Source organism: Adiantum capillus-veneris, chromosome 20 (genome assembly GCF_014529385.1).
Source record: "Adiantum capillus-veneris isolate H3 chromosome 20, ASM1452938v2, whole genome shotgun sequence".
Lineage (NCBI taxonomy): Eukaryota > Viridiplantae > Streptophyta > Polypodiopsida > Polypodiales > Pteridaceae > Adiantum > Adiantum capillus-veneris.
In genome coordinates, this window is record NC_140950.1 from 83,976,619 (window position 1) to 84,048,707 (window position 72,089).

The 72,089-nt window shown below is 43.1% G+C and overlaps 2 protein-coding genes and 1 pseudogene across 2 annotated transcripts; 1 reads left to right on the top strand and 2 right to left on the bottom strand.

Annotated features, from left to right (window-relative positions):
• Positions 1 to 31,239: 31,239 nt before the first annotated feature.
• Positions 31,240 to 36,994, bottom strand: LOC147432839 (uncharacterized). The gene is made up of 5 exons (XM_086491995.1): positions 36,460 to 36,994; positions 36,243 to 36,352; positions 35,352 to 36,188; positions 34,972 to 35,253; positions 31,240 to 32,142 (listed from the first exon to the last, which is right to left on the bottom strand). Exons 1-5 carry the CDS (start codon positions 36,992 to 36,994, stop codon positions 31,240 to 31,242), a joined length of 2,667 nt encoding a protein of 888 aa, XP_086348121.1.
• A 2,780-nt stretch (positions 36,995 to 39,774) lies between these two features.
• Positions 39,775 to 54,434, bottom strand: LOC147432840 (uncharacterized). Its single transcript, XM_086491658.1, has 5 exons — positions 54,204 to 54,434; positions 50,028 to 50,069; positions 46,277 to 47,001; positions 45,129 to 45,388; positions 39,775 to 40,584 (listed from the first exon to the last, which is right to left on the bottom strand). The coding sequence occupies exons 1-5, from the start codon at positions 54,432 to 54,434 to the stop codon at positions 39,959 to 39,961; spliced, it is 1,884 nt and encodes a 627-aa protein (XP_086347784.1). The 3' UTR covers positions 39,775 to 39,958.
• On the top strand, positions 53,210 to 54,030 carry LOC147432841 (BTB/POZ domain-containing protein At1g30440-like; annotated as a pseudogene).
• Positions 54,435 to 72,089: the final 17,655 nt, after the last annotated feature.

The following is a 72,089-nucleotide window of genomic DNA, read 5'->3' on the forward strand; positions in this document are numbered from 1 at the left end:
GTGCATTGGGCTCTCATGGTGGTGGCGAGGGTTCGAGTCTCCATGTCTGCCATGGGTGCCCATTTTTTTCCACCCTCAATCCCCCTCGAGATTCCCTCTTTTGACCCGCGCTGCCGATCCCATCTCTTTCTACCCGTGCCCTTTAGTGCCGTGGGTAGCTCATCTACAACTTTAAGCAGAAACAAGGTGAGTATGTTAGGGATTGTGCAACTCGAATGAAACAATACATTGCTAGATGCCCAGAGCTAGAGATACCTGTAGAAGAACAACCAATATCATTGTTTCTAGAGCGACTGCTAAACAAAGGACTTTATGCTATACTGTATAGTAAGAAGCATACAACCCTAGAGGAGTGTGCATTAGATGCTATTGACTTAGAAGACAACTGTGATATTTTCAACGAAGAAGATGTCCCTAAGGATACCCAAAGTGAGAAAACAACATCCACTAAACTAGCACAAGGGGGAATGGTTGCTATAGTACCACTTTAGCCATAAAAGACATGCTCAAAAAAGATGAATGACATGATCAATAACATGCAAAAAGAACCTATGAGGGGACCAGCAGGGCAAGGGATGCCTCAACATGGACAACCACATAGACCGCAGAAATGGTGTGCAATCGAGGGAAAATGGACCAACCATGAGACCAATGACTGCTACTACTGTTGGTGCAGCCAAAGTTGGTCCGAGCTAGGAGATGGTCTATGCCGGGCAAAGGAAGCAGAAGGCTAGGGTAGGTACCAAGGCCCTAGGCAGCCCAAGGATAGCGGAGGTTTATGCTCGCAGTGGTTTTTTAGGCCAACGGTATGCTGCAAAGAGCCAAGCAGGTTGGTGGACTTCTATGCCCAAGATGTGGGTTTTACGTTCTAGAATGTGGTGTTCAATGTGCTTTCCAAGCCAGTCCAGAAGGCTCATCAAACGGAGCCCCGGTGTGCAAGATACTGAAGTTTGAAGTTAGAGTGTGTAGCAGATCCCCGACGGACAGGGAAGCTGGGGACAGGTGGCCCAGGCAAGTGTGAGCGGATATGTGTGTAGTGCTCGAGTTGAGGAGCATGCCTGTCTTCTCGAATTGCGTATCGGACCGTTAGAAGATTTTTTGGGGGTTGGGTCTGAGTCCACTTGGCTGCAATGGAGGGTGTGCCATCTCGCATCTTTTGGGTCTTGCCAAGGTTCTCGGTGGAAGTGTGCGTTATGTGGAGTAAGCACGAATCGACTGCACATCAATCGGATGCTTGGTCGACCAGATACGAGGAGATGAAGTTGGGAGACGTGGGCAGTAAAAGGTGTGCAGATGATTTTCCAAGTTTTTGGTCGCCTTGGATAGCGAACTCCGGGGAGTCAGGGTTTAGTGAGGTTTGCATGGCTAGGGACCGGTAAAGTGGGGACTCAACACTGCTTTGCGACCCGGTAATTGGATCCCCGGGTCCCAGTTGGCAGACAAGAGAAAGGAGGGGCGAAGTTGGTTTTCCATGGAGGTTTTTTTAAAAATTTTGCAAGGCCTTGGAGGCCATTCAAAGTGGGACCGCCCCACATGTGCACTGCCACGTGGTGCTCACAAAGCCCCACATGCGCACTGCGGGGGTCCGGTGACGAGGTATATGGGCCTGAGTATGGATGGGAGCCCCTTTGGAGCTCCGTGAGCTCTTGGCCATGGCGCTTACAGGCAGGCACTACGTGTGGCGTTCGGCAGCCCAGTGGGGTGCATCATAGCGGGTTTTGGAGGCGAAGCGGGGCGGTGCAGTGGCGCACCCGCACGTGAGAGTGTTTGGTGGCATCGGTGGGCACTCACAGCAGATGACGTGGCAGTATCCAAATGAGGGCGCGTGCCCGCGGCGCTCCGGACCCATGTTTTTAGAGGAGAGGTCACGCCCCCCCCAATAGCGACATCGCTATTGCTAGCCAAGGGGAGGGGTCCCGCGGATATCAAGCATAGAGAGAGAGAAAGGGAGAGTCCGAGGACCTCCATGTGGACATTGCAAAGGGCGTCCGGGCCAAACAAGGAGCAAAGGGGAGTAGAAGGACAAACCAAAGCAAGGGCAAGGCCAAGAAAGGGTAGTGCAAGGTTGAGTTCCAAAGGGGTAAAAATGGAAATGAAAAAAATAAGGAAAAAATCAAAAGGCTAGGGGGCAATAGCGATATCACTAATGCCCCCCCCCCCCGCCAAGTGCAAAAAATAAAAGAAGAGAGCAGATGGAGTAAGGTGGTGTCCCCCTTCCCAAAAAATACCAAAAATGGGTGCCATATGGGCCAATTAAAGTGCAATTTCCCAAATTGAACCCCCCACCCTATAAAAGTCAAAATTAATCAAATTAGGGGCTTTTTTCTTGGCTTTTGGGCTATTTTGAAGCCTGCAAAGTGGAGCTTTTGGACAGAGGATTGTGCTTGTCAAACGCCTTTGTATTTTCTTGTGAAAATGGCCATGGTGATGGCAGTGTAAGCACGTGTGCGTGTTTTGCGAAGTGCAATCTAGCTATTGTTTCCCCTTCTCGCTGCTTTTTCCCCTTCTCCCCTTCTCTTTCTCCTGCTCTGGTGTTTTTCCTCGGTGCCAGCCGTGTGGAAGTGTGTGCCCCCCCGGACCGACGGTGTTTTGAGTGAGAGAGTGAGATTGAGTTGTTGTGAGTGTGTGTAAGGGTGGAGACCGTGGCAGCAGATGTGCGTCGTGTGGTGCATTTGTGAAGTGTGTGAGTAGTGGTAATCGAGCAAACGGTGGTCTGCTAGTGTGAGTTGTGTGTTCGAAGGTTTTTTTCGAGAGGATAGGGGTGCTGTGGATACCCTTAGCTATAGAAAGGCCCTTTTGTTTGTGCTGGGCATGTTTCCCCATTCCCCCTCTCCATGTTCTGGTGACCCCATTGAGAAGTATGCTGATGCTCCTAGTTGAAGTCGAAGCAATGATTTTTGTGATACCAAAGGTGCGGCCTTTGAAGAGCAGGTGCTGCTAGTGATGGCTTGGGCAAGATTTCCCATTTTTACTGGGGTTGAAGATGCAGAACTTGGCTCCAAGACTACGGATTGTTCGTGTTGGAAAGCGGTTTATCGAGAGAAGATGGTTTGATAGCCTTGGGGAAGAAGAAAACGCAGATTGCGAGGCGCTAGAGACGGCTTTTCAGAGAGATTTGTTGTGGATGCGCAACTGGATGAAGTAAAGCGGAAGCTGGACGGTTTGAAGCAAATCTTGGAGGGAGATTTTCAACCGTTCGAGTGGGAGTTCGAAGCCCTATGGGGGAAATTAATCAAGGTAACTCCTGCAGAAAATGCCAGTTTTTTGAAATTGTGTAAATTCATGGATTGCCTGCATGAGGAGGTGCAAGATAAAGTGGAAATAGATGGTCCAATGTCGTATGAAGAGGCGGTAGCTCTAGCGAGAGGGCGGACCAAGAAGATTTTGAAGAAGCACGAGGCTAGGCGGCATTTGCAAAGTGCTATGATGCCAAAGCAATGTCATGCGGTGGTAACCGAGCCACAGGTGGTGCAAAGAGAAGTGCAAGTACAAGAAGAACCAAGGGTTCTTTGGCTACAAAGAGACAAGATGGTTCCTATGCCAAAGATGCTGGCTAAAGCAATTCCAATTGTGGAGGAAGTGCAGGTGGTTCCAGAGTGGACAAAGGAAGTGCTGCCAAGTTCGAGTGAAGCTGTTGAAGCTCCATTGAAGTGCGGTAAAGAGCAAGGAGTGCGGTTTCTAGACGAGGTTGAAGCGGTGAAACTAGAGGAGATTCTTGAGCTTGAAACCAAAGAGGAGATTGGGTCGAGTGACAGTAGCTCTATGGACGCAGATACGAGTTGGGAGACCGAGTCATCCCAATCCAGGTATGATGAGTTCAACCTCTTACATGTGAATGGAGAGGTGGTGAATATGTGCGAGGAGCAGCATGACATGCAAGAGGAGGTGCATAATGAAAACCAAATGGAGCAGTCTAGGTCTACAGGTGGTGAGGAGCAGGTAAAGCTGGTGTGCAGTGCCATCCTAATGGCCATGTTGATGAAGATAGCAGTAGAGTATGCCATAGTGGTGCAGCAGGTGCAAAATTTTGCCAAAAGGGTTAGAGCAGTTGTACCTATGGGAGAGGACGAGGATAGTGTGATAGAGAACGAGATTCTCTCTTCCTTGGCAGAGATTGATAATGCAGCAGTAGAAGAGAAAGTGGTTGAAGTCGACAGGCAGGTGGTGCTTATTGACCTTGAAGGGCCAGTAGACGAGGGGGAGCTCGACGATGCTGGAGTTGAGTTCATGATGGGTGAGAAGGGCAATGCGGAGTCAAAGTTAGAGGTGATTCCTATGCAGTTGGTGCTCTCTATGACATATGATGTGGATTCCAAGGCGGTATCCAAGCTTTGTAAGAAGGTTTGTGAGTGGTGGTTAAAGGGAATGGTGATAAAGGTAGCTGTGCAGCGTGCCGTTGAGCAGGTACAGGATTTGTTAGACGAGGATCTAGCTTTACATGGATGGGAGGGCGGGTCAGGTAGTTCGCGAGTGTTGATTGAGCAGGATGGTGAGCACGAAGGTGCTCTATTTGGTGTTCTTGGAGAAGCTTTGTTGCGAGTGGGCAGTTTGCCAAGGGGTGATTGGAGTGGTAGAAGCATGTCGATGGCAGTTTGGTTATGTAGTTGGGTATGTGCCTTGGTGTGGCACTATGCAAGCTTGTTGCAGGCGGATAGAAGGGACCAATCCAAGGTGTTTGACCCAGGAGGGTGATTACAGGTAAAGCAGGGGGTTGGGCAACCCACATGAGAAAAGAAAGCGGGTGGCAGGTGCCAGTTGTGTACATATGCTAGGTGGTTTTGCAGTGTACAGTGAGTCTGTTTGTGGGGTGCAGTTTTTTAGTGCAATAAGGCCATGTGTGGTTGAACATAAATGTTCAACGAGGGGGTGGGCAATGATGGTGTAGACAAATTTTGTCCGAGCTAGGGGATGGTCTATGCCGGGCAAAGGCAGCAGCCGAGTGTAGTGCAGAAGGCTAGGGCAGGTACCAAGGCCCTAGGCAGCCCAAGGATAGCGGAGGTGTATGCTCAAAGCGGTTTTTTAGGCCAAAGGTGTGCTGCAAAGAGCCAAGCAGGTTGGTGGCCTTCTGTGCCCGAGATGTGGGTTTTACATGCTAGAATGTGGTGTTCACTGTGCTTTCCAAGCCGGTCCAGACGGCTCGTCAAACGGAGCCCCGATGTGCAAGATACTAAAGTTTGAAGTTAGAGTGTGTAGCAGATCCCCGACGGACAGGGCAGCTAGGGACAGGTGGCCCAGGCAAGTGTGAGCTGATATGTATATAATGCTTGAGTTGAGGAGCATGCATGTCTTCTCGAATTGCATATCAGAGCTCTGGATGGCAAGTTATGGCCATTAGAAGATTTTCCGGGGGCCGGGTCTGAGTCCACTTGGCTGCAATGGAGGGTGTGCCATATGGCATCTTTTGGGTCTCGCCAAGGTTCTCGATGGAAGTGTGCGTTATGTGGAGTCAGCAAATCGACTGCACGTCAATCGGATGCTTGCTCGACCAGATACGGGGAGATGAAGTTGGAAGCCGTGGGCAGTAAAAGGTGTGCATATGATTTTCCATGTTTTTGGTCGCCTTGGAAAGCGAACTCCGGGGAGTCGGGGTGTAGTGAGGTTTGCACGGCTAGGGACCAGTAAAGTGGGGACTCGACACCGCTTTGCGACCCGATAATTGGATCCCCGGGTGCCAGTTGGCGGGTGCCAGTTGGCAGACAAGAGAAAGGAGGGGAGAAGTTGGTTTTCCATAGAGGTTTTTTTTAAAATTTTGCAAGGCCTTGGAGGCCATTCAAAGTGGGACTTCCCCAGGCACTGCCACGTGGCATTTACAACGCCCCACATGCGCACTGAGGGGGTCCGATGACGAGGTATATGGGCCTGGGCATTCTCCCTTTAGAGAATATGGATGCGAGCCCCTTTGGAGCTCCGTGATCTCTTGGCCATGGCGCTGACAGGCGGGCACTGCGTGTGGCTTTTGGCGGCCCAATGGGGCGCATCACAGCGGGTTTTGGAGGCGAAGTGGGGCGGCGCAGTGGCACGCCCGCGCGTGAGAGTGTTCAGTGGCGCCGGTTGGCGCTCACAGTAGATGACATGGCAGTATCCAAATAAGGGCGCGTGCCCGCGGCGCTCCGGACCCATGTTTTTAGAGGAGAGGTCACGCCCCCCCCCCCCCCCCCCCCCCCCCCCCCCCCCCCCCCCCCCCAAATAGCGACATCGGTATTGCTAGCCAAGGGGAGGGGTTCCGCGGGTATCAAGCATAGAGAGAGAGAAAGGGAGAGTCCGAGGACCTCCATGTGGACATTGCAAAGGGCGTCCGGGCCAAACAAGGAGCAAAGGGGAGTAGAGGACAAACCAAAGCAAGGGCAAGGCCAAGAAAGGGCAGTGCAAGGCTGAGTTCAAAAGGGGTAAAAATGGAAATGAAAAAAATAATAAAAAAATGAAAAGGCTAGGGGGCAATAGCGATATCACTAATGCCCCCCCCCCCCCCCAAGTGCAAAAAAGAAAAGAAGAGAGCAGATGGAGTAAGGGGGTGCCCCCCTTCCCAAAAAATACCAAAAATGGGTGCCATATGGGCCAATTAAAGTGCAATTTCCCAAATTGAACCCGGCACCCTATAAAAGTCTAAAATTAATCAAATTAGGGGCTTTTTTCTTGGCTTTTGGGCCATTTTGAAGCTTGCAAAGTGGATCTTTTGGACAGAGGAGTGTGCCTGTCAAACCCCTTTGTATTTTCTTGTGAAAATGGCCATGGTGATGGCAGTGTAAGCACGTGTGCGTGTTTGCGAACTGCAATCTAGCTATTGTTGCCCCTTCTCGTTGTTGTTTCCCCTTCCCCCCTTCTCTTTCTCCTGCTCTAGTGTTTTCCCTCGATGCCGGCTGTGTGGAAGTGTGTGCTCCCCAAGACCGATGGTGTTTTGAGTAAGAGAGTGAGATTGCGTTGTTGTGAGTGTGTGTAAGGGTGGAGACCGTGGCAGTAGGTGTGCGTCGTGTGGTGCATTTGTGAAGTGTGTGAGTAGTGGTAATCGAGCAGACGGTGGTCTGCTAGTGTGAGTTGTGTGTTTGAAGGTGTTTTCCGAGAGGATAGGGGTGTTGTGGATACCTTGAGCTATAGAGAGACCCTTTTGTTTGTGCTGGGCGTGTTCCCCCATTCCCCCTCTCCACCGTTCAAAGTATGATGGGAATGTTCAGTGCGTGCCTATGAGGACACAAGGACAACCCATGTACATATACTAGCCTAACATGGCACCAGCTCAAAGACCGCCTATGGGTATGGAAAGACCTCAACCCATGTTGGGTCAACAACCTCCATATCCAGGACATAATGTAGTGCCTGTAAAGTACATGCATTGAGAAGGAGTCATAGATGAACAAGCATTAGTGCCTGTTACACCCTATGCTGAGCTTAGTCCATCTACAGTAATGGTAGAAGGAGATTGGTATTATTCACATCCACCACCAATGGAAGAAACCATGACTTATGCTCCACCAGAGCTAGCCAATGTATTATGTGGCTAATCAAGGTGTTAGACCTCCTATGGTACGACCCATGATTAAGCCAAGAATGAGAAACTGCCATAACTGTGGTGCAGATGATCATTGGAAAAATGAATGCCCAAAGCCTGACAAGAACCTCAAGCCGGTTGAAGCTTATTGCATACAATGTTGAAAAAAGGGAGGACACTTCTTATAAGATTGTTTCAAAAATCCTTTAAACAAGGGTAAAACAGTAGTAAACGTAGTCCAAGTGATAGCTAGTAGCTCATCTGAGAGTGAACCGATTGTTCCAATCAAGGTAATCACTAGAGCCCAGGCTAAGAAAAAGAAACATAACTCCTCTGATGATTCGGAGAATACCAAAATTGCCTCTCACAAGACCAAAATAAGTAGAAGCAAAAGGTATGAGATGAGAAAACAGAAACAAGCTAACATCGAGGAGAAAGCAAAACAACTATTCCAGGAAAAGGTGAAAGAAATTGGAAGTGAAGTAAAAAAAACAACCGTGAAATCTGGAGGATCAATTTTGGTCGATAAAATTTTTGAGCCTATTAATGCAGCCTTGGAAGCCTACCAAGCAGGACTTAAAGAAAGCCAAAACATGGAAAACAAATGGAAAAATTATCCTTCTCCAGACATGGAAGCAGCTCAGCTTGAAGCTTATTGTGATTTGGTAAGAATCACGCAAGAAATGCTAGAAAAATAAAAACCCAAGCTTGAAAGTATGGTAAAACCTGAGGAGCTTATGGTAAGAGACAATCAAGAAAAATCTGAAGTGGTGGTAGAACCCCACACGGAACCAAAAGAGCAAGAACTTATAGTGCCAGATAGCGAAGATGCCTTAGATGGAATTCCATTCGTAGAGGAGGATTGGCCAGGACACTTATGGAAAAAAGTTAGAGAGATCAATGCTGAAAGCGTAACTCTAAAGTCAGCTCCTATAAAGGAAGTTTGGTTAGATAACCTACCTCCTGATATAGACATTCCTGAAGCTTCAGATCCACAATCCTTGTATGGGGATTGCGGATCTGAAGCTTCAGGAATGTCTAAACCATTGACCTTGAAAACATTACCCTCTTACTTGGGAGATAATGAAGATAATCCATAGTGTGTAAGACCACTCAGGTAAAAAGAGTGAAACAGACCCTAGAAGTAGACAACATTCATTCAATCATGTCTACACCCATCCGTTAAAAATCAGACCATATTTATGGAATGATCTACAAAAAACAGGCTAGAGAAGGTGGTGATAACGGGCTCATCACAAAAAATTTGGGAAGATTGAAACACAAAATGGATAACAAAGAGATTCGATCTGTTCCAATGAACAAAGTCAAAGAATATTACAAAGGGGAAGAAGGAAACACCACCCTTCTAGTGAAATATAATGACATTGAAACCATGGCAATACTAGATAGTGGGGTAGGCATAGCCATAGCCACGAAGCAGTATGGGAATCTTAGGGAAAACTAGCCATAAAACAAACTTGAATGAAATTTCAATTGGATGATGGACACATTGAAAGACCCTTAAGACTGTTGAAAAGTAAAAGTTAATTCCTGTGGGATTGAATATCAACACACTTTTGCCATAGTAGACTTTGGGAAGAACTCAATTACAAAATCATATGGGGAAGACCTTTCATACGATAGGTATAGCTCATCCAAGATTGGGGAAACAATTATCTGTACTTGAAGCAAGTGGGATCTATAACAAGGGTTAATCTAAAAGAGCACACTTATAGAGATATCATGAAAACGCCCATACAAGAGTTCGATTCAGTCTCTTCGGCTGAAACTAAGCTTCCATCTTGGTTGAACAAAGACACTCCTATTTCCTTGTGCGGAGCTTCTAAAGATGTGAGCTTAAAACGAGAAGAATGTATCTTAGAAAAGGATTGCACAGACGAAGCCTATGTACCTGTACCCTTTCCAGAACATTTGTTTGAGCCATTTGAGTGGACTCAAACTTTAGCGACAATGGATGTATGTGTGAATACGTCTATGCCTACTCAATTTTGCAACGATGATGGCTACGACATAATTCCCATCAAAATGATTTCAACCCTCCACATTGAAGATGAAAATGAGGAACCCAAAGACTTGATAAAAGCTCTACAAGTCTTTTCAGACCTCTACTACGATGCAACAGATGAGTTAGAAGAATACTCAGCTACCTCAGAAGATTCAGGGTCAGAAAAAGAACATGTGAGAGCTAAGCTACTCATGAAAGGAGGGAAGGAAGAGTTTTCTGACTTTCCAAACCAGAAATTGAGAAGACAGAAATGGTATAGACGAAAAAGAGACATAAGAAACATGAAAGCTAGACATATGCCATCAGTCTCCAGCAGAACACAGTTCTTGATGCAGATAGATGCACATGATTGTGTCAAGGACAAAATCACTGGCAGATATCCTTCAAACAAAAACCAGAAATGTAAAAAACATTGAGAAAAACAAGGAAGGATACTCAAGCAAAGCCAAAGAAACAGGACAAGGAGCCAGCCATGACACGAATTGAGTGAAAAAAGAAGTATCAAGAGTTGAAAAAAGCTCTAAAGGAGATATATATACAACCAAAATGGAAACCACAGAAGAGGATGGTAGAGATGTAATGAGTGTTCCATCCCATTACAAGAAATATACTCTCCAAGATCGAAAAATCATAATCGAACAACCTGTTAGAGAACTAAGAAAACAGGGTGAATCCTATGAAGGACCTAAAAACACAAAAAAGGTAGATTTGGCTAAACCAGGAGAAGAGCGTAGGCCAGCCTACATTGCAAGTGACCTAACAGAAGAAGAAGAAGAGCTTTTACTAAGCCTACTAAAAGAATACCGAGATATCTTTGCTTGGTCTTACAAGGATCTCAAGGGTGTTGATCTAGAAATCTGTCAACATACCATAGCATGAGAGAGGATGCAAAACCAAGTAGACAAAGGCCATACACATACAATGAAACATTTTCCAGAAAGATCAAAGAAGAGATTGAAAAACTAAAGGAAGCCGAATTCATAAAATTGAATACACGGATTGGGTGTCTCCAATTGTTGTAGTACCCAAGAAGAATGAAAAAGTACGAGTGTGTGTCAACCTCAAGAAAGTGCATGCAGCTACCATTAGAGACAACTTTCCTCTTCCAATCACTGAGCATGTTTTAGAATGACTTGCAGGTAAAGAAGCTTACAGCTTCTTAGATGGCTTTTCGGAATACAATCAACTTTTGATTGACCCAAAAGATCAGCCTAAAACTGCTTTTGCAACGGAATGGGGTATTTTTGCCTATCGGGTTATGCCTTTTTGGTTAACTAATGCTCCTGCCACCTTTCAAAGATTGATGAGTCATGCTTTTAAATAATATCTTAGGAAATTCTTGGAAGTATATATGGATGATCTATGCGTACATTCATCAATCTGGGCTGATCATTTTGAACATCTCAAAAAGGTATTCGAAAAATGAAGACTTTATAGGATTTGATTAAATCCTAAAAAGTGCACATTCATGGGTAGACAAGAAAACATTCTTGGACATATAGTGTCTAAAAATGGCATAGCTACTGATATGGATAAAATTCATGTTAGTACTGATTTGCCTAGACCAACAATAGTCAAGAGGTTTAAGCCTTCATGGGACATTGTGGATATTACAGACGATTCATTTACGTGTAGCTATAATTGTAAAACCTGTGTATAGCTTGATTATGCACTTTGAATAAACTGATGAGTGTGAAGAATCCTTCATGAAGCTTAAGCAAGCTCTCACTTCAGCTCCAATATTGAAAGCACCATATTGGAATAAGATATTCCACATACATGAGATGCTTCCAATTTTGCCATTGGGTGTATACTATCTCAACCAGGAGACGGGAAAATCAATTTTCCTAGTGCTTATGCTAGCCGACAGTTGAATATGGCGGAAAATAATTATACCACCACGGCCGCGGACTGAAGGTGTGGACATGGGATCCATTTAGGGCAAAGGGCCATGGACCCTCTTATAAAACGTTGGCTGGGAGGAGGATCCGACATTCAGTCTCCCTATGGTCTTTCACTAGTATCAGAGCCAAGGGAGGGGGAGTTATGGAGGAGGGAGGAAAGCTTTGCATGAGATGCAAAGCTTTGTATGGGATGCAGGGCGTTTCATGTGCTCTCTCTCTCACTCACTCTCTCTCTCTCTCTCTCTCTCTCTCTCTCAGACTTCCATGGGGATGGGTGGGCAAGATCCCTTGAAGGGAGGAGCAGCCAAGGAGGACCTTTGGGGGCCGTGGGCAGGCTCCCTAAGCAAGGGGATCACGGAGTCGAAGGCCGTGTGCAGGCAAGCTTGCCAAGGAGTCGGCACCGTGGGCAGCAACCCTTGTCGATGGGGAGGGTCAAGAGCTGACCATAAAGAAATCACTTTCAGATTCTATTTACAAGGTCGCAGAGACCATGGGAGAAAAATTTGTCACGTAGCCAAAGCTCGGGAGGCAACATGAAATACGCTATGTGTCCATCTCTCATCGGCCCTACAGACAGAGCCCACCATCACTGCTTTCTTATTTTTAATTTTATTTCGTTTTCCATTTGGTGTCTGCCCATAGTCAAAAGGGTGGCAAAGGGGTTAAAGGGGCCTATCCCACAACAGTAGCAGTCGAACATGGGAATCGTGCAAAGTGCCGGCATGGAGCGCATGTAGAGTGCGTGGTGTCGACGACCATTCGAACTTGCATCCAAAAATTTTACAGTAGCATGCAGACTTTCTTCAAGGCTTCATGCAAGGGCTTCTTGAGCTCTCAAGGAGGGCAGAATTTGCAGTAGAGGAAAGCAGTAGTGATGTACTCAACATTGAGTTCAAGGGAAGTAGCTATGTACAACAAATAATTTGAACTCTTACCATCTCTCAAGGCAGGACACAACCGTCAGGCACTCATCGTAAGGCATGAGACGTGCCGGGGCAAAGACAGGTTTTGCCATAGACACATAAGGCAGGCAATCGACAAGATATATCCACATTCCAAGCACGACAAGCAAAGGTTGCTTCTGTCCAGCAAGGTTTTGGTGGATTGGGAACCTTGACAGTTCATCTTCTTGGGACTTTTTCCCCCACCATTGGGAAATTTGAGGTATACTTTACCATTTCAATTATAATAATTAATTGCATATGCTTTTTATGCTTTCGCTTAGGCAAGTAATTGTTGATCATTGAGCCAATCAAGCATGCATGACATGTCTTGGAAGTTTAGCATGCATGGCATGTGATACCTCAGGTAGCTTTGAGTGGAGTAGTTGGGCCGGATGTTTTTGGTCATTAAGGATTTGCAATAGATATTCTATGCATTTCTAAAAAAATTCAAGTTTGATATGTTTTTCTAATTTATTTCAAGCATGGCTTGAGTACACACGATCACAATTAGGAGCATGGCTTCTAGTGAGTATCTTGATAGAGCATGCACATCAGAGGTTAAACTATACTGCTGCAAAAAGGACAAACCACACTTCTTTTCACTCTCATGGAGATTGACACTGCTGCTTGTTAGCATTGCTGCAGGAGACATAGGTGTTCGGCATGGCCGCCTTTTGTTCCAAAGCTACAAAGCACTATTGGGCACGCATATGCATTACAGGAGCAAGGCTCCATGTAAAGTGTGAGCTTTGTCCTAAGGTGTGAGTCAAGGAGAGGAGAGTGGATTTATCCCACATACTATTGAGCAAGGCTGTAGAGCTACTTAAAGCTCATTTCTTGAATCAATAAACACAACTCATTTTGCACTACATGCTTGTCTATGGTGAGCTTGTGCTAAGCTAAGTCAATACTCAAGATTGTGTTTATGAGTCCAAGCTAATTCTATCTTGGAACCTAATTCACTTGAGTGATAACCTTGCTTACACACACGCTCACACATTGAAGCTATGTTTCTCTTTCATCCACCATAGCTAGCACGATCCAATTCCTAACATTTGTTATCAGAGCTATGGTGTGCTAGCTAAGATTGTTGTTATGCATTTGTGTGTTAGTACAATTAGCATTACTCTATCATCATTAGATAAATCCATTTGATTTGCTCTTTTATTGCATAATGCATACCTAATTAGTATTCCATTGGCTAGCATGAGCATGTTCTTGAGCTAAACACTCTTGAGCCATTACTCATTGGCTAATTGGAAGCCTAATTAGCATTAGATTGCATTCAATTTCCATCAAGAACTTGCATTTTGCATTCAACGCTACTCTTTATTTTAGCATAATTCGCATTTTCAATTGGTGTGTGCGCGTACCTGCCTCGAGAGATTTCAATCAAGCCCAACCACAAAAAATTTGAGCTAGATTTTGTCAATTAACACGTTGAACAAAGATTCGAACTTACAAAGCTTCATTCTCTGTTTTCTATGATAGCTAATCCTTTGTGTGTGTGTTTTGACTCCTTTAATGCTCATCAACATTTTTCACACCTACTTTGTGAGCCCACGTGGTGGGAACACTCTTTTTTAGGGGCCTTTGACCATCTTTTAAGGGCAGCCACACCCCAAATAAAGCGCCCACTGGGCGGACTCCAAACAGCCTAAATTGCATTGGATGTGCAGGTGGGTCTGCCGACCGGCTGCCGCCCTTTTGTGCTCGCCCGTCCGGCTGTAATTAATTTCCTAGCGAACGACTGCAAACGGTGGCCTTTGACTGACTGACTGCGCGCTCCGACCGGTCGGCGGAACTCAATCCCGTGCGCTCAACCAATTTTAACAAATCTTTCGGGTCCGCCCCTGTGGGGCCCCCCTTCCCACAGTGCTGCATAGCAAGCCGACCCTATAAGCTTGCCTTCACGCGCTGCCCTAAGAGCATCAAAGGCCTTCAACTTTATAAGCTTACCCCCTTCACAGGGGCGCATTCCCACAGGCCAGAAAATACCTTGGCGGCCAGTCACAAGCACACCAAAGCCTCAAGCCTCCGAACACCTTGAAGAAGTCCAAAGCCTCCAAGATCAAGGTCTTGCTCCCTACAAGTTGTAGCAAAGACCCTGCCAAGCTTCAAGAGCTTTTCCAAAGCAGATAAACCCTAAAGCTTTCAAAGCCTCAAAGGCATCAAAGAACCCCGACCAAAGGTGGCTTTTGTGAACAGGGGCTTCATCGACGTGACGGTGAAGAGGAGCTTCACAAAAAAGGGGGGATCTCTTTCTCTGTCTATCTCTCTCTCTCTCTCTCTCTCTTACAATGAACCCTTAAAATTATTGCAACCAAGCACAATTTTGCAAATTAAATTTTTCTATCATCAATTGTGCACCGTGTAAAGAGGCAGACACTGGCTAGGAGAGTCTCCTAAGCTAAGACCCCTCTATTGGTGCAAATGGGGGACAAGGGAATAGAGAAATTCAATGGGGAGGGATTTCACACTTGGCAAACAAAATTAAGAGGCTACCTTATGAAAAAATGTTTGTGGTCTGTCATTGGCACTGCCCTTGAGCAACAAGCTGAACCCGATGGAGTGCACACTAGGGCATCTACACTCATAGCAAGTGCACAAAATTTGGCCAAAGACGAACAAGCATTGGGAATTATCATCACTTCTTTGCATGATAACTATGTGCATTTCATAGATGAATGTAAGCATGCACATGAAGCCTGGCATGTCCTAGAAAGTAATTTTGGAGCTAGAGCCAAAAGAAGCAAAGTTAGTCTTAAAAGACAGCTTTACAAAGTTACTATGCTTCAAGGGGAGGACATTGCTATCCTAGTGAACAGGCTTAAGAGTATTGTCACGTAGCTCACTTACATCCAAGTTGAAGTACCAGAAGATGACAAAGTGGCTATACTTTTAAGTGCACTTCCACCTTCTTATGACCACTTAGTAACAATTCTTGAAGAAAAAGAACTAGCACCACCATTTCAAGATGTTATCAACTCAGTCCAAGCAGAAGAACGAAAGCAAAGAGGTTCACTCACCCCATCAGGAGGAGTTTTCATCCAACATCTTCAAGGGGAAGATATTCACCATCAACATCAAGAAACGGAAGAAAGTGTTATGAATGTGGAAGAATGGGACACGTAGCGAAAGATTGCTACACAAACAAACCTTGCAACAAATGTGGTAGGAAAGGACACCCTCCTTCTCGGTGCTACTCAAGTGGAGGCAATAGCAGTGGAGAAAGCAGCAACAGCAGAAGCAATGAAGGCAAGAGACCCGATAGAGGATCGGCTCACATAGTAGAAGACAAAGGCAGCGTTTGGGAAGACCCATTTTGAAGATGCGGACTCTCTACTTGTAGGAGAGGACTTTTTCCTGTGCGGATACCAACTTATCATCCTGTGTGGACATCACCATCCTTTGTGGATATTTCTTGTGTGGATTTTACCATCCTGTGTGGATATAACCATCCTTTGTGGACTTTACTTTCCTGTGTGGATATCGCCATCCTGTGTGGATCATGGATCTTCAGTATCTTGTCTTAGTCCAAACCTCAAGGGGAGGATTGTACAGTGTGAGCTTTGTCCTAAGGTGTGAGTCAAGGAGAGGAGAGTGGATTTATCCCACATACTATTGAGCAAGGCTGTAGAGCTACTTAAAGCTCCTTTCTTGAATCAATAAACACAACTCATTTTGCACTACATGCTTGTCTATGGTGAGCTTGTGCTAAGCTAACTCAATACTCAAGATTGTGTTTATGAGTCCAAGATAATTCTATCTTGGAACCTAATTCACTTGAGTGATAACCTTGCTTACACACACGCTCACACATTGAAGCTATGTTTCTCTTTCATCCACCATAGCTAGCACGATCCAATTCCAAAAATTTGTTATCAGAGCTATGGTGTGCTAGCTAGGATTGTTGTTATGCATTTGTGTGTTAGTACAATTAGCATTACTCTATCATCATTAGATAAATCCATTTGATTTTCTCTTTTATTGCATAATGCATACCTAATTAGTATTCCATTGGCTAGCATGAGCATGTTCTTAAGCTAAAGACTCTTGAGCCACTACTCACTGGCTAATTGGAAGCCTAATTAGCATTAGATTGCATTCAATTTCCATCAGGAACTTGCATTTTGCATTCAACGCTGCTCTTTATTTTAGGATAATTGGCATTTTCAATTGGTATGTGTGCGTACCTGCCTCGAGAGATTTCAATCAAGCCCAACCACAAAAACTTTGAGCTAGATTTTGTCAATTAACACTTTGAACAAAGATTGGAACTTACAAAGCTTCATTCTCTGTTTTCTGTGATAGCTAATCCTTTGTGTGTGTGTTTTGACTCCTTTAATGCTCACCAACATTTTTCACACCTCCTTTGTGAGCCCACGTGGTGGGAACACCCTTTTTTAGGGTCCTTTGACCATCTTTTAACGACAGCCACACCCCAAATAAAGCACCCATTGGGCGGACTCCAAACAACCTAAATTGCATTGGATGCGTAGGCGGGTCCGCCGACCGGCTGCCGCCCTTTTGCGCTCGCCCGTCCGACGGTAATTGATTTACTAGTGAACGACTGCAAACGGCGGCCTTTGACTGATTGACTACGACGCTCCGACCGGTCGGCGGAACTCAACCCCGTGCGCTCAACCAATTTTAACAAATCTTTTGGGTCCGCCCCTGTGGGGCCCCCCTTCCCACAGTGCTGCATACCAAGCCGGCCCTGTAAGCTTGCCTTCACGCGCTGGCCCAAGAGCCTCAAAGGCCTTCAACTTTATAAGTTTACCCCCTTCACAGGGGCGCATTCCCAAAGAAAATACCTTGGCGGCCAGTCACAAGCACACCAAAGCCTCAAGCCTCCGAGCACCTCGAAGAAGTCCAAAGCCTCCAAGATCAAGGTCTTGCTCCCTACAAGTTGTAGCAAAGACCCTGCCAAGCTTCAAGAGCTTTTCCAAAGCAAATAAACCCTAAAGCTTTCAAAGCCTCAAAGGCATCAAAGAACCCCGACCAAAGGTGACTTTTGTGAAGAAGGGCTTCACCGACGCGACAGTGAAGAGGAACTTCACAAAAAAGGGGGGATCTCTTTCTCTCTCTATCTCTCTCTCTCTCTTACAATGAACCCTTAAAATTATTGCAACCAAGCACAATTTTGCAAATTAAATTTTTCTATCATCAATTGTGCATCGTGTAAAGAGGCAAACACTGGCTAGGAGAGTCTCCTAAGCTAAGACCCCTCTATTGGCGCAAATGGGGGACAAGGGAATAGAGAAATTCAATGGGGAGGGATTTCACACTTGGAAAACGAAATTAAGAGGCTACCTTATGAAAAAATGTTTGTGGTCTGTCATTAGCACTGCCCTCGAGCAACAAGCCGAACCCGATGGAGTGCACACTAGGGCATCTACACTCATAGCAAGTGCACAAAATTTGGCCAAAGACGAACAAGCATTGGGAATTATCATCACTTCTTTGCATGATAACTATGTGCATTTCATAGATGAATGTAAGCATGCACATGAAGCCTAGAATGTCCTAGAAAGTAATTTTGGAGCTAGAGCCAAAAGAAGCAAAGTTAGTCTTAAAAGACAGCTTTACAAAGTTACTATGCTTCAAGGGGAGGACATTGCTAGCCTAGTGAACAGGCTTAAGAGCATTGTCACACAGCTCACCTACATCCAAGTTGAAGTACCAGAAGATGACAAAGTGGCTATACTTTTAAGTGCACTTCCACCTTCTTATGACCACTTAGTCACAATTCTTGAAGAAAAAGAACCAGCACCACCATTTCAAGATGTTATCAACTCAGTCCAAGCAGAATAAAGAAAGCAAAGAGGTTCACTCACCCCATCAGGAGGAGTTTTCATCGCAACATATTCAAGGGGAAGATATTCACCATCAACATCAAGAAACGGAAGAAAGTGTTATGAATGTGGAAGAATGGGACACGTAGCGAAAGATTGCTACACAAACAAACCTTGCAACAAATGTGGTAGGAAAGGACACCCTCCTTCTCGGTGCTACTCAAGTGGAGGTAGTAGCAGTGAAGAAAGCAGCAACATCAGAAGCAATGAAGGCAAGAAACCTGACAGAGGATCAGCTCACATAGTATAGAAGACAAAAAGTACGAAGACAAAGGCAGCGTTTGGGAAGACCCATTTTGAAGATGCGGACTCTCTACTTGTAGGGGAGGACTTTTTCCTGTGCGGATACCAACTTATCATCCTGTGTGGACATCACCATCCTTTGTGGATATTTCTTGTGTGGATTTTACCATCCTGTGTGGATATCACCATCCTTTGTGGACTTTACTTTCCTGTGTGGATATCACCATCCTTTGTGGACTTTACTTTCCTGTGTGGATATCACCATCGTGTGTGGATCATGCATCTTCAGTATCTTGTCTTAGTCCAAATCTCAAGGGGAGGATTGTAAAGTGTGAGCTTTGTCCTAAGGTGTGAGTCAAGGAGAGGAGAGTGGATTTATCCCACATACTATTGAGCAAGGCTGTAGAGCTACTTAAAGCTCGTTTCTTGAATCAATAAACACAACTCATTTTGCACTACATGCTTGTCTATGGTGAGCTTGTGCTAAGCTAAGTCAATACTCAAGATTGTGTTTATGAGTCCAAGCTAATTCTATCTTGGAACCTAATTCACTTGAGTGATAACTTTGCTTACACACACGCTCACACATTGAAGCTTTGTTTCTCTTTCATCCACCATAGCTAGCACGATCCAATTCCTAACACTCCATATACTGCCACTCAAGCCACTGACTTGTGCATTTCGTTGAGTATTATATTTTTTATATCTCCTTTTTGTACAGCCTAAAGGAGGGGGAAATCAAGGCTTGCAATAAGACGACTCTATAACTATGCATATGCATTGGATACATGGTCACTTCCATGCACCATATACATGAATGCACATTGGATGCACATGGGCGTCCACAGCTATGAGATAAATCCAATGCTCAGCAAAATTTGGCATTCTGATGACATGTGATAGCTAAGCTATAGATGCTACCTCTTTCACTATTGGGTAATCTCATGATTCTCAATAAGGTGTGCATGATTCGGCAAGGCCAATTTTCTAAAAAAATTTGACAAGGTTGATTCTTTTTGGGATTTGACAAGTGTATGTTAATAGGAGAAGATGTTAACTACAAGCATATGCTCCCTTCTATCTTATTTTATGCAACACAAGGCTTCACTTTCAGACATACTGCATAGCAGTTTCCAAAGTTTGGAATATGCCAAATTTTTCTCTATTGTGCAATGCAAAGTGTTTTGGGAAAATCCATGAGAAGCACACTGTGCAAAGCAAAGTGTTTTGACAGACTTCATAAGAAGCAAGGCTTCTATCATGTGCCACAATACTATCCATTGGCCTCCAATCAAGGAGAATGGCACCTATCTTTGACAATAAGTGGATATAAGCTCACAGTTTAAGTTTGGCAATGACAAACTGTGATGTATCCATACTAGTGAAACCGTGCAAGGCATGTCTGACATTAGCTCCAGGCCGTCACTAAAGCCAAGGGCTTTTTACAATATTCTTTTGCTATGCATGCATGGTATGCCAACATGGTAGGTTCAACTAAAATATTGTTAGCACTTTCACAATAATATCAGCTACTCTATTCACAATGAATTGAGACTACTGTTGGGCTTGTGGTCGTTGTATATGTAGACAACGATGAACACTTCCAACTCTTTGGCACTACGCACAAGGTGCATCCGATAAATATTATATTTCATGAGGATAGTAAGTAGGCATGGCCTCGCTATCAAGCCAATCATTCATGCAATGCCATGTCTTGATTCACAGATTCTTTACGCATCTAATCTCTCTTCATGGAGGAAGAATATTCTTTCATGACTTAATTGTGAATACGGTTCCAGCGATGAAGATATGTTGCTTAATTGCAACACTACTTATGTCTGTAGTGGTATTTTCAGGGGTATGATCCAGCTTATACACAATCACTCCATAGGTGTTGACGATCACAGTTTGGTCTCATCACACTTATAATTTCAAGGAAAGAAGTTTGTAATCTACCAAGGGGTAGTAGACAAGTTCAAATTTCAATGTTGATTTTCATCACTATTAGAGACGATAGACTCTGTTGGTCATCGTCGGCTACTAGTTTGAGCAGTTTTCATGCAATGTCTAACCAAGGGGTTTGGATTGCAAAGGCAATACCAGAGCTATAACCAAGGGGTTTACATTGCAAAAACAACACCTAAGGTTACATGTGCAGTATTACTTGCATTTTACTACTTTTTCACTTAGTGTTCCCAAGCCTTTGCAGGCGGGAAATTTGGGTAGGTGCCTTTCACTACGGATAAGTGAACACAATGTTCAACCTCCAGGCACGCATCTGATTTGGATGCATAAATTTCTATGTTTTCATCCATTTTTGCTCTTAAGAGAGATGACAAGGTCAGGTAAGAGCCAAGAAATTTAGGTTGTAGTATCAAGAATAAGTTTCAAGATTATGCAGTTATAGAGCCACTTGTAGGGTTTATTTGGCACATGTTATCACATGGGATAGAACATGGTTTAGGAACTCAAGGAGTTTGGTTTAGCCAGTGTGGAGAAAAGCTAATGAGGGTCCCTCTCACTCCCGTCGTAGAGTGTTTGCAGTTACCTTCACACACAAGTACATCTTATACTTTAAGGATGTTCTTTTTTCAAACACCCTTACATGAAACATATTCCACATGTGGAGAATATGAGTCTCTAGGAGGATTGACACTGGCGCCCACTATTTCAAGTATATTCACAACAAAGTCCCTAGGTGCTGGTCAAATTTTTTTTCTAGACCATTTTCAGCACGACGTATCGAGAGAAATTTCGGTGGCCAGAAATTGTCTGATACTTAGAATGACTTGATAAGGTATAAGTGCAACTAAACAACATTACATATGGTTTTTTATGCATATAGCCAAGCTATGAGTTATTAAAGAAAAGATTTCATTGTTTGTACCTAGAAGTGATTACTGTTTTACATTCTATTATGGTTCAAACATTTCAGCAAGGCTTGCAAATGATTGCGATAAAGAGTATCTAGTTTCTTCTTGCAACTATTTACACTCCTCTTCAGTGTGTGCTAGGAGCATCACATTCGCCATAAGTATTGGCAAGAACGATTATGGATATACAGGTTTCGATCTATTTTTTGCTAAATGCATGCACACTAGGTGTTATGGGCCCTAGTGTTTAGCAAAGGCCGATTTGGAACGACATGCATATTCATCAAGTTGTTGCTTATGAAGCCTTTTGTACTCTATGTGCAGTAGATTTGGGTGCTGGTAGATTTTTCAAGTTAACCAAGATGGTTATTCAGGACATTGTTGTTTGCTCAGCAACGTTGTCTGATATTGTGATCCCCATTTACCAGTCATCTGGGACAACTGTCTGTAAACCGTGGGAAAAAACACATCTCAATACTGTCAGAGTCCAAAGAGGATAGGCAAATTACAAGTTACAAGTGTATTCTTGTACTGAAGGAAATGGAAACTTGCATACGTTAGCACCAAAATCCAATTGTCAAGAATGTATCGTTCTAGTTGGTGTTGCTTACAATAAGGTAAAGCATGTTTGTGACTCATTTTAGTCCCTTCATGTTTAAGTCAAATTCTCAACCTTGAGCACTAGTTATGGTGGGGTTGTTTACTGATGACATTTGAGAACAAGTCAAGGACTTTAACTTGGCTGATGAGTTATTTCAGCAAGTTACTTTCATGGAAAGTGGTACTCTTTCGGGTACATCTTTGTTGTGATAACTTGTTTCGCATGCTCATGTGCATTCTAAATGGAGTCTACACATTATGATTGGATTGGAAACAGTAACACAAGACGGTTGCAAATGGACAACAATGTGCACTATTGAGATGATTATTCTTGATTTCATTGGACCTCCTATTGAACCGTGTTTCGGTCACACAAACAGCTGGCTCCTTGAGGGACGCCACTGTGGAAAACATTAATGTTCTTATGAAGATCCTCCACTTTTGTTTTCACAGACAAAAATGATTCTCCAAGGGGGGAGTAATGTCAGGCCAAGGGCTAGAGGGCACGGCCCCACCTAGGGGGATCAGGGACCTAGGCCAAGGGCCACGGACTGAAGGTGTGGACAGGGATCCATTTAGTGCAAAGGGCCATGGGCCCTCCAAGAAAAGGTTGGCTGGGAGGAGGATCCGGAATTCAGTCCCCCTATGGTCTTTCAAAGGGCCAAGAAGAAGCTGCAAGAGCTACCACCATACCAACTGGGACCCCGGTTCAAGACTGGCAAAGACCTACCTATCAAGAGAACACCTTGAAGAGCATAACAGTGTTCACAGGTAGATTCAAAAGCGAACAAGGACATCAAGTAGAGCTGCAACTTCTACCACAAGAAGTTTATGATGTCTTCGCAAAGCCCGAGACCAAAGAAGCCAATAGAAGGCTTGGACTCACAGAGTTTTATGAACAAGAGCCATGTGGCCGGCGGGTGGACTTCCAAAAAGCTTATGAGCTCTTGTCCACAATCAAAGAAGATGGAACCGCTCAAATCTTTGACCAACAAAGGAACAAAGTCAAAGTGGTGATTACCAAAGAGATAGTGGTAGAAGCTCTCAAACTGCCAACAGAAGGAATGACAATGAGGGAAAGAGATAGAAAGACGGTACGAACTTTCACCAAGGAAACCACCGCTGCCACATTTACCGATCTCATCCAAAAACAGGTGGAAAAGCCGCAAGATTGTACCACCAGCACTTCCACTTCCTCGCCAAAAGATCGCCAAGGTATACGACACCAATCATGCGGTTGCCACAACCTTTACACAAGTTCTCAAATCAACAACTAGGCAACCAATTGACCATGCACAATACGTGTTGTCCACATTAAAGGGGACAAAGAAAGAGGGAAAAATAACATTTTTGGAGCACCAAAGGCCATAACTAGAATTGCCTACCATGCTATTGGCATGGCCAACAACTTTCCGCATGCCCCAGATCAAAACACTTGGATAGTGCCAACACAATCTTCCTCTCGAGCTACAAGATCTACCAAGAGAACATACAAGTCTGATGAGGAGTTTGTTGAGAGCTTGCCAGAATGGCGTAGCAGTGAAAGCTTTGATAATGAGGAAGAAGAGCATGGATCAAAGAAATGAAGAGAAAAGCCATGGTAGCACATCAAGAGGAGCCACAAAAAAAACAAGCCAGGTTTGAAAGAGAAAAGCACTCTTACGAACGTAGCCACCAAGCACAAGGCAAGGACCTGGCAAAGTGGGTACCCACTGAACTCAAAGGGCCAAGAACAAAGCACCATGCCACGAAACAAGCCAAAGACCCCACAGAGTTACAGGAAAAAATGTATCAAGCAGTAGAAGCTTTGAAGTTGAGAGAAGCCCAAGAAGCGGAATGGAAAGCTAAAGAGGCAGAGGAGTAGCAAAAGCAAGCAGAGGAAGCAACTGCACAAGGAGAAGCACAACATGATCAAGGTGATATGTCTCCCCGACCTTCTTCACTTGCTTCAAAATAGCATGATCACCCCATGCCAAGCCCACCACCTTCACCAGCACGTAAAGCCACAGAAACTGAACCTACAAGAGAGACAGAGCCTGGACAAAGAGAAGCAGCTGAATTTGCACAACAAGCAGCTACTACACAAGAGAAACACAAAGAGCAAGAGCCAGAGCGAGAGCCAAAAAGGGCAGCGAGTCCTAAACCAGAGGACACCACAAAGTTTGAGTAAACAAGAGAAGAGGAGTCCGAAGAAACACCTTCTATCTCAACACATCAAGAAAAGGCCGAGGCATCCACGAAGCCTCAGGATGACACAACAGAAGAAGACCAACCACAGCCTCAAGGGCAAGAACAACCAGCCGCGATGACATAGCCAAAAGATACACAAGAGACTGCAGAAACATGAAGGCAGCTAGCATGAAATGAAAATTGGCAATCAAACGATGAAGTAATCCTACAAGTCAACGAGTATGCTAAGAAAATGCAGGACATGACGGAAAGACTCTGAACAGCAGCACTGAGCCGTAGCACAAAGATTAAAGAGCTAGAGATGGTGATTGACGCTCTCCAAGGAGAGTTAGATGACAAATTAAATGTCATCAGCAATCTACAAAGGCAAGTGCAGGAATTGAAAGCTGAAGCTGAACAATATCAGCTAGCAAGGGATAAACATCAAAAAGAGATGGAGGAGCTTGGTGATCTGCTACGAAGTTGTCCGATGATTGCAAAGCAAAAGATGAACCTTTGAAAAAAGTTACCAAGGAACTTCTAACTACAACCCTATCAGTTCAAAAGATGCAAGTACAGTTAGATGTAGCGAATGCCTCCCTACAATTCTCAGAACAGAGAATAAATGATCAGGAACATTTCTTGCGGCAAATAAGAGAAAATCCTGCAGTAGCCTCGATCAAAGGAACAAATGAGGTCTACAAAGCATTAGAGAAAAATAATAAAGACCTCAATCTGGAGCTTAAACTGGAGCAGTCTCAGTGCAGAGACCTGGCTTTAATGCGGGTGCAACGAGAAGAAGAACTACAAAAAGAAATAACTGAGCTTAAAAGAGTCAACCAGTTGTTAAGAGATGGACGGCCAAAAACTCAAGAATAAGCAAGAACTTCCGAGCAACCACAAATAGAGATCCCCTCAATTTCTTTTGCTGAGATGGAGACACAACCAACAGAAGGGCTAGGTGGTGGTGAGGATGAATTCCAGTTACAAATAACAAAAACTGATACAGTGCCAATGGTCTAGCTGTCAAAAGTTGAGAAAGATGCACTAAAAGAAAAGATTACACAAGAGATAGATGAGTAGTGGAAGGCAGTGATGGATTGGGAGTTGAGAGTTCTTCATTCCATCAATGTTACTCAACTCACTCCCAATTAAATCAATATGCAACGACATCAAAAATCCTTGCCATATCCGTTGATAAAGATGAAGTTGCTCCAAGTCAAAGAGAGGCTTTACAAAGACATGCAAGTAGAAGGCGTAGATCAAGAGAGAGGCTTTACAAAGACATGCAGGTAGAAGGCATAGATCAAGACCACCCAAAGTGGAGGCTGAGCTGGTTGAACAAGAATCCAAGGTATCTGATTCTGTTCACAAGAGCACATGTGGCACTTCAGAAGGATTCCACTTTCTATCCTGTACCAAGAGCAAGGACCTGGCAAGAACATGAGACATTAACAAAGAAGCGACCAACTTGGTTGAACTACCCAAGATTGCCTGCTCCAAAAAAGGGACCACCGACAAAAGAGTACATGGTGAAAACCCTAACGGGCACCATGTCCTTCTTCAGAAGTCTATTGGATCTATCATGTGTGATGCTATATAAATCTGCCAAATGCTACTCACCTGCATCAAAGTTTTCCATGAGCCAGAGCAAGCAAGCACCCCGTGCATGTCATTCCTTGAGGGTAATAAAGGTTTATGCTATGATCTCAATGGCCAATCTTCCGAAGAAGTCCTCTATGACTTCTACGCCAGATATATGTTCTTACCTTCTCACAATATGCTGGCATTTGAGGAAGATCTCTACACAAGGTTCTTCACTTGGCGAACAAATATATTTGGGCCAGTGATCAGCAACCTGACATCAAGATTTCTAGGCTACGCCGCAATAGAGCTGAAAAACAGAGTCACTATGCAATTCTTGCAAGTGCCAGATAAAGCGAGAAAAATCAGATACTAAAAGGTCCTAAACATGCTTAAAGACCGCCTCACCAGCCATCAACCAGAATACTACTTCAGCCCATAAAGTTGTGTCAAGGGACAACACATGCGAGGAGGGGGGGAATGTTAGCAGCAGGCTAACTCGGATACCATTTTTTGGAGCTCTCATTGTAAACACACGTATTATTTTTGATAAATTGGAAATATAGTAACTCCTATTTTTCGGATAAACCGTGTAATTGATGAGCCGGGGCTACAAGCTTCGAGATTGTATCAACCTCTCATTACCCATCTTTAGTTAGAGCTCCCAAATTATTAGTTTTGACCACCAAAAAACCTTGGCTAAGGTATAAAAGCCAATTTTTGTTATTTATTATGGAGTTTTCGGATAATGAAATACACAGCGTGAGCTAATGGTGCTCACTTATCTCCTTCTCGCGCTTCCTACTCCCTCCCTGGTTGTCACATGCAATCGCGTTTGTTGCATTGCAACCGCAAGTAAGAGCTCTACGCATTGACGTAATTAGTTTTGTTTCTACCATAGGTGTCTCTTAGTGTGTAGTTCAACAATATGTGCTCACAACAAATTTTGGATGTCAAAATTGCTCAAAATCATCATCTTTCACAAGGAAATCCTCTGAAACACTAAAATCCCCTTAACTTTCAATTTATATGTCCAAATGACATCAGATTTGGTGGGTGTGCTCAACACAACATGCAGAAGATGGGTATAATGTCAAAAGTTGAAAATTGCTGCCAAAATCACCCTTGAGATTTCATACGCATATGATGTCTGCTGATGAATTTTTGGACAGAACTCATTCACAAACATCCCCAAGTCTTTAGCAATAGCTTTCAAGTACTTCTAGCAATTTTCATGCAAAAATGTGCTCAAAGTCTCAAGTTTTTCTATTTTCCATTTCAGACACTCCATCTTTTGTCTTTTGGGTGTCAAGAGTTGGTAAAAACTCTAGTTTCAATGTTTATTTAGAGTAAAACCCCCCTTCTGAACACATTGGTGCAGTCAGAGTTTTCAAATTTGGTCTCCAGATGCCTCTTAAGACTTTATACGCTGAGAGCAGGATGGAAACACATACAACTCCTCTATAATCACTCAACACACACTCTTGGGATAATACACACACACACACACACACCATGGGGCGGCTTACACAACCCACCTGGCCGAGACAAGGAACACACTGATGGAGTGAGAGGAGAGAGACTATCCATTTGCACACTCAACACAGAGACACACACACACACCCAAAAAAATCAGCTCAAAAGAGGAATATTTCTGATGTTTAGATACAATTGAGCTTGGGCAATGCCAATGGGGCAAATAGCTCACACAATATGGATAAAATCTGCCACATACAATCACAAATTGGAGCAGAGGCTTTGCGTCACAGGAGAAACTTACATAGCCAAAATAGAAAAAAAATAGTGAGTAATTTGGAAAAATGGACAGCGTCATTGCGTCCAGAACGGCAAAAAATCCCAATCTAGAATATCAAAGTGCTCAAATCCGACCTCGGATGAGCAGTTTATGGCCAAAACAGGATCCAAAAACAACAAAAACTGAGTTGCGGCTGTTCCTCCTCTTCTTTCCACACTTTGCTGGTTTTTTTCTTAGGTTTTTTAGTTTCCACACTTCACTTTATCCCTTGGGCACCTTTGGCCTTTTGATTGACCTCAAACGGACCCCAAACAGGCCAAAAAATGGCCATGCAGCACGTTTTTGTTACCCTTCTACATCCATCCGCACACCTGGCACTCAATTTTCCAATAATGCATCCTGCAATCATGTGAAGTGGCCCCCAAATATAGTTCTAATGATGACCTTTCTGCATAATTCATCACAAGAATACACCCCCGTTGTGTCCTCGCTTACCACGTGCAAGTATTGACCCCATTCGACCTCATGACGCCACTGGATGTCATTTGACGCACCTGCTTACCTCATGGCATCGGCCCGTTGATAGCTTCCTTGAGAATTTTTACACTCTACCAACTCCTCATTATTATACAAAAACACACTGATACTGGTGACGACGAAAATCGATGTACTATGTACACGATGTCATACCTGTATACATGTGGGGCCCACGTAACCACCTGGCTCTGGAAAATGGACAATCCTGTATTTGATGCACCATGCATGTGTATGTACATATTCACAATCACTTCTTCAAAAAAATTCCTAACATAATTTGCCCATCCCCTAGCCTGCTAGATCATTCATGTCAATAGCAGCAAAAAGAGAAATGAGACTCGACGCGTCACAGGTCTCCTCATCCCTCACAGACATTACTTGTTCTGCAAACAACTCATCTTGCTCCACCATCATTAATCTAGCATGATATAATTTAAGATGCAATCCATTTACCCTTGACTTATGTAGAATCCCATCTAAGTTAGCCAGCTGATATGTACCATTCGGAAAACACTTCACTACCTTGAAAGGGCCTTCCCACTTAATTTGAAACTTCTTTTGGAATGTCTTGTACTGTTGTAGCGCAAAACCAAGTCATGTCTCTTGATACCATTACTTTTGAACTTTTAATTTATCTTTTCTAAAGCCTTATCTTGCATCTGTCCATAATGTTCCAATGCGCTCATTCTATCCAGTTGAACCTCTTGTAATTGTAAGAGCCTCTCTTTGAATGCATCACTAGACTGCCCAAGCAACTTCTATAACATCTTGACCGTAGGCAACTCTACTTCCACAGGCAATAGTGCTTCCTTTCCATAACCAAATAAATGGATTAAACCCTATACCCGTCTTTACCAAAGTACGGTAAGCCCATAATGCACTAGGAAATTCCAAATCCCAATTCTTTCCTTGGTGCTCTGTCACTTTCGAAAGAATTTGTACCAACTCACCACTGAATCTTTCATTTAAGCCATTACATTGTGGATAATAAGGAATGGTATGATGTGCCTGATCATCATCTTTGCCAAGATACATGTTTCAACACGAGATCAACCACTTTCATGTATAAGACATCACTTTTCAATTTGTACTTGGATTCTCTACGCACAAAACCATACTTATTAGACATATGAACGTCCTTCGGAATTATTCTTGTTAGCAAAAACTCCTCTTCTTGAGCCAAAATTTCCCAACCATGATAAAGAGGTAAATTGGTCCTCAACACAAATAGCTCCCCAATCATGTTTTGAGCTGCTTCATGTGCCTCTGCATTTAGAGCACGTTCAATGTGTTTGATGCTCCATGCTTTGACCTTTTTTAACAGGCCTTTAATTCTGAAACACATTTCTGTGGGACGGGTGTCTAACTTCACTATCCTATCTTATTGCCGATTTAGCGAGAAGCACGGTTAAATTGTCAATCCATGGGATGAAGATGACTCGACTAGTGCATAGAGTCTATAAGAGGTTGTCAATCTTTTGGAAAACAACAAACAACTCGCATTTAACTCAAGCTACACTTAAGTGACTGAAATCACCAAAAGCCAATCGCTCATCAACAAACAAATCACATCTGTTACAACATCAAATGACTTCTACGTAATGGAACTTCTAGGACATGTTATAAGACCTAAGCACACATGCTTATGGTCTCAAATCCCACCCTTGTTGCTTGTTAAGAATGGCCTCTATTACCCTCAAGCTCTTTGCTCTTGGCAAATTTCTGTCTCTCCCTGCCTCTGTGTGTGTGTGTGCGTGTGTGTGTGTGTGTGTGTGTGTGTGTACACCGCCGAAGGAGTTGGAGTCTAGTATAGCCACCCTCGTCTGGTGCCCCCCCCCCCCCCCCCCCCCCCCCCTCTCTCTCTCTCTCTCTCTCTCTCTCTCTCTCTCTCTCTCTCTCTCTCTCTCTCGCAGTCATCAGGGCTATAGGGCACTCTTTCAGATTTAAAATGTAGAGGTAAATCTCAAATTTTGTAGGTGGGATTACACTAAACCTTGGTTTTTTTTTGCATGTTCCTTTGTCTACATACTGGGTGGATTCTCTCTCTCTCTCTCTCTGTCTATCTCTCTCTCTCTCTCTCTCTCTCTCTCTCTCTCTCTCTCTTTGTTGTCCATGTGTTGGGCTCTCTCTCTTTCTCTAGCTAGAGAGAGAGACAAAGCTCTCTCTCTCCTTTCCTCTCTCTCTCTCTCTCATGCTTGATGAGAGAGAGAGAGAGCGGTATTGTGTGTGTTTGAAATTTATAAGATGGAAAACATGAAAACCTTTATGCAGCAACCTAAACAAAAGTCATCACAACATATTTTCAAACTAACTTTGCACTAACATATATAGAGTAAGTGATATTTCCCATGTCAAAAAATATAACATGCGTAGAGACTTAAGATTTATACGCTCAAAAGCATAGTCTACGACATGCCCTACTGCGGTATCGAACCACCCATGACCCACGATGTAAAACACATCTACCAATCATTGGAGGAAGAGATCCTAACACAAAAACACGTAAGAACCAAGCACCGAGACTAAGATTTTGAGCAAACATAGCATTAATTGGACGGGTTCTGCCTAACTCTGCAATGGTGACACGTGCTCTGAATCCTCTTTGAATAGCAACTTGAATGTAGCACAGCAAGCTCGGATCATATGAAGCATGATATATACCCACCATTAAGAATTCTGGGTAATATTGTGATCTATAGCCAAACAAAAAGCTATTAGTATAGACAAATTTTTTGATACACAAAAGCTATTACTTTACTATATAATATAATAATATCAACATCAACATTGTTACCTTGCTACATCCAAGTCCTCGAGTAGATGAATCACCTGCATGGCTGTGATTCAATGGCTGTGATTCATCTACTCCATATGGACCCCTCCATAATGGTGGATCTAATACATAATCGTTGACTGTGAGATTTAAATTCTTTAAAGTATCGAAATATCACAAACACACATATACAATATTTTACCTCGGACGTGTCGAGGTCGTCTCCCTAGTGTGTAAGTCACAGAGGCATTAGGATCCATCTTCATTCATACATATACATATATACATAAAGGATTAGAAATTCATCAAAAAGCACATAAAGCATAAATCTCTCAGCACTAATAAATCTTAGTCAATTGTTTCAGCGAATATACCTTGCTTGAGGCTACACCATGTTTCATAAGAAGATACTAAGCTTGTAAATGACAAAGAAATAGTTGCGAGAGTCACCGTGCTTTTTTATTGGATGATGAAACATATCCAGCCATGTTAAACCCCATGGCAAGGGGGTGCCAGGGGGTAGGTCAATTGCAACACCTCTTTGTAGACAATGTTAGAAGTGTATGTTCTTTGATCTCCATGTCTACTAATGTGACTATCACCAACCACAACCTTGATGGCAGAAGAGGATCTCACGCGAGACATTGCCACATATAGTTGACCATGGGTGAAAACAGGTGTTGGGAGATACAATCCAAGAACTCCCAATGTTTGGCCTTGCGCCTTGTTGATTGTCATCCCAAAAGCACAACGTAGGGGAAATTGGCGGCGTCTCAAATCAAAAGGGAGACCTTCTCTAGATCCCATGAGAAAATCAATCCTTGGAATGAACACTGCATTTCCTGCATGTGACCCTATTATGATTTCTGCTTCAATCACTTTGCTGTGGAATTGCTTGCAAATCAAGCGTGTCCCATTACAAAGACCACTTCTTGGATCCAAATTGCGAAGCAGCATAACTAAAGCATTCTGTTTCAATCGTAAAACATGCAGTGGAAAGCCTCCCCCAAGATCTAAACTATTTACAAACTCACTTGTGAATAAAATGCTATCACAATTTGATTCACACACTAAGTCCGCACTGACATATTCCTTATAAGTACCAGGAAATTGCTGCAAGCCCAAATTGTTTATAGTATCCACCTCCTTGTTCCGTGGAGCCAAAATTTCTCTATCCTTGAAAAAGGATGCATGGCAAGTCTGTGTTTCAAGGTCTCTATATATGCAAGCAACCAATGCTTGCAAATTATTTTGTGGTAGCATCATGCAAGCCGGCAGGGCCACATTATCAAGTATGTCCCCATCACAAACATCGCCATTACTAATATCAAGTGTCCATTGCACAAACTCTCTTTCAATAACATTACTTAAACAATTGACCACTCGCATATTCTGTGTTAGATGCATGATTTTTGTACGTTGACAAATGTATGAGTGGCACAAAGATGCATGAACAATGTCTTCTCTTCCCCCTTTTCGCACTGATAGCCGTTTTTCGGCTCTCCATAATTGCCATACTAAGTTACTCCACCCTACCAAATTCACCCAAACGCTATGGCTATCCCTACCATTTCACTGTAAATAGGCGTGTGTGAATTAGGGGACTTTTTCCATATCTTCTTAAACAACCCTCAGCTAGCTAGTCACTGGGCTAGTTGAGCCAAAAAAAATAAAAAAAATATAAAAAAATAAAAGTATATTATGGCCTCTTTGTGTGTAAATATTTCATTGTATATATGGCCTAAATATAGGGATTTTTTATAATTATTTTGGTATTTTATTTAAATATTTCTACTTAGGTGTGTGTTTTATTAAACCTATGTACACCTTCTTTCATCCTCTTACACCATAAATATATTTTTTGCCAATATGTACATACTCTAACCTCATATTTTTCCTTTATACAAATCACTCCCACATTTTCACCCTCATCCGCGTGAAAACAAAAAATTGATTTCTACTCATTGGTCACATTTATTATATTATTTACTTGCATACCTTTTCCTCTTTCACCCAAAATAATTCAAAGAGGGACCATATCATATGATTCCAATATCTTTCCATATCCATAACTCCTCCATATTTTTATTCTTATTTTTACTCATTATTCTAACACCATGTGCTCATTGAGCTAAAGTCCATGAATAGCCCATACACTAGTCCCACCATGTATATATTTCTTTATCCACCAATAATCCTCCTCCATGCATGTGTCAAGGGCAACTTGGATGCTTTGTATTATGATATGACAAAGGAGGGGCTCACTCTTGGATGCATTGTACAAATTCAACAAAGGAGGGGGCCACTAAAAGACTTTTGCAGGCATAAAGAAAGGCTTTTTGGTGAGAATTTTGGCACCTACCTCCACTCCGAATTTGGAGCGGTGGTCAAAAGAGAAAATGTAGCCCACGCTTTGAATAATCACCTCAAATTTTTTCATGATTTTTGGAGCTACCAGCGGTGAGCTATGATTTTTTGAGTGGACCCCAGTCTGCCCACTTTTCTCACAAGTAGCCCTTAGTCTTCTCTCACCCTTCCACACACCTACTCACTCTTACACATCCCTCCCTCTCCTTCCCTCACTCAAACCTGCAATTTCCATGGCTTCTCCCACCCTCTTCACCATTACCCTTCTCTCTCATCCCTATAGTTCTTTTATGAACCTCTACATACATACACCCTCTCCATGTCTCTCTCTATTGCTTCTATGTTACAATTTCATTTACCTCTCCTAAAATATCTAAAATTCAGCATCTTAACCATGATAACTTCTGCAAATTGAGGATTTTTCATCAACAAATCCTCTTTTCATCGTGGTGGTCAACCGTGGCGGCGGCGTAAAGAAGCGAAGAAGAAGAAGAAGACCAGCGGTCATTTTTTCCACAATCTACACAAGGGTGAGTTCAAGCTTCTTCAAAGCTTCACCATCTCAATGATTCTCTTTTAATTCACCCCTCTTCCTTCATCAAATCAAATCACTCTACCCATTGTAAATGTAACATTAACTTTCTAGTGATTACTAACACTAACCACTAACATACTAACACAAAATAGCATTGACCTAACCATAAAAGACATCTCACCTCAAGACATGAACAAAGTAACTCTCTCTCTCTCTCTCTCTCTCTCTCTCTCTCTCTCTCTCCCCTTCCTTAAAACTTACTTTCACCTTATCTACCATCAATAATGCTCTCTTTTGAGCCCACACCCATGACTCAAGCAGACAAAGAAGGCCCGCAATGTTTTGATATTCAAAAAAATCATAATCCTGATTTGTTAGCTTGTAAATTAGGATTTTCAATAATCTTAATGAGGGGTCTCCAACCTATAAATAGGCCCCTCTCCTTCTTGTAAAACAACCTCCAACATCTCACATAGCACCCCAACACTCTATGCGTGAGGAGAGACTTAGGTGTAGCAACCACTTGTGAGCTTCACTCTTGGTGTGAGAGAATCCTTCAAGCTACACATTGCAAGTGAGAGAGCGTGAGTTCCACAAATCTCAAAACCACTATTGTATATGCTCCTTCATTATCAATAAATTGAAGTTTGGTGCATCAAAGGCGTGATTCGACGTTCAAATCTTCGTCCTTCCATTTGTGAAATACGGTTTGGTGAATTCAAGGTGACTTGTGTATTTTGAGTTCTATCGTTTGATCTTGCTTTGGAAAGTGTTTTAGTGTGTTTTAATTGCCAATTTTGTGTCCATTGTAAGAGGGTATTGTGGTGAGAGGTCTCCCACACCCTAAGACAGTGTGTGTGTGTGTGTTGGCAATGTTTAGCAATCACTAAGCATAGAGTGATTTTTTGTACAAGATCTACGATAGCATCATAACGAACCATCTCCATTTGCAAGTCCCAAATAAGGTATTACGCAAGATCCTTTTCTCTCTCTCTCTTCCCTTTGCTCTAGCTCTCTCTGGTCCATTTTGTGTGTGTCTTGGTGTGAGGTTTCTTGTGTGTGTTGTGTGGTGCATCTTCTTGGTTATACCAAAATCTCTCTTGCGTCCTAGTTCGCATACCATAACTAGGTGGTGCCCCTATCTTGTTTGGGTTTAGCTGTGGGTTTGTTGTTGTGTTGTGCTTGTGGTTGCCCCAACCCCAATTGAGCAGCATGGGAGCCTTGAGGGGTGTTTAGAGGTCGCCTCTCTTGTTGCCCGCCCCGGACCGCCTCAGCACAACAGGTAATATCTGTCTGAAATCACCACCAAGGAGGAGAACCTTTCCACCAAACAACATGTCATTTTTCATGACATCTCTTAGTGTCTTATCAAGAGCCTCAAAAGCGTGTCTATGAGCCATGGGGGCTTCATCCCATATGATCAGTGAACTCGTTCGCAACAGCTCAGCAAGCTGGCTGTTTAATTTAATGTTACATGTGGACTCAGAAGTTATATCAATAGGGATCTTAAATCTAGAGTGTGCGGTCCTTCCGTTGTCAAGAAGCTGTGCTGCAATCCCGAACGATGCACATGCCGAAGCAACTTTGGACTCTCCGCGTATCTAAGAGAGCAAAGCATTGTAGAGATAAGTCTTTCCCGTTCCACCTAGCCCATCCAAAAAAAAACAGTCCCTCTGCTCATGCAAGCTGCTTGTAAAACCCGATTGTAAGCTTCCCTTTGCCCAACATTGAAAGATGATTCCATTCGAGCAGACAATACTCTTTGTTCCTCTCTGTTATACATGAACTCTTCAGCAAGCACTCCATGCTCACTCATAATTTTCAAGGTGTGATCCACCTGGGGCATTCCAGAATAATCTGAGATCCTCTTTCCATAGTGTTGAAGCATTGTCTCTAAGTTTGACAAAGCTTGGTTTTGTGCCATGTGTTCACAGATATTCGCATCATTTGTGCGAACCCTCATATGATATACATGGTCCTCAGAAAGCTCCTTACAGAAACGATTCCACAATGCACCAAGATGTATTGGTTCACAAAAAACCAAAATGATTACAAACAGTAGGCGCAATTGTTGCCCTGTTTGCTGAAAAGAAGCTTCTTCCAAACAAAGAAACCATTCATCATCAACCTGCAGTAATCCTCGTGCATTACATGTTTCTTTAAATGTGCCATATACTCGTCCATTGAAGGTTCTAATATCCTCAAAAGACTTACATCCTTTGCACATGTTGAGTAACATACGCAAATAGTACAAATCTCCAACATTGGGAACAATGTGGTACATTCTTCCAATCATGTCACCAATCTGTCTTTGAGTCCATGTTCTACTTGCTGGCCTCCAAACCCACTTTGTTGGGAAGTCTATGTACAACAAATCGTTGGCCTCTGGATATTGTTGATTTGCAACAAACCACTCAGTGAGCGTTGTCTTTTTGCTGACATCTCCCTCCACCACACTCTGTACAGTCGCTCTGTCGCTAAAGATGACTTGATTTTGATGAGGCAAGTGAACTTGGAGCCGTTGTATGTCAGGTTTCTATTGATGCATGTGAAACCCAAGTATACACCAGATAGCCTCAGATGTTGATACATATCGAGCATTAAGATAGTTTGTAACTTCATTTAGAAGCCCTTCACTACCTTGTAGAACAACAGTGGCCCTGCCATGTCCCTTATACACATACTTGTAGAGATATTTCACTGCGAATATAGTGGAGCAAACCTCCATATTGATATGTGCATTGTACCTTATTGAAAAAAATAGATTGTATGGAACAATCTATTATTACTCATTTGTACTTTATTACGAACAATGTAATTTCCATCATCCCTCCTCATGTACGTTGGATATCCATCCCTAGCCACAGTAGTCGATGCACTGAAGCTTTGAGGATATTTAAACCTGCACTTCCCATATTTCATACATGGAGCATTCTTATTCAAGTTTCCACATGGGCCATGCACATTACACTGAATGATAACATCATACAGTTGTGGAAACATTACTTTATCAGGAAGCTCCGCACACACAATCTTATCATAATGCAATGTCTCTGTTGGCTTATGCTCAGATGCAAGTATCAATAGAATGTGAGCATGAGGAAGGCCTCTCTTTTGGAACTCAATCACAGAAATGTGTCCAATGACCTTACCAAAAATAGCTCTCTTATTCAGCAAGCCCATCAAATCCTTGAACTTATGGTAGAAAACACGGGCAGTAAGATCAGGACGATCATTGGATGTTTGTCCAGGCTGTAATGCATCCTGTATCTCCTTCCATCCAGGATTGCATGTGAATGTAATGAAGAGATCAGGTTTTCCTCTCTTGCGTACAATTGCCATGGCATCCTAGTATAGCTGGTGCATATAGCGAGGGCCACCAACATACGAAGAAGGCAATACAACCCTTCTTCCAACATTAGCACCCAATAACAGTTCTCTATCATCCCTTGTTCCATCTCTTGCTCCAACCATATCTGTCAAGCCTTGATACACCTCCCTGCAAAGTTCACTTTGATGATTACGAACCCACAAAAGCCTCAACTCCTCCATACAACTATATGCATCAACAATATATTGTTGCAGTAGCCTACCACCATGTAAAAGACATTGTGTCATGTCATCTCTAATTTGCAATCTATACTTGTAGAAATCCACTGTAGAAATATACTTTGTAGTTCCATTTACTCACTCTCTGCTTACTTTTTCTCTGTTCACTTGGGGTATGTAAGGATTCCAACCTTCTTCACCATTTGGAAATAGCAACACATATAATAGAGGCATGTATGACCTATGGAAATTTGAGATTCGTTTTAGACCACCACCCAAAAGATTCAACACAATATCACGATGGCCAATGTTTCTCTCTTCACCCTGACCAGGCATGATTGCAGCAACTTCCACACTTTTTGGAGCAACATATTGCCAGCCATTTGTACGCTTCTCAGTAATGACCATCCTAATCTCCAGAATATTGGAAGTTTGGACCATTGTAGAAAACCCCCTAAAAGCTTGAACATACGGATTTACTCGATGCATCATCGATTGCAAGCTTTCCAAAACATCTGGTTTGAGTTTAGAAACATGACTCATTCTGTTTTGCAACTCATTCTCAGTGTGAAAAAAATACAACTGAGCAAAGCGAGGGATTTGACCTGATCGCTCTTTTGGCATCAATGGACCAATGTTATGATAGATAGATCCATGCACCTTGAAGGTATAGATTCCTTTTATTTGGCAGAGAGATTCATCTATATGAGCTCCCAAAGAAGCAAATGCCAACACACTATTGTATGCTCTGATATGTTTCAAGAATTTTCTACTTCTAGTATTACCCCCGTGCATCAATTCCCTTAATTCTAAAGGAGGTTCACTTATTGGCGGCAAAGAAACATTTCCTGAGTTGCAACAACTCTTCCCCACAAATGTGCGAATGGTCTTTGCTTCCGTTTTCCAAGCTAAAGCACCACAAAAGGAACATGAAAAATCCAAGTTGCCTATGTTGTGAAGAATACACTTTTCATGAGAAATAGAAAACATAGAGATATGCATCAAGGAAGTGGTCTCAGAATATAAGTAGGTGATAGATAGGCAAAGTGTCTCAACTTTGGAGTAATCTCCCTCTCTGGAGACAATTACAGGATCCTCAAGAACATCTCCATTATTGGCTTCCAAATTGTCTTGCACTTCAATCCCTACATAACTTTGCAAGAGAATTGACTCGTTATCTACATCCAATGCAATCCTTCCTTGAGGAAATTCATTGCATCGATTCACGTTTATCAAATGCTGGCAATCTTCCCAGCGAGGCACATCAATCTCACCCAGAGAACGTCGAACTCTATCTCAAGCTGCTGCACGTCGCGTAGCTCGAGAGGCTTGACATATCCTACTACGTCTTGCATGTCCAGGAGACAACACCTTTGGACCAATAGCCATCTATCCAAAAAAAAACTCTTATAAGTACTCACAGGTTTATACTGGTTAGTATCTAGAGAATTAAGAAGAGAGTATGGAGAAGAAAGGATTTCCCAACTATGGTCAGTGAGAGGAGGCTTGCCAACCCACATGGTAAATGTCTATATACTTCTATATCTGTCTCTCTATATCTCATCTAACTACTACTAAGGATATAGTTGTGGGAGCGAGCCCCTCCGATTAGCCCACCGACAATTGTCGGTTAAGTTTCAGCCGGCAGTTCTCCGATGCGGTTACAACGCGCCAGTCTGCACGTCAACCGGATTCTCGCCCGACTGAGGTCCCGTGACCCTTGAGGAGTCGCCACGTTATCCCATTATTGAACATTGGAAACCTTTTCTCAAGAAGGATTCAAAGGTGCATCCAAATCAGCCCCGAAGTGCTTCATTATGAAGAGTTACCATGGTGACAGGTCCCCATTTGAGTTGGTAGAGTTGCATTGAGGCTTGTGTTGTTGTGTACATTCCGTTTATGCAATCAAAAGCAAATACCACATCGGAAATGGTGTGCATGTGATTACATTAGGAGAGACACTCTCGCTTTGCATCTTCCAAAAATAGCCCAAAGCTTCTTGAGCCTACCCAAATTGGGCATATCTGGCAATCAATGCATTCAAAGAGACGGCATCCTATATAGGAAGCTCTCCCCCACTTTTTGTGCTTTATGAAGTGCTTCACATTTGTCATACCTAGAAAGAAGTCAGACATTGCACACACCTAGAATACTTTGTGTGTGTGTGTGTGTGTGTGTGTGTGTGTGTGTGTGTGTGTGTGTGTGTGTGTGTGTGTGTGTGAGTGTATGTGTGCGTGTGTGTGTGTGTGTGAGAGAGAGAGAGAGGGAGAGAGGGAGAGAGAGATTCACTGCTACATGACTTGAGAGAGAGAGAGAGAGAGAGAGAGAGAGAGAGAGAGAGAGAGGAAGAGAAGAGATTCACTGCAACATAACGAGAGAGAGAGAGAGAGAGAGAGAGAGAGAGAGAGAGAGAGAGAGAGAGAGAGGGAGAGGGAGAGTTTCACTCCAACATAACTTGAGAGAAAGAGAGAAAGAGAGAGAGAGAGAGAGAGAGAGGGTGAGGGGGGGCGGGGAACGGGAGGTGTGACCCAAAAGACACAATGGCAACAAAAATACTACAATTATGGAGATCCTCTGAGAATGTAGTATCCAAAGAAGACAACCAAGAGTCGTAAGCAAAATAAGCCTCCCCCAAAATAAGAAGACTACATACATAAGCCTCCCCCAAAATGTAGTCAATATCCCCAAAGCCACCAAAATATAGATCCGCTAAGTCTATAATGAGAAAGAAGTGAGTATTACTGTCGATTACATAATTCACTTCTTGCAAGGGTTGCCCTGCTTTGAACTGGATGGAACATCTCCAACGGCATTAATCCCCTTCTTGGGCCAATGGGTCGTTACCAATGCATGGAGCTTGTTTGAGATAGATCTAACTTCGGAGACACCTGTAGTATGTTGTACTGCTATGGCGGTCAATTTGTTGCTAGTACTTTGTAATTCAGGCACAATGCTTTTGAAATCAATGCTATCCTTGTCAAGAATGGACCTCTCCAAGAGACTCGTGATTTTTGCCTGGTTGCTTTCTATGCGAGAAAGTTGTCCTTGCATTGAGCTCTGCTGCTGCAAAATACCATTAATCTGTAGCTGCATCCGCTCCTCTAGACGATGAAGATAAACCCCTTGCTCATATTGTGATTGGCTCAGCCAGTGAATGCTCTCTCTATAGGAAACCTGTGATGCCTCCGCTCTCTCACATGAGGCTTGAATTTTGGAGCATACTGTGTGGATGATACCTAGTCCATCTACAATTTGCTTCTTTGCAGGTCCATCGCCACCTTGGGCAACGCGCTTGGCATTTCGTAAATTGTTGCTTGGGTCTCTCTCTGGGGTAGAAAATATCACGGAAGAATCTCCTCCAGAGGTAAGCACGTGCTCCATCTCTGTAATGCAGAATAAGATATATATTTAGCACTGTGTTATACATGTTTTTCTCTCTATCTATTTCTATCTCTATTTTTCCCCTATCCACCTCTCTATACCTCCCTCTCTATGGCTCAAGGTGGCCATAGAGAGAGCAATAGCCAAAGCCTGTATGTAGGATGTCGTCTCTTGGAATACACTGATTGTGGGATATGCCTAACTTGGTTAGGGCCAAGAGAGCGGCTGCCCATCCCCCTCTCTCTCTCTCTTTGTCTCTCTCTCTCTCTCTCTTTCTTCTTCTCTCTCTCTCTCTCTCTCTCTCTCTCTCATGTGTAGGCATATCCCACAATGAGTGAACTCCAAGAGACGACATCCCATAGATTAAGCTCATTGAAAGCACCTTTTGTGCTTTATGAAGTGCATGGCAGTTGGCATACATGTCGACCAAGGCAATGCTAGAATTCAAGGGCAGAATTTCTCCTTTTCCCGAACACTGACTCATAGTCTCAATCTCACGTGGAGAGGACAGGTATCAAATGAAACAGCTTGAAATGTTATATTAAACGTCTTCAAAGGGCCAAGGTCTATGAGACCTATTTTTTGTAACTGTTGGTCCACTTTGGAAAACCAAGCACCAAATGGAGGGGATTCCAACCTAAACTTTTAGCGTTTCAAAAAGTGTAGCTCACACCACCAAGAGGTCTTGTAGGGTGATATCCGTTGCCATATCTCAAACCCTCAACTGTTAAGAGTGCCATATTGTTCTAAGAGTGTCACCTAGTGTCCGGCGGTACAGAGTGCGCTCAAGATGTTGTCAGCGCTTATCTCAAACCCTCAACTATTAAGAGTATCACCTAGTGTCTGGTGGTAGCTGTTCCCATCTGCGAGTGAGGTACACTTTAATTTATTTTTCTTGTTGTGCAGTGCTTAGCCCTACTCACATAGGGCTCTGATCCAATTTAAAACTCAAACGATAATAAGCTGAAACACATTTTTCCTGAACACTGACTCACAGACTCAATCTCACGTGGAGAGGAGGGAGATGGAGATGAAATGAAATGTTATATTAAACGTCTTCAAAGGGCCAAGGTCTATGAGAGCCCGCAGAGATGGCGATGACGCTGCTGCAGTAGCCGGGAAGAGGATGTTGATCCCGCGTGCGCTACTGCAGTAGTCGGCTCAAATGGCGATGAGCCCAAAAAAATGATGATGGCGATGAGAAGCGATGACAACCCGCGTGCGCTGCTACAGTAGCCCGGAGGAGGATGGCATGCGCTGCTGCAGTAGCCGAGAGGACGAAGGAAGGCTGCAATGGCGAGCCTGCGTGAGAGTCAGGTGGCCAACACTGCGCCATGCTGAGAGCTGTGAGGGGTGGGTGCGCGGACATGAGGTTCTGTGGTCACCGCTGCATGCCGAACACCCTTGGGCATTGATGACGGTAACTCACAGTCTCAATCTCATGTGGAGAGGAGGGAGATGAAATGAAATGTTATATTGGCCATTTCAAGCTGGACATTTCCCGCAATCAGTGCATTCCGTCGGCGGCTACCGTAAGAGAGAATATACGTATGTCTGCATGCGATAAAGGAGGATAGTGGAAACACTAATACATGTGGCAAGGCATTCTCGATCACGGTGTGGGCCGTGATGGGGGACTTTGTGGGCATCCACAAATACTGGCTGCAATCAGTGGTTCAAAGCTTATTGGCCACTTCAAGCTCACAGACTCAATCTCATGTGGAGGGGAGGGAGATGAAATGAAATGTTATATTAAACGTCTTCAAAGGGCCAAGGTCTATGAGAGCCGCGAGATGACGATGACGCTGCTGCAGTAGCCGAGAGGAGGATGTTGAGCCCGCCTGCGCTACTGCAATAGCAGGTTCAGATGGCGTGGGCTGCTGCAGTAGCTGGGAGGATGAAGGAAGGCTGCAATGGCCAACACTGCACCATGCTGAGAGCTGTGAGGGGCGGGTGCGGGGGCATGAGGTTTTGTGGTCACCGCTGCATGCCGAACACCCTTGGGCATTGATGACGGTAACTCACAGTCTCAATCTCACGTGGAGAGGAGGGAGATAAAATGAAATGTTATATTGGCCACTTCAAGCTGGACATTTCCCGCAATCAGTGCATTTCGTCGGCGGCCCACACCGTAAGAGAGAATATACGTATGTCTGCATGCGATAAAGGAGGATAGTGGCAACACTAATACATGTGGCAAGGCATTCTCGATCACAGTGTGGGCCGTGATGGGGGACTTCGTGGGCATCCACAAATACTGGCTACAATCAGTGGTTCAAAGCTTATTGGCCACTTCAAGCTAGACATTTCCCGCAATCAGTGCATTCCAAGAGATGACATCCTAGGTCGGAATCTCCTCGTGCACTTTTTGTGCTTTATGAAGTGCATGGCATTTGGCATACATGTCGACCAAGGTAGTACCAAGCACGACGTTTTCTTTCAACGACCCCAATTTTACAATATTATCATGTTTTTTTGTGCCCATATCAGCATCTTGTGTGATGCCACATACCTTCAAGGTTCATGCATTTGGAGACATGCCCTCTCTTTGCATTTCTTAAAAAAAACCTAGAGCTTTGTGACCGTGACCCTTGCCCTCAAGATGCAAACGTATGTGATTGCATCTGAAGCGACACCCTCGCTTCGCATCAGCTGAAAACAACCCAAAGCTTCTTCGCATCTATGAGTTCAACTCTTGTTGATCCTTGAGGTCTCATGGGGTTGAGCCTGCAACTTTAAAACCTATCTTCTTCTTCTGCTACTTCTCTCTGACGTAGCACTCATACATGTACCCATCATTGTCTGCGCGAGAGTAGCACCCAACATCGAGATGGAGTTCTGTCTCATGTTTTGAAGAGAAGTAGGAGGAAAACCTCTTTGGGTTACTGAAGGGGCATTCAGTCGATGGCTACCGCAACAGAGAATATACGTATGTCTCCATGCGATAAAGGAGGATAGTGGCAACACTAATACATATTGCAAGGCATTCGAGATCACGGTGTGGGCCGTGATGGGAGACTTCGTGGGCATCCACAAATACGGGCTGCAATCAATGGTTCAAAGCTCCCATCCAATGGATGGCCAACTCCAAAAATTAGGTTGTGTGGAAAAGGCCACCATGACCTCCACAGCAACACCCTACCCCTTCATAGCCGAGAAGCTTCTAGAAATGGACTAGCTCCATCATCGTTACTCCTACACCATCCTTAATACCACCCTCCCACGCTTCTCTTATGGACGACTATGTCAGCACCTTCACGCTCTTTCCCATCCCCAACCTTTGCGATCCTGAAGCTGGACCCAACACCCTCCTCCATTGAAGCTTCACCTATAACCCCACTTCATCCATCTCCCCAGAGAATGCTCTCTCTACCATCTTCTCCTTGATTGTTGACGATTGTGAGTAGCCAAGGATGTTGAAGAGGGGAAAGAGGAAAATCTCTTTAGGGTTCTTTGGTGGTCATTTAGCGGGTGGCTACCACAATAGAGAATATGTGTACGCCTACGGGCTATAGAGGAGGGTAGTGGCAACGCTAATACATGTGGCAAGGCATTCGAGTGGAATAGCAAGGGCATTGACACGCAGTAGGTGTGGGCCGTGACTGGCAACTTCATGGGCGTCCGAAAATATTGGCTTAGTGCATTCCCGGAATCAGTGCATTCCAAGAGACGACATCCTAGGTAGGAATCTTCGAAGGGCCAAGGTCTATAAATGACCCCTCTTAAAATAGCTCAAAGCTTCCTGACCCTGCTATTGGACATCAATGCACCCTTGCAAGGATCGATTGCATCAAAAAACAACACACGCCTACTTCTCTCTCTCTCTCTCTCTCTCTCTCTCTCTCTCTCTCTCTCTCTCTCTCTCTCTCTCTCTCTCTCTCTCTCTCTCTCTCTCCTTGACATCTCGGACAAGAAGCTCCTCAAGCACTTTTTGTGCTAATTCCCAAAATACCCCTTAAATTTCAAAATTCCCGAAAGTACTTTCAAAATTTCAAAATCCGTTTTTTAGTGCTTAGCATGTAATTTGTCGTAAAATAATGAAGCAATTCATCTCCAAAGCCTACATAACCAACACAAATTCTAGTTTTAGCATATTGTATTGATACAATTTGTTTTTTGCATTTCTGGAAGCACGTAAAATAATGAAGCAATTCATCTCCAAAGCCTACATAACCAACATAAATTTGTCTTAAAATAATTTGCCACATGTAAAATAATGAAACAATCCAAAAAGCAACATGCAAAACAGCGCCTTCTCAGCCTCTCTCTCTCTCTCTCTAACATTACATTCCATTTCATTTCATTCCATAACAATACACAGGCGCAGGTGCCAAGGGGGGGGGGGGGGGGGGGGGGGGGGGCGTTTTCATTTCATTTCATTTCTTGCATAATATGGTGGCTTCATTTCATTTCATATGGCGGCTTCATTTCTTGCATAATACGGCGGCGACGGCACAGGCCCAGCTCGCAGGTGGAAACAAAGCAGAGAGAGAGAGAGAGAGAGAGAGAGAGAGAGAGAGAGAGAGAGAGCGAGCTACACTTATACCTGCAGCCGGTGGTGCAGTTGTCGGATGGAGCCGGGTAGCGATGGCGTGAGCTGATGGCGTGAGCTCCTGCGATGCCGGGTAGCTCCTGCGATGGCGTGAGGCCCTCTCTATTGGAGAATGAGACCCTCTCTCTGTCTTTGCCGCAGCAGCGATGGCAGGAAAATGCTCTCTCTCTGCCGCAAGAGGGCGGATGAGGCCGGGTAGCTCCTGCGATGGCGTGAGGCCCTCTCTATTGGAGAATGAGACCCTCTCTCTGTCTCTGCCGCAGGAAAATGCTCTCTCTCTTTGCCGCAAGAGGGCGGATGAGACAGACCTCTCTCTCTCTCTCTCTCTCTCTCTCTCTCTCTCTCTCTCTCTCTCTCTCTCTCGCCCGCATTGATCAACACTTCGCATCGCCGAGCGCGCCAACTTGAGTAGACGGCTGGCGATGATGGTTTTTTTGAAAAGCCTTGACGGAGAGAGGTCGTGACTGTCCAAAAGCCCGCCCGTGAGGTGCCTGATTCTCTAGGAGTTGCCACGTGGCAAGGGGGGGCGGAATCCCCTCCCCTTTTATCTATCTATATATATATATATATATATATATATATATATATAGGGTTTGTGCTAAATTAGTTTTCCCCTATTGAACATCTTCTTAAAAAGAAGGTAGACATGTTTGAAAAACCCCCATAAGCATGATTTAGCACTATTGAGTGATTGTTCACGTGAAATGCAGAAGGTTGATTTTTTTGGCTGAAAAAATCAATGTGAGATGAACAATTTCATTGTTCTATATACTGGCTGATTATACATATTTGTCTCAAGTCCTTGGGGATTCCTCGTGCTTTGTATGAGAAGAAGCTAAACAGCTCCATGTAGACTGATTACATGCTATATCCATTACATGGGTCCATAGCATTGGCTTTTGTTAGAAAAATCTTGAGAGAATATTGCACGACAAGCAACAAATAAACATTTTTACGTCATCTCGTTTATGGTGAAGCATTCTTAGAAATATTATGAAAGACCAGTAGGATACATAACCCCTTTTAATCAAACAACAAATATGAAGAGGGCATAGAGTTGATCATTTGGGCATCGTTAGGGTCATAAGCATTGATATGCAAATATGCTTCTCAATTTGCATCATCTTGCATGACCAAGGTACCCGCTTTCAAGGAACCTCTTGTCCATAAAATCCTCGAGTGTGAGCGATGTTGTAGTGCTTGAGGGCAATTGAGACAAATTGTCTTGTTGTCTCATGTGGCTAATGCAATTGTAACTATTATGGCAATCCTCAAAGAGTGGGCATCCTCTTCTCTTTTTCTCAATTGCGGAATGATTAAGATGCAACGGTGGTGAGTGATTGATAGTTGCAAGGGTTTGGGCAAAGAGGGACACCAACTCTTGTTGCAAGAGCTCGATGGTGTGGAGGCGATTGTTGATGGATTGAACATCATTGAGGGTAGCTTGATTAGCATGGTCAAGGCGAAGGACTTCGAGCATGATGGAGTTTTTGTCGTGGACGATGGTCTGGAGCTGTGAATAGAGGTGGTGAGGAAGGGTGGGGGGAGGGTCATCAATGGTATGGGTAGTATTAAGAGGGAGAGGAGTGGGAAGATTGTGGGTGTTATTACTTGTAGTTAGAGTGGGGATAGTGCTCTTAATACTAGTGCTATTAGCTCCGAGGCAATTGTGATGAGTGCTCTTCTTACTAGTGTTATGGAGAGTGCTCTTATTACTAGGGTTATGAGTGTGAGTACAGACCGTTGTGGGAGACTTGTTGTTGGTGGTGTTGTGGCGCCTTGCAATGCCCGAAAGGAGATGTTTTTGGCCCCGCAAAAAGTTCTTGTTTGCGAATTCCCACCTATCCAGATGCACTTTCTTGAAGCCCTGCAAACACCAAACAAAAGGCTAAAGAAGTGCCATCATAAAAAAAGGTCCACAACTCTTGTGATTGCCTTACATATCCCTTTATGGTGATGTGCGACCACCCCACCCTTCACTTTTGAAAAAGTATAAGGCTATGGTCACGCTAGGCTTAGTTATCAGTTAAAAATAACTAAGCCAACTATGCAGAGATAGAGCATTAAATGAATAACTAAGCCTCTTGCATGGTCACACAAGGCTTAGTTATTCATTTACCCTCCCATCTAGGCCTTGAACTTCTCAACTATGCCAAGAGTGGCATAGTTTCAAAGGGTGGGCATAGTTATTAATTTGGTGCTCCTTTTTACGTGTGATCAAGAATGAGGCTTACTTATTTGTTCAAATAACCGATAACTAAGCCTCGCGTGACCATAGGCTAAGAGTGCTTTTTGCCATTTCATGAATATGTACAATATAGTATGCATATTTGCTGCTATTTAGCTACGGGGTTTGCTAAGGAGAATCTAGGAAGATGCCTTGGAACTTGGAGGATTAAAGAGTAATAAAAGGCACACGTGACAGCCTGCATCAAGTGTCCGACCAATGACAGGAAGACGAGTGTCCCGGCCTGCATCAAAAGGTTCGCAAACAATTGCTCAATGCTTGCATACCAAATGCAATGCTCGTAGATTTGCTATAATAAAGTAGAGCCAAAGTATGCTATTGGAATTCTTTGTATCAATGTATGGGTATCTATCTATCTATCATAATGGAAAATGTGTGTGATGAATAACTTGAGGTCAGTCACTACCTTAACTTGATAAGATAGACACGAGCGCACACATATATATACATCTAGCACACACTGTTTTGCAAAACGTGGCCTTTAATGTTATTTAAACCAGCTAAAATTGCAAATTCCTAGCTAGCCTTGAAGAAAAAGGGTAAAATTGTAAATTCTTAGCTAGATTCAGAGCTTGCCTTGAAGAAAACCAGTAAAATTTACAAATTTTAAAGTGTACTAGTATGGCCGGTCGCCTTCAGTGGCCTCTCTCTCTCTCTCTCTCTCTCTCTCTCTCTCTCTCTTTGCATGTGCTATCCGCTTGTTGCTTAGGCTATAGGGAACACAACCGGATAAAACTATTTGAGACATTTGACCATATCAAGTTGTTTCCGACATGTCGTCGAGAGAGAGACCGGATTTCTCCCCACCTTCGGGCTTTGTTTCTCGCTCTCCCTCCTCCTCTCTCTTTCTCTATCTCCTTGGTGTCCCTCTCTCTCTCTCTCTCTAGCTCGTTGTCTCGCTCTCCCTCTTCCTATCTCTTTCTCTCTCTCTCTCTCTCTCTCTCTCTCTCTTTGTGCATGCAGTCTATCTGGTGCACTTTCTATCTGCAACTCTCTCTCTCTCTCTCTCTCTCTCTCTCTCTCTCACCCGACCACGTCAATCAACTTTCAAAATATGAGCCGTTTTCAATTTCAAAAATGTCGGTTGAAGGCGAGAAAAAAAAGAGAAACCCCACCTCGAAAAAGAAAAAAATAGTGTGAAATCCCAAAAAATAAACCTAATTTTTAAAAATTTCCTCTTGGCAAATTCAAGGAAAGAAATTTTGTATGTTTGGAAATATGATTTTTCTCGAACATTGCCGGGCTGGAGACTACAATCTAAGTATCTCTCTCTCTCTTCCTTTTATTATTGACAATTAAGATCCGGTTTTGAGTGCTTAACATGCAAATATTACGTCTAAAAATAATGAAGCAATTCATATTGAGAGCCTACTTAATAGTCAAATTCTAGTATTAATAGACAATCAAGTCTTCTTATGAAAAAGCTACAAATTGTTTTGTGTCTCAAGAGATTTAATCCCACGACCATGGGTATTTTGGGAATTTTGAAAAAATTGAAGGGCACTTTGGGAAATTGTGACAAAATATTGGGGATGTTTTGGGATAGTTACGCGTGCAGCCAATTGCGCAGATAATTTTTAGTCTTATTGAAATATTGTGTGTGTAGACAGCTGCGCATGTAGCCCATCGAGATTCGAGGCCATCGACTCATATATCTATGCTGCCAGTCAGTGCTTTGAAGTTTGATGGAGGCCCGAGCGTGCGCACGAGAGAGAGAGAGAGAGAGAGAGGGGGGGGGGGGGGGGGGGGGGGGGGGGGGGGCAGGCAACCTTTGCTTTGATAACCCCGTTTGAGTCTCTCGACGGTTGTAATTACCACCTCGGAGTCCGGACTGAGCCGCCGACGCAATCAAATTATCAAAGTAAAGGCTGCCTGCCTCTCTGTGTGTGTGTGTGTGTGTGTGTGTGTGTGCCGTGCACGCCTGTGGGACCGACGACTACAGAGTGCACTACCGGAGCAAGCTGCTGTTGACGCGTGTTGTTGGGGGGGGGGGGCGGGGGGGGATCCAGTGCTCGAAAAAAACTTTTTTCCAAAAACTTGGCAAACCTACATAAGTGGAACAACAAAGGTAAACTAACAAAAGTTGAAGGTTTTTACATCAAGTTACACTAATTTTTTCAAAATTTTGTAGGTTTTCTCACCTTCAAATATAAAATTTAGAGGAAAATTTCAAAATTTGTAGGTGGGATTACACTAAACCTAGGTTTTTTTCGAGCACTGGGGGGATCCCTCCCCCTTTTATACTAGTATAGATATAGGTATATATGACTTTACATACATACGTATATCTATGTGTACGTGAATATAAATATGTGTGTGTGGGTGTGTGTAACAAGCACACACACACATATAACGCTGTGCGCGCATAGACACACACACACACACACACACACACACACACACATATAGATCATTTACATATACTTATGTATGTTAGGCATTCCAAACAAGATAATTTGATGTACAAGGTTACTTGTTCAAATATAAGTAGTTTCGGTGGAACTATCATACAGAATTGAGCAACTAGTAAAAGAGGAACCTCACATATAGCTTGGTTTATGGGGGTAGTATAACCTATTAATTTCGTGATCTCAAGCATGACTTCAAAAACATGACTTATGTCAGAGACTAGAGAGCATACTCACATATATGTGTAGTTGACGAAGAAAGCTGGCGAAGTTGTTGTGCTTGAAGAAGCAAGGCAAGAGGCAACATGAGAAGACACTATGTTGCCACACCACAAAGCTATTGTTTGTGGAGCTCCAAGAGATGATGGCATCGGTACAAGGATCCTCGACCATGTCGTAAGTCTTGGTTAGAAATGGAGGGGGCAAAATGGTACTGGGGCCTAGGGCATGATGGCTACTAGATGCACTAATTCCCTTCTCCCCACTAAAACTCTTCATACAATGTACTCTACTACTGGTGAGATGTGTAGAGTCATGGCATTCTGCCTTCAAAGGGATGATGTCTAGTCCTTCCATATCAACAGCTTGATATAAAGGAATTAAGCACCACCTAGCGAGAGTATGAGTCCAGTATGTATGTAGTTAATGAAGTAGGATCGAGATTAAAAGCTGGAATTCAATTAAGTGGAGCTAAAATGATTACATAGGCTCCTATTTCTCACAGAAACTAGTCGAATTTGCAGCAATAATAGCGAAATTAGCCGAATTTAGAGCAAAATTAGTCGATTATGTAAGCAATAATAGCAAAACTAGTGGAATTTGTAGACATATTTAGGTTATACTAGTAATGATATTTAGAGCAGTACTAGCAAAATCAGTGCTTTTGGAAATTGTCTCTGAAATGTGCAAGTGTACATCATTGGAGGGCAAAGCAGAGTCCTTAAAATGGAAAGTTTCTAATTAAGAAACCACCCCAATGCGTGTCTGGGCCGTCCTTCTCCTTATGCCAAGTGGCAGGGGCTTCTAAGGGAGCAAGAAAGAAGGGAAAAATGGCGTGATGTAGGATTCACTGGGGAGAGCAGTGCAGGGTGCAGGTATGGAGATGTTGTGAGCAAATCATCCATTTTAAAGGAGTTTTGCATTGCAGCAGTATAGCTCAGGGCCGCTCTTGTTAGAGAGAGAGAGTGACAGCTTAGAGGAGCCCCAGAGAGAGAGAGAGACAGACTGTGACAGCTTAGAGGAGCCCGAGAGAGAGAGAGAGAGAGAGAGAGAGAGAGAGAGAGAGAGAGAAGCGCAAGGTACGACAGACGGACGAATCGGGACGATCACAGCGACTGCGCATGGATGTCTAGTCTCAACTCTTAATGTGAGACATTGAGAGCACCAAGGCTATAGCACCTTGTGACCTTCATTACCTTGTACAGCTACCCCACAGCTACAAGGATTCTTGTTTGGAAAGTGAACACGAGGAAATTGCCTCACGAGCTACTCAAGATTTATATGCCCTAGTTGCTCTATTAGAGCCAAGTCGCACCACGGTGCAATAGGGGTAAGAGGAAATTATCTCACCTTTGGTCGCACCTGTAGTTCTGCGCAGAGAAAGCTATGATAAAGGTGAGGATATGGGAAAAAGCACAGTCGCTCATTAGACAGAACCAGAGAGAACTGCGTTGCTGCATTATTTTTCGGTGCTATAGCTTAACCCCCTCAATTTCCAAAGGGTTATCGCAGCATCAGCGGGGCTTCTACCATCACACAAAAAAAATCTTATTTTCTAATCTTGGACTCCTTCCTCCCTGCCCCCACTCCCCCCACTGCCCTTGGATGCGACTCTGCTCTTATGTCTCCACCACAATGAAAAAACAAGTGAAAAGGTCACGACGGCTTTCAAAAACAATAAGAAAGTGATAAAATTGTTAGGTTGAATTAAATTTGGTATCAATGTTTAAGAAAGGATTGCCTCAGCTTAGTTTTGAGACGATTGAAAATCGAAACTAGCTAGCTGCAAATCATGGTAAACGAAAGAAAAACCGATGAAATACGTGAAAAAAGTCATTCAAAAATTTTGCAAATCTCAAAAAATTTGCTAGTATTTCCGGTTTTCTTCTTTGTGAGGAGGAAACTCGACCAACAACCACTTAATAAAAGAGACTTTTTCGAACGCTAAGCTAACAGTGACTCAAATCAAGCTAAAGAATGCAAGAAATATAAAGCTATGTGAAGTTGTGAAATTATATTTTCAAATAAAAAGAACTAATTAATATATGTGTGTGTATAGAATTTATTAGAATTATGCAAGGTGAAGCTTCACTTTAGCATTTTAAAACAATAGAATGAAAAAAAAAAGCATATGTGTGTGTGTGTGTATAAAATTTACTAAAATTATGCAAGGTGAAGCTTCACTTAAGCATTCTAAAACAATAGAATGCAAGAAAAGTAAAGACGTGTCAGATGTGGAATCTATACTAATAGATAATGGGGGAGGGGATTCCGACCCCTTTCCCCGCCATGTGGCACAATATGCTTGATCCGGCCACTTCAGGTGCACGGACGGGCGAGACAGCGAGGGTGTTTCCTGTAGCTCGGCTAACGCGACACAAGAACAGTGTGACTCACGAGAGAGAGAGAGAGAGAGAGAGAGAGAGAGAGAGAGAGGGGGAGGAGGTCAAATCAAATCAAATCGTTCGTCACACAGTTTCGGACAGGCCTGGGTATTGCTAAAGCCTCGCGCGTTGACTCTTCATTACTCACCAGTGCTCCAAAAACTCTCTGGCTCGAGGCACCAGATCAGACGATAGCTGCGGCGGTGGCCTAAGCAGGGTCTCTTCTCTCTCTCTCTCTCTCTCTCTCTCTCTCTCTCTCTCTCTCTCTCTCTCGCTGTGTGTGTGTGTGTGTGTGTGTGTGTGTGTGTGTGTGTAGAGCGGAGGTGGCCTGGACAAGATAGGTGCAGGTTGCTCGCAACGGCGTGGTTATGAGATTAAACATCTCCAAAGATTAAAAGAAATTATAACTTTTCATAAGAAGGCTGATCGTCGATTCGTCTATCAGTAGGTACAATATAGAATTTACTTTTGGTTATGTAGGCTTTGGAGATAAATTGCGTTATTATTTTTAGACATGACTGCCTTTTGTTTTGAGATAATTTGTGGCACAATACATGCTAAGCACTCAGAAACGCATCTTAATTGTCACAAAAGAATAAAGATTAAAAAATCTTGAACAATCCAACCAAAATAGATACTAGCATGGCTTCTCGGAGCTAGCACATATGGAGACGAGTGTGAATGCAGAGCAATAGCAAGCCTGAAGACTTTGAGACACTGCCTTGAAATGGTGGTGCGCCTTGGAGTGCAAGATCTGAGTGAGGACATCATGCAAATTAGCAGGGCACTAGATGTGCATGAGTGTCGATAAGGCCGATGCTTCTCTATGGGAAGAAGGATCATCCTGTGGGCTGCACCAGTACAGAAAACAATTACAACGCGTTTCGAAGTCGCCACATTGGATGGAGAGAGAGAGAGAGAGAGAGAGAGAGAGAGAGAGAGAGAGCCCGAGCCTTACCTAATTTGTGTCTAGATCCGAAGAGCACGAGGAGATGGAGGACTAGAAAGATTGCTAGCTCTGGTGCGTGAGTATTGTAGCAACGTCAACAACTGCTCTCTACTAACGACTAGCCTAATCATCACATGCAGCGGCTGCTGCCCCAAAAGACCACCCAACCCCTGATCAAGTTTTGCACGGCTCGGATTAATTTCAATCGAGTAGATAATGAGATTCATGTGCACCTTTCAGACATTCCGGGTGGTCCTGATGCCTTTGAACTTCCTACGAAGTTCTCTTGGAGCTGACTCTACAAATGCAGTGGATAACCAGGTCGTGCTTCAGAATTGGAAGGAATGTACTAGAGCTTTATAATATAGCTGTGATAGTGTATTGATTGAAGATGAGGAGCTTGGAATTGTAAACATGTGCATAGATGTTGTAGTCATGAAGGCCTGCACTGACCCTAACGTGGTTGCATGGCCAATGCCCAACAACTCGATGTAGAGTTAGGAGGAAGCTTTTTATGGAATGGGAGTAGCACAGGGCAAGGGCGAAGAAGCCTCGCATGGATTGGTGGTATGAAGCCATTGCAATGTTAAACCTTCCTCTTTATAAGAGGGTGAATATGGCAACGGAAAGCCAAGGCCTTAAGTCTGAGAGTGTAGCTGGGGCGCTCATGCATTTTGCTAGAAGCTAAAGACTGCACACTGCCACATAGTGTGTGTGTGTGTGTGTGTGTGTGTGTGTGTGAGCGAGAGAGAGAGAGAGAGAGAGAGAGAGAGAGAGAGAGAGAGAGAGAGAGAGTATATTTTCTGAGTGTGCCCTGCGCCTCCCGGCTGCACAGCACGACAGTGAGAGCTGGCAGTGCACCTGGGCTCCAAGCCTCCAAGGGACCAGCTGCACCTCGAGGCTCGAGCTACAAGTAGACTCACCTTTCAATTTCAAGCTGCTTTGAAGAGTGGGCGCAGGTGGGGAGTCAAGGCGCCATCCACGGATGGTCCTGTTCCAGTGATGTGGCTGCCATCTTCCATGGCCGATCACACTTTTAGCGTGGCTTCCAGCCTCGAATAGCAGCGCAGCCTCCAGGCCTCCTACCTTCATGGACAGCGGGAAAAATAATTTTTCCAAACCTACAAAATTCCTTTCCTTGAATTTGCCAAGAGGAAATTCTTATAATTAGGTTATTTTTTCAGGTTTTTACACTATTTTTCTCTATTTTGGGGCATAATTTCTCCTTTTCCCCTTGCGCTCAACCGGCATTTTGGAAATTGAAAACGGCACTATATAAAGCTGAGACAGATTTTTCCCGAACACTGCTCGACAGATGCCTCAAATAGCGAGCAAACTCCTCGGAAGTTGACGGACGGACACCGCACGTCCTGGAGTTGTGGGGTTGATAAACAAGCCATGCGCTCACAAGTTATCACTCACGACTCACAAGTTATCAGTCAAGTTATCAGTCACGACTCACAAGTCGAGAGAGGTGTGGAGTAGCCCGCAAACCGAGGGAAGAGGAGAACGATGAGAGAGAGAGACTGATGATCTAGCTATTTATAAATTAAATTGTAGGCTCCTGTCATTCCATTGCTCCCCAAGTGACTCTCTCTCTCTCTCTCTCTCTCTCTCCCTCTCTCTCTCTCTCTCTCTCTCTCTCTCTCTCTCTCTCTCTCTCTTCTCTCTCTCTCTCTCTCTCTCTCTCTCTCTCTCTCTCTCTCTCTCTCTCTCTCTAGCGATGATGAGGCTTTCGGCAATTCGCTAGGTGCTGTGCAACAAACAATCAATTTTTGTATCTATGTCCTCTCTCTCTCTCTCTCTCTCTCTCTCTCTCTCACACACACACACACACACACACACACAGCAGTGGGCCGGCCAGATATCTAACACGACCGGAGTAGCTGCAGTCTGTTGCACAACGGATTTTGCATTGGCCTCCACCGCTTTCTTTTCAAGGATGCTAGCCACTTGCACCAAGGCAGACCAGCTCAACCACATTTTGCTCTCCTTGCCGTTGCACTACTTATGTTTCAACAACAAGGGGCAACTCACGATTGACTCTCCAGTATTACAACTACTGCAGACCGCTCTCGAGGGATAGACAGACAGTAATGTCGTCCCTCATGGTCTCTTCATCTTTCATACCATTTCTTACATGGACCATGTCTACCGCCATATCAACCATGTGATCTATTGTGATGCCCATGGGTTATAAGGGAAATGTGAGCTTCATGTGATTGATCACTAGAGTGAGCTTCACGTGGCTGCTTCTGCGCATTGCCATGATGGAAGTGGCTGGCCGTAGCTCAAGAGAAGGGGCACCCTTCCTAGTCCGGGTAGTTGGTGTCTATCCGCAATTCGAGAGCCAGGAGCTCCCCTTTCTCCTCTCTACCTGATGGCCAAAATTGAGACTCTCATCGCTCCATGTATAGAATAGGCAGCGACCTGCCTCAACGACAGTTTGAATTCCTTCCAGGCCCAAATGGTAGGCCGAGCCCATTTTGCAGTGGTTTCAAGCCCGAGGGTTTCTTAGGCCTGCATATATGTGAAGGGAGAGAGGGAGTGCAGTATGATGCAAGAGGGAGTCCATGTATACCTGTTACATCTTCCCCCACTTTTTTGCATCTCTCGCTCTAACTTTGTGTTAAGGCAGTCATATATCGCTAGATACTGCTTGCTGACAAGCACACCCTCAAGGCTATACATCCTTCAGTTGCGTGTACAGATTGCGTGTTCCAGCTAGCAAGCAAACCATAAAACCCATACTTTTCCCTAGGGAAGGAGTCGTTGAATCGGAGTGTTCAGAAGAGAGAGAGAGAGAGAGAGAGAGAGAGAGAGAGAGAGAGAGAGAGAGAGAGAGAGAGAGAGAGAGAGAGAGAGAGAGAGAGAGAGAGAGAGAGAGAGAGAGAGAGGTCGCCTGATTTGTTTAACCCAACAGGCTGTGATGAAGACAATGGCTTTGCATGGGCATTTGTTTGCAATCGTTGGGTCTATCCACACACATTTCAAAGACCTTTCTATTTTGCAGTTCTGTCTTTGCCTCTTCTCTGTTGGGTAGATCTTATACAATGTCTGGTACAAAATAAAAATGAAATACAGTAAAAATTTGAAGTCATTATCATCATCATCATCAACAACATCAATGTCCAAGGATGCTTGACATCGGGTATTGCCCGAGAAAGTATTGCATCGATCACTCAAGAGCATCGTCAATGTCCGCCTTTGTGAATAGTCATATTGCCTGTCTCCCATGTCGTGCTAGAATAATCTTGAGTCTTGAGCACTCTGCAATGAATAGAGAGAGAGAGAGAGAGAGAGAGAGAGAGCATTGGTGTGAGCATCAAATCATTGGCTTTGTGTCCCCGTAGAGAGAAAGAGGATTTGCATGTAGGAGCATGGAGGAAGAGAGAGAGAGAGAGAGAGAGAGAGAGAGAGAGAGCATTGCAGTGCGCCCCAAAGCTCAAAATAAGGATTGAGATTTCACACCCGATGTAGGCAGAGATAAGGAAAGAATACCCAACCTCCGACCTTTGGTCTCTCGACGAGACAGTGAGTAAGAGAGAGAGAGAGAGAGAGAGAGAGAGAGAGAGAGAGAGAGAGAGAGAGAGAGATGCCACTACCGCAAAAGGAGTTAAGGGGCCACGTGTAACCAAATGCGACCTCCAGTGTTTTTTCGATGTTCACCGTCTTTTTTTATCCTAGCGGCTTTGTGTATTGTGCACTCTGCATTGCTCTCAATTACCTTTCACAACCTCTCAGCCCTTGCTATTCAAGAAAAGGCCCACTTCTTTTCACCTCCCCATCTACAATGGTTGAGGGCTTTCGAAGCCCCTGCCCCCCATCTCTCTCTCTCTCTCTCTCTCTCTCTCTCTCTCTCTCTCTCTCTCTCTCTCTCTCTCTCTCTTTTTGAGGTGCCCTACTACTGTTGTCTTAGGCAGACAAGGGCGTGTTAATGACATGGAGTTTGTCGGCACCGGCTGAGTCAATCGTGGTGTTGTTAAATCTCCATAGAGGCGCATGCAAGTGTGTATGCCCTAATCCATACAACAAGCCTTGATCAACATGTATGCCAAATGTGGTGCACTTCATAAAGCACAAAAGATGCTTGAGGTGCCTCGTGTCTAGGATGTCCTCTCTTGGAATACACTAATGGCAAGTTATGTCCAGCTTGGATAGGACCAAGGAGGTTTGGACGTTTTTCAGTAGATGCTAAGTGATGGTGTCTCTCTAGATAGTATAGATAGTGTTGGCATCTCTAAGGTAAGAAAATCTGCATAGCGTTGCCGAAGGCAATGCCGCCTTCGGCGGCGGCGTTGTACTAGTGAAAGGTAAGTCTCCATCTTGGCATTGAAAACAATGAAATCTCCCTAACCCAACACAACACTAAGGTTTCTTTTAGAAAGCCAAAAAGTAAAAACCAAAAGTTGAGTAGTAATGTATCTTTGAGTTTGAGGGAGTGACACTTGAAGGTTAAACTATGGGAACGACATCTGGATTTATGCTTAGCATGGCATCATTTATTATCTCATCATTGATGACACTCACCCTTAAGACTACTTTATATAAAATAAGCTTCTTTTGATAATGATTAATTATAGAGTGCTTTTTATCCTTACTAGTAAAACGGCGTCGCCGAAGGCGGCAGCATATCCCCTCTTACCTTCAAACCCCTTGCTTTCATTGCCTATTCAGATGCCTTGGGCTATTTTTATTGGAGTTGTGCAGACGAAGGGAGAGCCTCTCGATGAGAATAGACAGTAGGAGACACTCACAAAGGGAGATCACTGATTTCTTTAGACTACATGCATGGCATTCAAATGAGCAGGCATCACAATAGACTTCAGAGGAGGTTACAGATCTGCATGTGAAATCGACTGGAGTAACCTAATAAAGAACATTAATAATGGTTTTTTCTGAACCCTAGGTGGTTGCAGGTGGGATCATCACACTAAACCTATGTGTCTTCTGAGCACTGACTCTAATGCGGGCTGCCAATCGGGTGGTTGAGATGGACATCAATAAGCAGGGATCTAGAGAGAGAGAGAGAGAGAGAGAGAGAGAGAGAGAGAGAGAGAGAGAGAGAGAGAGAGAGAGAGAGAGAGAACGGAGCTATTTGGAAAGTTGGGGGATGGTTGCAAATGTGAGAATCCATTGTACACACTTTTCGAGGCCTTTGTTGCAGGCTCCAAACCTCAAAACGTCTCTCTCTCTCTCTCTCTCTCTCTCTCTCTCTCTCACACACACACACACACACACACACACACACTGAATCTTGGATGTCCGTGTACAGGTGGTCATCTGTAAATCACGAAGGTTCAATTGTGCTGGAAAGGGATCCTCTCTCTCTCTCTCTCTCTCTCTCTCTCTCTCTCTCTCTCTCTCTCTCACACACACACACACACACACACACACACACACACACACACACACACACACACAATCGCAAGTGGCTGCGGCTCTCTCTCGCTTTGTCTTGCATGGTCTGTAGTCGGTAGAACCCCAAGGTCCACACCTCACTAAGAGGGTAGCACCCAATCATGCGAAAGTGGGGACTGGGTAGCTATGTCGGGCATCATAAGGTTTTTACACTAAATTTCTCTAAATTTTGTAGGTTTTCTCTCCTTTAAATTTAAAATTTAGAGATAAATCCCAAAAAAATTAGGTGGGATTGCAATATACCTAGGTTTGTGGTTAGTAGGTTTGTGGTGAGCATCAACCCATATGCAGCATGCCAATCAGGTGGCCAAAATGGACATGCAATCACACATCGCACACCTCGATAGGCTCATGCATTGATTGCATTGTGTGTGAAGCGCACTATTAATCCTCACATTCGTTCAACAAAGGCTAGAGGTTCCAGTGCTCGAAAAAAATGTGTCTCGGCTTAATATTATGCCGCTTTCAACCTGTCACATCTCTCTCTCTCTCTCTCTCTCTCTCTCTCTCTCTCTCTCTCTCTCTGAGTAAGAGAGTGTGTGTGTGTGTGAGACATTGTCCGGTGGTTAGAGAGCAGTAGCTTGAAGGCCCTGGACAAAGGAGCATTGACAAAGGAGTTAGTTATTTTGCATTCTCTCTCTCTCTCTCTCTCTCTCTCTCTCTCTCTCTCTTCCACATATACACAACTGCAGGTAGAGTCCTCACCAATGCTTGGGAAAAATGTGTCTCAGCTTAATATCGTGCCGTTTTCAATTTCAAAAATGTTGGTTGAGGTCAAGGGATAAAGGAGAAATTTCACCCCAAAATAAACAAAATAGTGTAAAAACCTAAAACACAAACATATTTTTCTAAAATTTCCTCTTGGCAAAATTTAAGGAAATAAATTTTGTATATTTGGTAAAATGATGTTTCCCGAATTCTGGTCCACACTCTCGAATCCACGTTGTGGTCCACACTCCCAAATCCACACCGTGATTCTCTCTCTCTCTCTCTCTCTATGTGTGTGTGTGTGTGTGTGTGTGTGTGTGTGGGAATGGGTCCTATGGGCAAGGCCACCGGCATGGCCGAACACTGTGTACGCTAGGGGGAGGCTATAAGATAGCACGGTTGGGTGAAGACTAGCACACAGTATCCAAGCTATTTTTGGAAGGAGACAAAAAGCAGGTTGCATGTGCGTGCGACGCGCTGCTTCTCTCCCACGTTCCACAGACAACGATGTCTCCGCTGTGCAGTAAAAAGAAGACAGACACAATTTCCTGCGCAAAGCGTGCGCACCAGACAGCGACAACCGATCGTGGACGCCCCACTTACGCCCTCCACAACGGGCGGCTAAGGCGGGCGAGCAAGGCAAACTCAATAGCATGGAGCTTCCGAAGGCTTCTGTTGGGACCGTTGGTTGCGTGCAGAGGAAGGCCCGCTTAACCCTTGCATGAAGGAGGGTTGAACCCACCCCATGAGGGTAAGAGACCAACAGTTTACCATCAAGCTATTGACCCTTGTTGTGTATAACAAGGAAAGATAGCATACTTGTGTTGAAAGGAAAGCTAAAAGGAAAGGGAAAGCTTCAAACTTCAACTAAGTAGTTTCACCCTTCCTTTTCACTTCTTGGAGGAAGGCAAGTTTTTCTCCAAAAAATCTTTTTTTCTCAAGGAGGTAGCTTCAAAGTGAGCAAAATACTTCACAAAAATGACGAGTTTTTGTGAAGAGGCAACAAAAGTGTTCTTACGACGAACGACACATGAAGCGTTACAATTCTCTCAAGGAAAGGTTAGCAGGCAACGCAAATCGTGAAGCATACAAAACACAAAGATTTCAATTTCACAAGGTACAAGTTGACATTTTTTATCTCTTTACATTAGTGTGTGTTTACCATGGCTAGTGAGGATATCCTATATAATGGAAATGGCCTATAAACTTTGAGATTAACGAAATTAGGAGATTTACATTTTTTCTCTCTTTACATTAGTGTGTGTTTACCATGGCTAGTGAGGATATCCTATGTAATGGAAATGGCCTATGAACTTTGAGATTAGCGAAATTAGAAAATTAGATGAAGCACTTTTGTGAGATTACTTTGTGAGCATAGTAGGTGAACTTAATTGATGGTAGCAGCATAAACATGGTACTTAACTAACTTGGCATGAACAATACTTGCAAGAGAGAGAGTTTAGAGAACATAACAATAGTTGAGGACCGGATTCATACGGAGCCGGTCCCTCCTTCAAAAGGCATTTGTATTATAGTTTCTCCCATCAAGAGAGACTTGGTACAATACAATCTTTGTGTACCTTGTGACCTAGGTGATGCAATGAAGATGGAAAGCTTCATGCATCACAAACATAACATAGAATTTGTAGAAAGCATTAACTATCCCAAGCCTCAGTCCCAAGGCCTCAAACACCTTCGAAGGTGGAGAGAGCTAGCGGGGAATGAGGGTAGGGAAGAGGAAGAAGAAGCATTCCATAGGAGAAATAAATAGTTCCTCACTTATCATCACTCTTCTTGCTAGCATACATAGTAGCATAGTAATGAAGATGGAGAAGATGGCAAGATTAAGCATTGAAGCATGGCTCTTGCTTGGATTTGCATTCCATAGCCAAGAGTGTTGGTGTAAGCTCTTACTTCTCACAAGCTTGGAGAAGGAGGTGGAGTTCCTCAACTTTCACCCAAGTGATAATGGATCCACAAAATGAGTGTGTGTGTGTGTGTGGTGTATATCCCCCTAGCACCCCCCTTGCTCGCTTGGGGCAAGTTGCAACTTTTTCACATACTGCAAGCTCATTGGACCCCTCTCTCCCTAGCCAATCATATCCAACATGCAGTCAAGTATATGGGTAGTCTTTTGACAAGTGTCCTCCTTACCCCTTAGAGAGAGAGAGAGCTTGGAAATATCTAAATATTTGTTGGATGGAACTAGAAGCTCATTGGACCCTCTTTATCCCAACCAATAGTATTCAAGCACACCATGTGGTTAAGCTTAGTGAGAGTTTGACATGTGTCCCATGTGCCCTTTTAGAAAAGGGGTGCCCCTTGGGTGAGTGGAAGGTTAGGTCAAAGATTCCCCTAACTTTGAGACTTATATGCATAGGAAGCTTCTCAAGAAACTTCCTCTCATTAAGTGTGTAGGGTCTCTTTTTGACTCAAGCATCTTACCCCCCCATGTATAGGAAGCTTCTCAAGCAACTTCCTCATTAAGTGTGTAGGGTCTCTTTTTGACTCAAGTATCTTACCCCCCATGCATAGGAAACTTCTCAAGCAACTTACTCATTAAGTATGACAAGTACCTCAAGTACCTTAGTCATCAAGCATGACAAGCACCTTAGGTGGAGTTCCCACCTCAAGCTCCAACCCTAGCTTGCCTAAGATCAAAGGCAAGTTTAGGTCGGGTTTCCAACTCAAGCACATCCCTAGCTTGCTTAAGGTCAAAGACAAGTTTAGGTCGGATTCCCACCTCAAGCTCAGCCCTAACTTGCTTAAGGTCAAAGGACTTTTAACATTAACCATTGGAGGTCTTTAATGAAGCTAACCCTAAGGTCTTTTAAGCTCCATTAGATGCACATTTCTCTTTAATAGACTACCTCCTTTTGGACCCCTATTGAGATGTAACCATCTCTCCTCTTGGTCCCTTGTTGAGGTAAGTATATAAGCACTTATTGCACATTGCTCTTTGATAGACCATCTCCTTTTGGACCCCTATTGAAATGGAACCATGTCTCCTTTTGGTCCCGTGTTGAGATAGGTCTAGAAGCACATGTCTCTATTCGAACTCTTATTCCCGTTTATTCTCCCACATTAAATGATCAGTTTAATATGAGAAAATCATTTGGTAAAGTTAGATATTATATTTTATGACATTACCTCTCTCTTGAAATCATAGTCGTCCTCGACTATGAGGTAGAGAAGATAAAGCCTAGTCATTAGTCCATGTTTCTTAGCAGAAAGAGGATCCATTTTTACGCTACAACATCATTCCAAGATGGATGAATAGTCCATTTGGTGCTTGGGAGATGTAGCTTCCGCAAGCATGTCTGCTCTTTAGTCCATATCATACTTCCAAAGTAGAGTAACAAGTTATACTTGGTGTTTGAGAGAAGTCGTCACCACAAACATGATTCTAAGCATGCATACTTTTAAATTTGTGCACAATAAAACGAGAACTAGTCTTATAAGACAAAAATATTTTTCATTTAAAATGTATTTTCATATGCTTACTCTAGTGCAGCATTGTAAGCATTAACAAGGTTCATATTATCCTTAAGCTAGTTTCTTTGCATCCATTTAGCATCTTTAAAATGATAATTCTTTAACTTAATAAGATATCGTCATATAATCTTACCGTTTCTTAATACCTTGTCTTCATGTCATATGATGGACTTAGATTGAAGTACTTCTTCTTGCTCTTCGATTACTGGAGGGTCTGCAACTATTGCTTCTTTTGATGGCGCTCCTTTGTAAGGCTTATGTAGGTTCTCATGGAAAACATTGTGCATGAGCCAATGGTTGGGCAACTTCTATTGATAAGCCATCTCATTGACTCGCTTAAGAATTTTAAGGACCATAGTATCTTTTTGCTAGTTTAGCATCATACTCTTGGTGTTCTGTAGGATTCTTGCCCATAATATGCCTCAGATGAGCCTTGAGAAACTTTAGCAAGACCCAATCATTTCCCTTAAAGGCTAAGGCTCTTTTGTGCTTATTAGCAGCAGCCCTTTTTGCCTTTCCTGTGAGATGGATATAACCCCTTTAATCTTTGGAAAAGATTCTTGTAGGTCTCAGCTATATTCATCAGCAGCGAAGATCCTCCCATGTAGTTGAAGTAGTAAGGGACTTTTGAATCTTCCCTCTTTAACCTCGAAAGGTGCTTTCCCCATAGAAGTATGGACAATATCATTGTACGCATACTCCATAATAGATAGGTACTTCTATAATCGAGAACACTGATCTACTTCCATGACATAGGCTTTTAGTAGATTCAAGAATCATTAGATTAGTTATTTCACTTTAGTCATCCATTTGTGGATGATATTCCAAAAAAGAAATTTAATCTACTTCTTAGATTCCAAAAGAGACCCTTCTAGAAATTACTGGTCATTTTAAGATCTTTGTCCGACACTATGGATGTTGGAAATCCATGATACTTGAAAATTTGAGATATGAAGAGGGTTGCCATTTGATGTGCCTTCATAGTATTTTTGACAGGCACAGATTGTGTTTTCTTGTTAAGCATGGCGACTGAAACAATCCAAGTTGCTTCCCTCGATCAATTTTCAACTTTTGGTATACCACGCATTTTGAAACATACTCTTGTATGTTTACTTTCCATGGTAGACCAACAAAAATACATTTCTACTCCTCGAAGCTTAGACTATGGAATCCCTCTTTGCCCCGCATAAGGAGAAGTATGGGATTCCTACATGACTTTCGTATTGTATGGGTGATTATAACACATAGCCTATATCCGTTTGGAAGATAACCATACTTCAAGGTGAATGGTTCTTGTTTCTCCCTCTTGCAAAGGCTGTAATTACATACTTAAAGTCTTGGTCAGTAGCATACTCATCTATCATAAAAGATAGATCATTGTGAGTCGCTAAAGACACCACATTTACCCTTGGTCGTTGTGAAAGTGCATCGACCACTTGATTGTGCTTGCTAGCAATGTGAGCAATATGAAATTTAAATTGCAAAAGAAAAAATTTCCGCCTCATTTGTTTATTGGAGAGCTTGGTTTGCGTCATGAAGTTCTTGAGGCTTTGTGATCATTCGTAGGATGAATGGAGTCCCCAAGAGATAGTGTTTCCACGTGTTTAGGGCATATAGAATAGCTAGTAGCTATTTTTCGTATTTGCCCAATACTCACTTATCGAAGTTGAGTCTTTGACTCTCATATGCTATGGTATGCCCTTCTTGAAGCAAAATAGCTCCAAGGCAATTACCACAAGCATCACATTGGACCTCAAATGGCTTTGAGAGATCTAATAGTGTGAGCACATATTGAGAGATAAGATTCTCCTTAAGCTTATCAAAAGCTTCTTGCACTTTTGCAGTCTATGAATACTTAACGTTTCTTTTTGTTAAGTCATGTAATGGGCGTGCTATTAGCGAGAACTTTTTCTATAAAAGAATCTATAGTATGCACACATATGTATGGAGCTTTGTACCTCATGTAGATCCTTCGTTTAGGCCATCCTTTTATTATCTCTGACTTTGTTGGATCCATATGGGTGCATTATTAGAGATAATGTGACCTAAAGATTGAATCTCTTGTAGAAAAAGTTCACTTTTCTTTTGATTAATGAAAAGCTTATTCTCTCTCACAACTTGAAAGGTTACCTGGAGGTGTCGCTTGTACTCTTCAAGAGAATTTGGATGGCCTGAAGATCTTTGTCCATCATGAGTTCGAATGCGTCTGGAGCATTTGTCAGGCCAAAACTTGTAAATTATTAAATAGATTTTCTACCCGCAGCACGAAAAATATACTTTTGATAGTGATCTTATTTAGTGCTCTTTAGTCGACACACATGTGATATGTGTCGTCTTTCTTTTGCACTAAAAGCAATGATGAACAAAATGGACAAGAGCTAGACCTCAGCATCCCTTCTTTTTTTACCAATTCAGGTACTTGCCTCATGATCTCCTCTTGTTGAGCTTGTGAAACTCGATAAGGAGGCTTGTTAGGCGGTGAGCTTCTTGATAGGGGCTCAATTGCATGGTCATCATCCCTCATTTTAGAGATAGCTCACTAGGGATCTCATCAATGAAAACATCTTAGAATCCTTTTAGAAAATTAGACGACTCTAATTCCTCTTGATTCCCTTTATTGCAGGGATATGGTGTTCCCCAACTCGTTAGCATCTATGTACATGCTCTTTTCCCTGTTTAGGTGAAGTAGACTCTCCTTTCAAGGAACTTCATGTTGGAATCCATGCGGTTAAACCATAGTGCCCCAATGATGACATTGTCGTGTTTGAGAGGGAAGATAAAGAAATCCTTTTTGTCCACATAGCTTTGGACATGAAGCCTTAATTTTCCAATTAAGGAAGTAACTAAGACGTCTTCTCCCTTGATCTAGCTCCATTGGCTTTCAATGTATCTCCCATATCCTAGGCCTGTATGCCTAGCTTAGTGGTCAGCTCCATGGATATGAAGTTGTGAGTTGAACCAGGGTCAAACAAAATAAAGAAATCATACTCTTGCATCTTTCCCCAAGCATAGGAAAGGAGAAATTCTTGGCAATGAGCATCCTCTTCTGGAGCTTCAAACATAGAGGCTCTAGGAGTCTCATTGCGGGCAATTCTCTTGGGGCAAGGACGATAACCATTGCCTTGCTCCCCACACTTAAAACATTTGTGGTCCTTACGTAAAGCTTGTAGCTCTTTAGGAGAGATTTTATATTTACCTTTGTAAACTCCCTTCTCCTTGGACCGATTTTTTTTTTTTGTTGTTGTTGGAATGGCCTTGGGAAGAATTTTGGGCATTGGATTTCCCTTTGGCATCGCCTTTGTCTTTATTTTCCATGGGCTTGACATTCCATCCAGCCCCTTGTTGGAAATTGATGTGTGAAGCAAACATGGTGTGGTGGATTACCTTGGTGATAGAACCAGGCCGTTGAGAGTTGACATACTCGGCCATCTCTTTGGGTAATCCCGCACATAATTATTTCTTTTGCACGACAAATTAAGTCTATCTTTTGAAAGATAGTAGTTTTGAGATGTAAATCCCAAAACTTGTCCACATATTTGTGGACAGACTCATGAGAAAGAAGCTTTAAACTTCACCATTTGGTAAGCACTTTGTCCTTTGCATCACTTGCAAGGAATTGCTTCATGATGGAAAATCGTAGAGTTTTCCATGTCTTTGGGGCTTCGCCGTTGCCAAGAAGGTTAGTCCACCATTGATGAGCCAATTTTTGGAAGTGCATAGCTACATGGTGTAGCTTAGAGGACTCCGTGAAGCTCTTGTCTCCAAAGGCCGCATCAAATTGTTGGATGAAGGCCAATACTTTGTCGGTAGCACCAAAGGTGCCATCATAGGTGAGAAAAGAGATACTCTTTCCTTATTCTTTGAACTTCTTTAGCTTTTGTGACCTTCGCGATGCATGGTAAGATTTGCGATGTCCTCCCCTCTTGTATTCTCTAGGAGAATAGCCATAGCTTTCATCGGTAGAGGAGGAAGGTGAAGAAGAAGGAGAAGAGGGTGACCTCCTTCTTGCCCTTTTCTTCCTTTGTTTCCTCTCTTCCCTTTTGGAGTGACGAGGAGAAGGACTATGGGCTAACCGTTTCCTCTTGGGAGGAGTTGGTGATCGTCTAGACCGCCATCTTCATGGAGCCACATCTTTTGAGGAACTTAGGGAGTCATTACTTTCTCGTTCTTTGGATTCCTCCTCTCGTATGGGAGAGAGTCTTCTTTTGGGGGTCTCACCAAGAGACCTCCTAAGCTCTCTCTCCTCTTTGAGAGGAAAGGAAATCTCATAAACACGAATTTTTTAACTTTGGCTTGCAAAGAGGGGTTGCCCATAGCTTATTGCAACCTAGTAACAAGATAGTTAACAAACATGGGGGCATCATCATTAACACCTTCATGTGCAAAATCAAAGCTATCAATGTTCATTATACTCTCTTGGTTATTGTCAGCCATGTTAATTAAACTTAGGTGTTTACTTAGTGTATGCTTTGGCAATTCAAAACCTTAGTTGCTACTCCTCCTAGCCTTTGAAAATAGGCACTTAAGTATCTATACCCACGGTTCGAATTGGTTAATTATAGAGAGTAGTTGAGTGAGTCTAACATAGAAAAGTTGCGGAGGGATAGCTCCTTTCGGACTTCTTATGGCTCAATAATGGTAAAGCCGTAGGCAAGTCTAAATAGACTCCATTATTAAGACTAAAACTCTCGAGGTGTGCACCATATCCCACATAGTGGGCTCAACAAAACCGATAATATATCCCAGACCCACTTACCCTAATATAATTAACAAAAACAACCATTAATAGGCTACTTAAGGACCTCTTTTCTTAAGCAAGAAAAGAGAAACCAAATGCTCTGATACCAATGTAATGGAAATGGCCTATGAACTTTGAGAGTAGCGGAATTAGGAAATTAGATGAAGCACTTTTGTGAGATTACTTTGTGAGCATAGCAGGTGAACTTAATTGATGGTAGCAACATAAACATGGTACTTAGTTAATTTGGCATGAACAATACTTCCATTTTCATTACATTGGTATCAAAGCTATTGGTTTCTCTTTTCTTTCTTAAGAAGAGAGGTCCTTGAGTTGTCCATGAAAGGTTGGACCTATTCATTGCAATAGGTAAGTGGGATCGGGGTCTATTATCTTGGTTGAAAAGGACTTAGTTTGAGGTACACTGTTGGAAACTATAGCCTTAATAATGGAGTCTCTTGGGGATTGCATTTGGCTTAACCACTACTGAGCTACCAGCAAGCTCAACAGGAACCATAATCAACCCAGCAATGTTACACCCTTTCCACTAGTCTTTGCAATCAACAGTGTCTAAACCATGGGTGTGGCTGCTTGAGAACTAATTTTTCAAGGTAAAGAAGAGTAACGACTAAGGTTTTTGACGGTACCACAACACAAAGTAATCTATACATAAGTTTAATTAGCATGGCTAACAATAACCAAGAGAGTAGAATGATTATTGACAACTTTGATTTTGCAGATGAAGGTGCTAATAATGATGTCCCCATGTTTGTTAATTATCTTCTTACTAGGTTGTAACAAGCTATGGATAACCCCGCTTTGCAAGATGAAGTTACTCAACAACTTCGTGCTTATGGGATTTCCTTTCCTCTCGAAGAGGAGAGAGAGTTTAGGAGGCCTCTTGATGAGACTCCCAAAAGAAGACTCTCTCCCATAGGAGACAAGGAATCCAAATGAGGAATAAGCGAATCACAAAGCTCGTGTAAGATGTGGCTCCATGAAGACGGCAGTCTAGACGGTCGCAAACCCCTTCGAGGAGAAAACAATCAACCCATAGTCCTTCTCCTCGTCACTTCGAAAGGCAAGAGAGAAAAAAGTAAGAAAAGGGCAAGAAAGAGATATCCTCTTCTCCTTCTTCTTCACCTTCCTCCTCTTTTGATGAACGCAACAGCTATTCTCCTAGAGAATATAAGAAGAGCAGACATCGCAAATCCTACCCTACATGGAGAAGGTCCCAAAAGCTCAAGAAATTCAAAGAGGGAGGAAAGAGTTTCTCTTTTCTTACCTATTATGGCACCTTTGGTGCCATCGACAAAGTATTGGCCTTTATCCAGCAATTCGATGCAGCCTTTGGAGACAAGGGCTTCACAGAGTCCTCCAAGCTACGTCAAGTAGCTATGCACTTCCAAAAATCTGCTCGTCAATGGTGGGCTAGCCTTTGTGGGAACGATGAAACCCCAAAGACATAGAAAACTCTATGAGATTTCATCATGAATAAATTCCTTGCAAGTGATGCAAAGGACAAAGTGTTTACCAAATGGCGAAGTTTGAAACTGCTCTTTAATGAGTCTATCCACAAATATATGGACAAGTTTTTGGATTTACATCTCAAGGCTACTGTCTTTCAAAAAATAGACCGTCAAGCAAAAGAAACAATTATGTGTGGGATTACCAAAAGAAATGACCAAGGATGTCAATTCCCAACGGCCTGGCTCTATCCCAAAAGTAGTCCACCAAACTATGGTTGCTTTGCGTATCAATTTCCAACAAGGGGCTAAAAGGAATTCCAAGGCCATGGAAAACAAAGATCAAAATGAAGCAAAGGGGAAGAACAATTATTCCCAAGGAAACTCTATTAGCAACAATAAAGCTAAGAAGAAGGAGTTTACAAAGGCACGAATCGACTTTCTCCCAAGGAGCTAGAGCGTTATCGCAAAGATAAATGGTGCTCTAAGTGCGGGGAGCAAGGATAGGCCTATCATGCTTACCCCCAAATAAATGTGCGCAATGACCCACCTAGAGCCACTATGGTTGAAGCTCCAAAAGAGGATGTTCATCGCCAATGATTTCTCCTTTACTATGCTTGGGGAAAGATGCAAGAGCATGATGCCTTTATTTTGTTTGATCGTGCTTGATCGTGCTTCAACTCACAACTTCATAACCACGGAGTTAACAACCAAGTTAGCTCCAAAAAAGGATGCTCATTGCCAATGATATCTCGTTTCCTATGCTTGGGGAAAGATGCAAGAGCATGCCTTTATTTTGTTTGATCCTGCTTCAAATTATAACTTCATATCAATGGAGTTGACCACCAAGCTAGGCATACAAGCCCACAAGATGGGAGATGCATTGAAAGCCGATGGAGCTATCAAGGAAAAATACGTTAGAGTTACTCCCTTAATTGACAAATTGAGGCTTCATGTCCAAAGCTATGTGGACATAGGATTTCTTCATCTCCCCTCTCAAACATGAGGATGTTATCATTGGGGCAGCATGATTCAATCGCATGGTTTCCAACATGAAGTTCCCTGAAAGGAGAATCTACTTCACCTACTACAGGTAAAAGGGCATGTACATAGATGCTAATGAGTCCGGGAACACCATATCCCTGGTAAATACGCTTGCTTTTGATAAGTCAATGAAAAACTCTTTTTTGCGTATATGTTTTTGTTAGAGAATTTGTAAATGATTCTAATGTTTTCACAAGTAGCAATAAAGAGAATCAAGAAGAATTAGAGTTGTCTAATTTCCTAAATAGATTCCAAGATGTTTTCATTGATGACATCCCTAGTGAGCTACCTCCAAAACGAGGGGATGATGACCATGCAATAAAGCTTCTACTAGGAAGCTCACCGCCTATTAAACCTCCTTATTGAGTTTCACAAGCTCAACAAGAGGAGATCATGAGGCAAGTGCATGAATTGGTGGAAAAGGGATGGTGAGGCCTAGCTCCTCTCCATTCTATTCACTAGTAGTTTTAGGGCAAAAGGAAGATGGCACATATCACATGTGTGTCGACTATAGAGCAGTAAATAGGATCTCTATTATATAAAAAATCCGTGCTACGAGTAGAAGATCTATTTGATAAGTTATAAGTTTTGTCTTGAAAAATGCTCCAATCGCATTCAAACTCATGATGGACAAAAATCTCTAGGCCACTCAAATTCTCTTGAGAAGTACAAGCGACACCTCCAGGTAATCTTTCAAGGTGTGAGAGAGAATAAGCTTTTCGTTAATCAAAAGAAAAGTGAATTTTTCCTACAAGAGATTCAATATCTAGGTCATATCTCTAAAGATGGCACCCGGATGGATCCAACAAAGTTAGAGGTAATAAAAGGATGGCCTAATCCAAGGACTCTACAGGAGCTACAAAGCTTTATAGGTATGTGTGCATACTTTAGACACTTCATAGAAAAATTCTCGCTAATAGCAGGCCCTTTACATGCCTTAACAAAAACAAACATTAAGTATTCATGGACTGCAAAATAGAAAAAAGCTTAAGGAGAAGCTTATCTCTCAACATGTGCTTACACTACTAGATCTCTCAAAGCCATTTGAGGTCCAATGTGATGCTTGTGGTGATTTCCTTGGAGTTGTTTTGCTTCAAGAAGGGCATGCCATAGCATATGAGAGTCGAAGAATTAATTCTAATAAGCAAGTATTGGGAAAATATGAAAAAGAGCTACTAGTTGTGCCCTAGACACGTGGATACAATATCTCTTGGGGGCTCCATTCATCTCGTGAATGGATCACAAAGCCTCAAGAACTTCCTCACGCAAACCAAGCTCTTCGATAAACAAATGAGGTGGGAAAATTTTCTTTCGCAATTTAAATTTCATATTGCTCACATTGCTAGTAAGCACAATCAAGTGGTCGATGCACTTTCATGACGACCAAGGGTAAATGTGGTGTCTATAGCAACTCACAATGATCTATATTTTATGATAGATGAGTATGCTACTGATCAAGACTTTAATTAATACGTAATTACAACCTTTGCATTAGGGAAGGAAAAAGAACCATTCACCTTGGAGGATGGTTATCTTCCAAAAGGCAATAGGCTATGTTTTACTCACCCATACAATATTAAAGTCGTGTATGAATCCCATGCTTATCATTATGTGGGGCAAAGAAGGATTCCATAATCTACTCTTCAAGGTGTAAAGATGTATTTCTGTTGGCCTACCATGAAAAGTAAACATACCATGAAGAGTATGTTTCAAAATGCATGGTATGCCAAAAGTCAAAATTTGATCGAGGGAAGAAACTTGGATTGTTTTAGTCAATAGGCTTAGCAAGAAAACACACTCTATGCCCGTCAAAAATACTATTAAGTAACATCAAACAACAACCCTCTTCAAATCTCAAATTTTCAAGTATCACGG

Excerpts from the sequence above, each read along its gene's own strand:
- LOC147432839 (XM_086491995.1), bottom strand. The coding sequence starts at position 36,994 with ATGGCAATTGTACGCAAGAGAGGAAAACCTGATCTCTTCATTACATTC. Across the intron at positions 36,353-36,459 it reads TGATGGAAATTACATTGTTC|TGAAATATCTCTACAAGTAT; the intron begins GTAATAAAGTAC and ends CTATATTCGCAG. Across the intron at positions 36,189-36,242 it reads ACTATCTTAATGCTCGATAT|AAACCTGACATACAACGGCT; the intron begins GTATCAACATCT and ends ATGCATCAATAG.
- LOC147432840 (XM_086491658.1), bottom strand. The coding sequence starts at position 54,434 with ATGAAGGTAGGAGGCCTGGAGGCTGCGCTGCTATTCGAGGCTGGAAGC. Across the intron at positions 50,070-54,203 it reads CTTGGAGGCTTGGAGCCCAG|CACAACAACTTCGCCAGCTT; the intron begins GTGCACTGCCAG and ends TGCTTCTTCAAG. Across the intron at positions 45,389-46,276 it reads AAGAGGTTCCTTGAAAGCGG|AGACAGAGAGAGGGTCTCAT; the intron begins GTACCTTGGTCA and ends TTCCTGCGGCAG.